This window comes from Pteropus medius, unplaced genomic scaffold (genome assembly GCF_902729225.1).
Source record: "Pteropus medius unplaced genomic scaffold, Ma_sr-lr_union100, whole genome shotgun sequence".
Taxonomy (NCBI): domain Eukaryota; kingdom Metazoa; phylum Chordata; class Mammalia; order Chiroptera; family Pteropodidae; genus Pteropus; species Pteropus medius.
In genome coordinates this window covers 23,158,525-23,230,613 of record NW_024344378.1, presented here as the reverse complement: position 1 = coordinate 23,230,613, position 72,089 = coordinate 23,158,525, and the positions used below count along the sequence as shown (strand labels likewise).

Here is a 72,089-nt window from a genome sequence, read left to right as displayed (position 1 = left end):
CTCTACTCTACCTACAGTTAATATTTTACTGCTTCCTATAAAATGTAAGAAGCTTGCCACCATTTAGTCTTCGCCCAAACTTGACTTTATATTACAATTGTATTATAACATCTATATGTTTATGATATAAACATCCACAAGACAATGTTATAATTTTTGCATCAGATATGTTATAAATGTTATTTTAAAGCAATTAAAAGGGAAAACAGTCATTTACGTTTACATATACTTTCCACTTCTGGTGTATTTTTTTCCTTCCTAAATACTGAGTTCTAATCTGATATAATTTCTTTTCAGCTCGATGAACTTCCTTTAACATTTCTTGTAGTACATGTTGGCTGGCAATAAATTCCCTAAGTTTTTGTTTAATTAAAAATATCTTTATTTAGCTTTCATTCTTAAAAGATGCTTTCACTGGATATAGAAATCTAAGTTGACTTTTTTTTCTTACAGAACTTTAATAATATTCTACTGCCTCTGGCCTTTATTGTTTTCTGATGGCCAATGGACATTCAAATCATTATACTCTTGTATGTAACATGTCACTTTTTCTCTAACTGCTTGCAGTATTTTCTCTTTATCTTTGGTTTTCAACAGCTTGGCTACAATAAGCTCTGGTGTGGTTGTCTTTATATGTATCCTGCTTGAGGTCAACTAAGATTCCTGACTCTGTAAATTTTATCTTTCCTCAAACTTGGGAACATTTTGGTCATTATTTCTTTAAATATTTTTTCTGCACCATTTTCTTTCTCCTCCTTCTGGGATTCCAGTAACACGTGTGTGAGATCTTTTGGTATTGTTCTTCAGATCCTTGAGTCTCTGTTCATTTTTTTTCCAGTCTTTTTTCTCGCTGTTCTTCAGATCAGATAATTTCTATTAATCTATAGTCAAGTTTACTGTCTCTTTCTGCTGTCATCTCCAAAATGCTTTTAAGCCCAACCAGTGAAATTTTCAATTCTAGAATTTCCATTTGGTTATTTGTTATTTATTAACATTTCTATTTCTCTGTTGATAGTTCTTATTTGTTCATTTACTTTGAGTATATCTTCCCTTGCATTCTTGAGTACAGCTATTTTAAAACTATTTTAAAACTTTTGTCTGCTAATTCCTACATATAGTATATCTTGAAGTTAGTCTTCATTGGTTGCCTTCTCTCTTGATATGGGTCCCATGTTCCTATTTCTTCATATGCCTCATAATATTGGATTGTACCCAGACATTGAAAATAATATTTGTGAAGACTCTGAATTCTACTATGCCTCTGACAAGTGTTTTTCTAAAGCAGACAGTTATTTTGGCTGCTCAAACTGCAAATACTGTTTTCTCCACTGTGGTGGGTAGCAGCAGAACCCTCTGTCCAGTTCTTTCAGCCTTAGCTGGGCTGCTCAGAGTCTGCCCTACCCAGATATAGTCAAGAGTCAGCAGACCATATCACCCTTCCTGAAGTACTCAAGATTGTTAGGCAACTGAGAGGAATCACATCATGAACAGAGAGTGACTGAGCAATGGCACCCAAATTTTGTGCTTTCTGGATCAGTACTATTTTTTAAAGTTTCTAATTTTTAATTTTGCCAAGTAAGGGCATTCAAAATGAAATCTATCATCTACTATCACCACTTTTTCACAAGAAAGGAAGGAGATTTTAACACTAATGAAATAGAAATGGCATGATTTCAGAAAAAAAATAAATATCTTTAAATGCATATGTGTTGTGTTATTAAAAATCTAACACCTTATAGAAATTTTTCTCCCTTTTGTATGACCTGGTAAAAACTCCACCCCAAGTGGGTCTGCAGCCCAAGGAGGGACTTAGGAACCTTTGTGATGGATGAAAGCTCAAGGAATCTCAGTGTTTGCCAAAAACATCACTTTAAAGTGAATTTCAAAATAGAAGAATCAGGACACCAGTTTTCAAACTTCAATCATGTGAAAACACTTTCACAATGTTGTCATAGCTGCATTTCACGAGTATTATTATTTACTTACTGCTTTATTTAAATTGAGTCATTAGATTACTTATATGTTTATTTTAAACAAAAGCCTTATATGATGATCATAAATGGAAAACCAGTATCCCTTACTATAAAATCAAGATACCACAAATGCCAGAAGGCCCTGAGTCTGCAGCTGACTCTGTTGAGAAAAGAAATTAGTAGGTGCTGGGGGTTCAAGTCACACTAGCACTGGAATGCAACTTTCTGTTTGATTTAATCGCAAGAACAGGAAGGGAATAAAGTGTCCCATTATATAATTAAGCGTAATTTAATGTCATGCCCATGTACTATCTAAAATCATCTCTTGAAACAATTAATATCATTTTGGTAGGTATTTCATGGAATCAGAGGTGTCTTCTCATAGTAATTAAGAGCATTAGCTAAATTTCAAAAAAAAAAAAAGAATCAGCAGAGGTTTGGCCGAGTTCAGATCTCCCCTCTCTTGTTCTCTCCTTTCTGAGATAACCCTTCTCACTTTCCAGCTGCTGTATGCTCTGATCCTTCAAGACAGTTGGACTGTGTATGATCTATCGGAATTTTAGCTGCCTCACAGGGCACGAACTAGGGCCTGCTGTCTGGCAAAAAACTATAAAACTGAGAAACCCAGTGCTATTCCCTTTATCTAAATGCTGACTCCCCTCCAGTGTCTGCCTGCTTTTTGTTGCTCTCCAGTGCTTTAGGTATTTCTTTTCGTTTCTGTTTGTTTTGTCCAGAGTTTATGGTGCTACCTGTGGGAGAGTTGATCCAACAGGAACTACTGCTCTATTATCGGAATCCAAAACCACTAGCATCTCGAGACCAAGTATGAGATAGATCACCTGGAAAGTTGCCTGAGGTGCCACTCTGTAACGAGTGCTAAAACGTAACAGGTATAAATCATAAATATGGTGCCAATTAACTCACATTTCTATGGGTTACTCTTTACTTAATAGTTGAAATGCACACTGTTTCCTCTGTTGCTTAAGTAAACACAGCTCTCAAGTGAACATTTAAGAACTAAAAAAGTCCATTGATCTAGACATGCCTCTAGGCCAATGCACATATATCTAAATCATTCTTTTTAAAAGCTCTGTAATACTCCATAGTACCTTACTATATCAACTCACCTCTACTGATGGAAGTTCATGGTAAGTTCTTAAATTTCTTCAGATTAAATGCATCTTTTGCCCCTAAAAGCCAGGCTGAAATAAATTTCCTTGAACATATTTCTTTATATACTGGTATTATTCTTTCTGTACGATAGATTACAAAAAAAAAAAAAAACAGTGTTTCTGGATTGAGGAATATGTGCATTTTTAAATACATAATATTAAGATACTTTCCAGGGAGGTTGTAGAAATTCACATTCCACACGTACATTGATGTCTCACCAGTCACTTTTTATTTTTGCCAATCTAGTGGATTAAAATGCGATACTCTTTATTGTTCTAATTTGTATTTTCTTGAATACCATTGAGGTTGAGAATCTTTTCATATCACTGATGATTTATTCTTTTTTTTGGAAGTGCCTGTTGACATGCTTCGTCAAATTAGAATAGGATTGTCTTTTATAAAATTGGTTTGTAGGATTTAAGATACGTTAGAAACATTTGTCCTTTGTCATCTATATTTTAAGCACTTAGTCTATCATTTCTCTTTTGACTTTGTTTATAGTTTCTTTTGCTATACAAAACTATATTCATTTTTAAGAGGTGATGTATGACTATTATGTTCAGGTGGTGACCCTTATGGTTTCTGGATTTCATCTTTTGCTTCAGAAGGTCTTCTTTATTTTATGATTTTATAAATAATTTCTTACTTTTGTATCGAATATTTTTATATTTTGTATTTAGACTTTTAATCGGTCTGGCATTTATTTTTGCCTTTTATATGAGGTAGAAGTGTAACCATGTTTTCTTCCAGATGGATAGTCAGTTCTGCCAACACATATATTGTCATCTTACCCTTCTAAATGCAATGCCATCTTTATTTATATTAAGTCCCCATGTGAATTTGTTTCTAGACTCTTTATTAGGTTCTACTTTAATTACAGTCAAGCACCATTTAACCATGAAATGCATTCTTAGATAGATAATTTCACTGTTGTGTGAACATCATAGAGTAGTACACTTACACAAACCTAGATGTATAGCCTACTACCCACCTAGCCTGTTGCTCCTAGGCTACAAGCCTGTACAGCATGTTACTGTACAAAACAACATGAGATTAAATCAAACACAAGAGAAAATGATGCAATTAAGAGACGTGGTAAACAGGAGATGTATGAATCTACTGCAGGTGTAACATGACATACTGTTTTACAGCAAACTTTTTTCGTGAGTAGAAATAATATACTCTAAAATTACAATAAAAGTATAGTATAGTAAATACATAAACCAATAACATAGTTGTGTATTATCATTATCAAGTATTATGTACTGTACATAATTGCGTGTGCTATACAGTTTAGTTTTTCTCTCATAAGTTCCAGCCACATATCTCCAACTACTGGCTAGATAATTAAAACTCAACATTTCCAAAACTAAAATCCATAAACTAGTTCTGATAGTCTCCATCTTGGTGTAGGGCGCCACCACCAACCCACCAGCCACCCAATGGCCTAAGCCAAAAGCCTGGGTCATCCTCTCTTCCTCTCCTTCACCACCCGGATCTAGTTCCCATGTCCAATACATTTGACTTTCTTGCTTCTTTGATTGCATTCTCTTCTCCCCATCCCCGCTGACCCATGTCCCAATTCAAGCTCCATCATCTCTGGATCCCTGAATCAGCTTTCAATATGGTCTTCTTGCCTGGAGTCTCTGTCCCTCTAATCTGTTCTCCACCAGGACAATCTTTCCATAGGACAAATCAGCATGTCCTTTGCTTATTTAAACTCCCTCAATGAATCTTCATAGGTTTTAATCCCTAACTGCCTGTGCTGTTTTCCTCCCCTTTCTCTCTCTGCTCCTCCCTCCCCACCAACAATCATCCTCTGCTCAAAACATATTTATAGTTCCCACGAATGAGGCTTACTGTTTCACTCTCACTCCTCTACACCTCTGCACGCTTTATTCCCTATGCTGGGACTCAGGTCAGAGCTTCTCTCTGGGTAGATTTCCCAGCTTATGTCACTCCCATTTTCCCTCCCCGACTCCTAGCTAGCTACTCCAGCTTGCGTCACTCTATGGTGGATTCTACTGTCTGCCTCCCCTATGAAACAGAGGGCTGCCCAGGGGCCCAGGCTGTGTCTTGTGCACCATTGGACCCCCACTACCTGGTACATCATAGATGCTCAGAAAATGTTGGCCAAATAAGTGAATAGGTGCCTGAAGGTCAAAAACAGAGGGACAAAAGAGGCAGCATTTGGACAGTGTTTGCTTGATTTTAGTCATGGGGTGAAGCTCCAAGGCAACACAGTTTCTTTTTTAACACTGAAATACTGATATATTAAATAAACATAGTTTATATACAGATATATTAAATAAACATATAGCTTTAAACCAAATCAGGTGTTATTTTTCTACTTAATTCTAAGTGGCAGCAGGGACCAAAAACTTTGAAAAGTTATGAGACAGAAACTTAACATTAATTATTTTTATGATGTAGGAAATACATGCAATATAATATTTAATGAAAACCCTTAACACAAAGTGATATATGTATGATACAATGTATAAATTGGCTAAAAATGTAGGCTCCATAGTCAGGTCTAGGTTTGAATTCCAGCTCCCTACTTATTACTGTGCGGCCTTGGATACATTTCTTTACCTCTCTGTTCTTCAGTTTCTTTTATTTTTGAATAGGGAAAATGTTTCTGCCTCGTAGGGTTATTATGAAAATGCATGCTTTAATATCTATAAAGAGTTTAGAACAATGCTTGGCCCTGGTAAGTATTCAAGAAATATTGATTAAATGATCATAGTGAACTATTATTATTAATATAATATTATTAAATTATTTCTAATTATTAAAATTATATCTAATTATTATTCACAAATGTGCCTAATTATATTTTTAAATTTATTATTGATCAATTTATCCACTGAAAAAGAGTCTGGAAAGAAATATACATAAACATGGGGAGGTGAGATTATGGATGACTTAATTTTGCTAATGAAAAAAATGAATTTTATAATGAGAAATAAATAACTTTTAAAAGAGAGCTCATTCTATCTATAAATGCAGAAAAGGCTTCTGTCTTAGCTGTAGACAGGGTTCCTTATGGCCTATTTTAAGAACCACTGCCCCGCTTTGCATCTCACAAACACTCTCAGCAACCTTTTATTGGAGCTGCTATGACCTTGTTTACTCAGTCTTACCCCTTAGGTAGCCCTAGGCCTCAAGAGGCTGGCCATCTGGACTGGTCCAGATTCTCCTTGGTAACTGGGTAAGAAATCTGAGCTTCCTCTCCTGGGCAGTCTGTGGACTTTGCTAAGAGGGTTGGAGTTAGGGGTCCTCTGTCAGCTATGAGAGGGGTGTTGCCTCCTGGAGCTTTCTCTTAAGGGAGAGTCTTCTCCCTCTGGGACTCACTCCTTTGTCTCCCTCCACTCGCTGTTGGACTTGGGTCCTGAGAGCAATGCTCAGGTCAATTAAGTTAGGGCTGTTAGTTTTGTGAGAACATGATTTCCTCCTCATCTGGCACATTCTTTCTTTTAGTGTCCTTGAAGTCCACATCATGACTTGCCTAAGCAAAAGCTCCACTTCTATTCAGGTTTCCTGCAAGTCCTTCCCAGCCCTCTTCTGTGATTTCCATTGGCTCAGGGGCACTTCCTTTTCCAAGTCTGGCCAACCGTTTGGCAGAAGTTCCTCAACAGCCAATCCGATATTATAATATAATATTATATAATATATAAATAATATATATTATTTAAAATCATATATACATATATCCTTTTTAATATGACCAGTTTTTCATTCTAAGAAATTCTCAGCCACTAGAAAACTATACATATATTGAAATTCTCTTGAATTTGTAATTTCCTTCCTCAAATTGTTCAAGTGCCCAAGGAGCTGAGCAGAAAAGGCCTCCTAGTTTCACTGCCTGTAGAACTCAGCAGAGCCTCTGCAGACCTTTCCACATGGACACTTCCCCTTTGGGGCACTGGGCCCTGCCTGAACTGTAAAGTCAGGCTCCAGCAGGTTCACTCGACCACAGCTTTGCTCAAGACATCTCCTTCCTGGCTCTTGAAACAGTCAACTCTTCTCTGCTTCTCACTCGCTGTCCCCCTACCTGCTTCTTTTCTGCCCTGATCCCCACCTCACTCCCTTCCTTGGGGGTCAGAAGCAAACTCTGCCTCACCTGTTCCCTTCTCCTTCGTTGCACTGACAATCCACACAGGCTTCTCTCACTATTTCTTTTCCAGTTTGTTGTTATTCTTGTTTTACTTTTTAAATATAAAACTAATACATACTTATCGAGAAAGAATAGGCAGGGTAAGCCTTAGTTAAGGTTCTAGAGGGCTTGATCTTCCTGGATATTGACTGTTGGCTTGGACTGGCTTAAAAACACAAGAAAAAGAGATCAAAAAATACCCGCTCCATCTCTTTAATTGTTCCCCTTCTCCCCGCAAAAAATATTTTCTTAAGGGCAAGAATGAGAAGTGTGACCCTGGCGCTGACGAAGATCCTTTTGAGGTCCATGGAGCAGTGCAATAATCCTCTCGTATGCGTCTGAATTAAATCTTAGAAAATTACAGACACAAAAAATATTAATGAATACTCATTGCAGACAAATTGAAATATAACAAAGTCAAAAGGCAAAAACAAAACTAATCTGCAATCTCATCGGTCTGTCCGTAATAGCACTGCAATGATGCGATGCTTCCAGGCTTTCATGATGCCCATTGTGGAACACAGGCCACAGGCCATAGGCCCTCATCTGCAATTCCAGAAAGTAAAAACCTCAGGAAACAACAAGGTTTTGTTTGTTTTGTTTTGTTTTGCTTTTGCTTTTGTTTTCTAAGTTTGCAGCAAATTTATTTGGCTGCACGACCTGATCCAAACTGATGTGACACTGTTTATATATAGTCTTTAGTATCCCACTTGGTGTGACTGTTCATGTTTCAATGCAGAAATTTTAATGGGTTTGGTTATGAATTACTGCCTCATACACACTGAGGGTTTTCCATAGTTTTACACCTTCGTAAAATTTGAAAAATTCCAAAGCACATCTGACCCCCAAGGGTCAGAACCGTGGACCTGAACACTTAAAAGAAATGATGATGATGATAATAATGATGCTGTGTAGCATCTACACACTCCAGGTACTGCTAAGCACTTCACATATATCAATTAATTAAATCCTTATATACCCCTATAAGGTAAGTACTATTATCGTCATCACCATTTTATACGTGAGGAAAGGGATTATATTGTACCTACTGTTTTATCACTTGCTTTCTGCACTTAATAATATGTCTTGAACATCTTTCTTTTCAGTGAGTACTAATCTACAGCCTTATCTTTAGTGACTGTATGACGTCTTATTGTGTGACTGTGTTATCACTTAGCTACTCTTCTGGTTTTGGACACTTCTGTTTTCGCACCCTTTCCTTTTGATGTATTTCTCCATGAAATTCTTAAGTAGAAACCTGTCATTTGTCCCTCTCAGACCTTTGAGAGGACAGCACATCCCAATGCTTATTGGCCCCTTGAAAGAAAGCCCTTTTTGCCTCTTGACCATCTCCTTTTATATTTTTTATTTTTGTTACTCTAACAGAAATGTGCTAATCCTCTATATGTCCCTGTCCAATTTCCCAGTGTTTGAAAAATCCATTTTGCCACTATTGGTGCAGGATCTGAAATGGCAGATATCTCTCACTTCATGCAACATGGCCTCTTTTATTTCCTGCCCATGACTCCCCTTGGTTCTACAGACCTACTTCCATCTTTGTGTGACTTTGTTTCAGAAGGTTAGCATGTCATTTGTGTAAGGTCTGTATTCCTATCGCCTGATGCTAAATATTTCATCAAATGGGTCCTTTTTAAATGTCTTTTAATCTTGATTCTTTTTCCCGAGTTGCCACTAAAACTGTCTCATGGCACTTGTATGAGTTTCCTGTGGCTGCTGTGACAAATTACCACAAACTTAGTGGCTTAAAACAACAGAAATTTATTCCTTCACAGTTCAGGAGGCGAAAAGTCTGAAATCGAGATGTGGGCAAGGTGTGAATCAAGGTGTAGGCAGAGCCATGCCCCCGCCGAAGGCCTGAGGAAGAATCTTTCCTTGCTTCTTCCAGTTTCTGGTGGTTCTGGGTGTTGCTCTTTGACTGCATAACCCAAATCTCTGCCCCTGTTTTCACATGGCCTTCTCTTCTCCCCATGTCTTTCCTCTGTGTCTCTTATGAAGACACTTGTCATTGGGTTTAGGGACCACCCAGATAATCCAAGATAACCTCATCTTGACATTACATCTGCAAAGACTCTTTCCTAATTAGGTCACATTCACAAGTTCCAGGTATCAAGACATGAACACATCTTTGGGGGCGGGGAGGGGCACCACTGAATTTACTATAGCACCACTCTTCCCAAATCTAGGGATTAACTTTTTTTTTTCCTTTCACATAGGTAGAATTGCTTGCTGTCTCACTTGCATCCAAGATAGCCACCCCATTCGGAAATCTTTCAGTTACGTGGAATACATGGAGGTTAAACAATGGGCATGAGAAAAAATGGTTTATTTCCTCTATCGATGCATAAAAGAATCCCAGACCAATCCTTTCACATACATTAAATATATTCTCTTTAACAAATTGAGCATTGTTACTTATGCTGAAACTATGGACAATTTTTCTTTATTCCAAGGACCAAAAGTTACATCCCAAGGAAGAAGAAATTTTCTCTTGAGTGCCTAGAATATATTAAGTGGTGTTATATTATCTCATTTAACTCTCATAACAACCCTGAGTCTTACAGTCCATTTTCTCTACTTCAGAGAATAGAAAACTGAGGCTTAGAGAGGTTAAGTAACTCATAAAAAGTCACACAGTAACTAGCAGATCCAGCTCTGTCAAACCCCACAGCATTTTGATCTTGCCTCTACACCAAACTACCTTTCAGATTTTTATAGAGGAGACAAGTGCAGCACAGAGATAATAAATGACTCAGAGATCACTAATGGTAGAAACAGGACTAGAAGCTTGGTCTCAACTGCCAGTTCATTGTTCTTCCCACCATACCACACTTTACACTCAGAACAGAGTGTGTCATTTGAGCTGACAGAAAGCCTGACTGAACTCAGAAAGAGCCTAAACTTTGGAGCCAGAGCCTGTGTCTAGTCCAGTTCCACTGCCTAGTGGCAGATGCTCCTGGACCAGTCATTTGGCACCTCTGAAGCTAAGCTTCCTCATCTGTAAGATGAGATGATTATGATACCAACCTCTCCGCACTGCTGTGAGAATTAGAGAATGCATGCTAAAGCACATGATATATAGAAAATGTTCCATAAATAGTAGCTGTGATGACCATTTATATTGCAATCCAATCTCTCTTTAAAATTAGAGATTTTTTTATTATAAAAGAAAAAGTAATTCATGCATATGATATATAGCATAAAGGAACACCTCCTGTCTCCCAAAAGATCCCAGTCTTAGTCCCTGGAAGTAGCTATTGTTAACAGTATTTTCTGTATGGTTCCACATATTTTCTATGCATTTGGAAGTATGTATTCACTTGTTACACAAATAGGCAAATAGCCTCATACACGTTCACAGATTGCTTTTTTCACTAAATCATTGCCCCAGTTATGTTCCCCAGATGCAGACTCTGAGACAAACTTTAGTGGACAGAAAGCTTACTAGAGAGTGCTCTTGGGAGTAACATCTGCGGAAGGGAGGGCAGGATCAGGAGCAAGCACAAGGAGAAGCCAAGATGCATGGACAGCTTCAGCCAGTCCTATCAGAGCTCTAGAGTTAAATGAACTGGGTCATGTTGGTCCCAAAGGCCTGGGCCTTAACAAGCCCATTGCTCTAGGTGGGCCAGCCTGGGAAGGGCATGGCCTTGGATAAGGCAGCCCTCTGCAGCTGAGGCCGTCTTTGAAGGAGATGATAACTAAAGGCTGTCTGCACTCCCAGATACCACTCCCTACAGCTGGACAAGTCCTTCTGCAGAGGCTTGGGTAGCACATGCCGACGTCTACCTCAATAATATCAGGGTGACAGTCAAACAGAGCCCAGAATTTTCCACAAATGCCACCTGAGAACTTTGATGAAATAATGGTATCCGACTGCCGTGGCCTCCTTGTCTAAGAGCTGGAAGACCCAAACTCTGTAGACCCAGTGAGTCTGGCTGTATGGGACTATGTTAACTTTAAATTAGTTTTTTTTGTGAATGTTTACCATCTGAGAACAGTCATCATAGCCTTGTCTTCCCCTTTCAACAACTGAACTTCTGGTTCCTCTTTGGCTGGGATGCATGGTGAAGGGCTGAGGGAGGGCATGCAATTAAGTCTTAAGGCACATTTCTCTGAACAAATAAAAAACAGAAAGTAGCTGAGGATTCCCATTCCATAAAAGACAAGCACAAAGAGTCATTCGCACTGTAACAATGTGCCCTTCCTATCACTTCCCCTTTCCGTGGTCTTCTGGTATTTTTCTTTGTTCAACACTTGTTGAATCAAATCCCAAGATAAGAATCTGAGGGTACTGCCACATTCTCTGAAAAGACAGATGCCACTGCTTTGCCCAGGATATACCCCCAAAGGGGGCTGCTGTGTAACTCGGCATACTCTAGTATTGGCCCCATACCTTTCCTACCCTTTCCTCCTCCCTCCTCCCTCAAACTTAGGTATCCACTCACCCATAGAAAGGCAAAACTTGGGAGGAGGTAGACCAGGCTCCACACTGTGGATGGAGACCTACTGGAAAGCAAGAAATTAATATGTAATCAGTGTTACCAGTGAGAATGTATCACTTCAAAGCATTTTGAATAACAGTTTGGCAGTTTCTTATAAAGTTAAACAAAAACCACATAAACCAGTCATTCTACTCCTAGATAAATGAAAACCCATATTCACACAATTACCTGTACATGAATGTTCATAGCAGCTTTGTTCATAATAGGTCGAGCTAGAGGCAACCCAAACATCCATCAGATAAAAAATTGTGATATTTTCTTACAATAGAATACTAATCAGCTAAAAAAGGAATAAACTATTGATATATACAAAACATGAATGAATCTCAAAAATATACTGAATCAAAGAAGTCAGACACAAGAGTATGATTCCATTTATATGAAAATCTAGTGAAAGAAAGCAGGTCCATAGTTGCCTGGGGCTAAAGGTGGAAGGGGATTGACTATAAAAGGGCATAAGGGGACTGATGGAAATATTCTATGTCTAAACTATAGCAGTGATTACATGGCTACGTAAAATTATCAAAATTCATTGAAATGTATACTTTAAATGAGTGGATTTCATTAAATGCATATTATTCCTCAAAAAAGTTGAAAAATAAAATATATATGCAATAATATTAAAGAAAATGTGAAAAGTAAATGAGACCAGGAGTTCTGACTTTTCAGCTATTTTAGCTTATTGTAATTTACATTAAACCATGTGATAAATATTAGAAAAGCTGCTAATATAAATCATGCTATTAATAAAGCAGTATAACTCCAAGATCAGCAGGGAAGACTTTGCCCCTGAGCCATCATTGTTCCACTGTTGAGATTTTTCCCATTTTGTTAAAGAGTGGTGGGGAGAAAAGGAGGAAGAAAATTTTTAAGAGAAAGAAAAGTAAAGAACAGTAAAATGAAGAAAATGGGGCACATATGGACACATTCACAAAAAAGGACATGCTACCAAATATTAAGGTACTTGGCTCACTTGGGGTGTGGAGGAAGTTAGGGGTATTACAAGTGATTCTTCCTTTACATGATTCTATATTTTAAAAATGTCACAATATAATCCAGCAATTCTACTCCTAGGTATATACCCAAGATAAATGAAAACACATGCCAACACAAAAGCTATACACAAATGTTTGTAGCATTATGGATAATAGCTAAAATGCAGAAATTACCAAAATGTCCATCAACTAATGAATGAATAAACAAAATGTGGTATATCCATTTGGTGGAATATTATTTGGCAATAAAAAAAAATGAAATACTGATATGTGCTACAACATAGATGGTCTTTAGAAATATTATGCTAAATGAAAGAAGCCAGTCACATATTATACAATTCCATTTATATGAAAAGTCCAAAACAGGCATATTTATGATAAAAATTAGATTAGTGGTTGCCCAGGTTTGGGGGTATAGCGAGAGTAGGGAGTGACAGCTAAGGAGGTTTCTGTTTGGAATAATAAAAATTTTTAGAATTGATTGTGGTGATAAAAGCACATATCTGTGAATACACTAAAAGACATTGAACTGTACATTTGAAATGGGTCAACTGTATGCTATGTGAATTATATCCCAATAAGCTATTAATAAAAACTTTCAAAAGAGCATGTATTACTTTTATACCAATTAAAAATTAGTCTGTTAAATGTACATATCACCACATATATATTTGTTATATATTAGAGATTTGCCCCCCAAATATCCAAACTATTATAATAGGACTCTGCCTTGAGTTCCCTGGATAATCACTCTTATAAATGGGTAGGTCATCTAATGAAAGAGGGAGGGAACACAATGTAGTACTGGCAAAAAGGAAAGAAAAAGAAAAGCAAAGTATAGCAGTGAACAAAATGGAGAATCCAGAAATAGACTCAGTTAAATATAAACTCATTATATCGTATTGTAAGGTTTTTAAAACTCTGGGCTGAGGACACTTTCTTTGATGAATAATGTTGGGATAATTAGACAGTAATTTGGGGAGGAAATTAAATCAGATCCATATCTTATGACATATTGCAAAAAGATACTTCAGATTGAAATATTAAATATAAAAATCATATTAATTATAATAAAAAAGAAATGAGAATGAAGTATTTACCAACTCTGCAGAGGATTGGTAACTTTCTCAATTCTAAATGCAATAGAAAAGTATCACTAAAGCCAGACACCCAAAAACATCAATTTTTTCATTCCTGTGCTTTGAGAACTAAACAAAATTAAAGTGCCATCAGATTAAAATATATTTATTTTAAAAATGACAGGAGATTAATAGAAAGGCCTCCTTCTAGCTATGAAAAAAAAGAAAATAGAACCCGGTTGGTATATAAAGAAAATGAACAGACAATTTGCACCGAGGGACTAATAGTAAATAGACATATGTAATTGACAGTAATCAAAGAAATGCAAATTAAAGCAGCTACATTCTGAATGTCTCCACTACTGTGTTAACCTACATGGTTGCCTTGGATTCTGGACACTTACTTGCTTCAGCAAATAGGCCTACTTTCCCCTCCTCTCACTTGTGCGGAGCTACATCAGTGCGCAAATACTACAATACCCTCATGAGCTACACAAGGTTAAAATTACCTCCCATTTATTCTCCTTTGTTTCCCACTTTCGTGTCCCATATCTTTTCTGGAAAAAAGAAGTTAGTAAACATATGTAAAAACATACTCCTTTTTTTAAATAAGCAAGTTATAAATCTATAAAGAATTCTCCTTTTTTTAAATAAGCAAGTTATAAATCTATAAAGAATACATAAATGAACTTTATAACCTATGAGCTGCCAGGTATCTCAATTCCTTCATACATCATTTAACAGGCCTATTAAGATGCTCTGATGGGAGAGACATATCCCAACACAGCTTTCCCTAACTCCCAGACTTTGCCTTGTGTTCCTCCCAAGAACCCTGCCATTGTCCCTGCTCAGCATTATTCCATGAATCCCTCTCCTTCCTTCTGTTTTGTGGTTCCCACAAATTTGCCTCTCACAACATGGGCAATGCCTCTCTGAGACCCTTCAAGCCCCTCGTTTGACTCTTGACACACAGCCCCCCTCCCTCTTATAAAAAAGATATTCATTGTTTTATTTTTAAAGCAAAGCTATTAAATTAGCCAAAAAACAAAAATAATTTAAATATTTGATGCTAGTGCACTGGTACAATCTCAAGCCACTAATAGAAGTGGGAAATGAAACAAGGCTATAAAATTGTACATTGTTTTTGAGTCTATAAATGTGTGTGATATTCATTATACTAATAATTATAATGGCAAAAAAATGGTGCTTTCTAAATGTATAGCAACAGGAAAAGAGTTAAATTGTGAATCTTTCACCTTGCAAAGACAGATTGGAATAAGAGTGGACTCCTATCCCAATTTGTCAGCTTGCCAGTGACCTATCATTTGAGTGGAAAAAAAAAAGATAAACTGAGCCTATTAGAGTCTCTCTCACACAGACTAAGCTATACCTATTGCAGATTGAGCGCAGGTATTAGAGCTAGAATACCATCTAGACTGGTGATTTTCTAATGTGTATGAGAATCACCTAAAGGACTTGTTAAAATACAGATTTCTGGGCCCCATCAGAGTTTCCGATTCAGTAGATCTCCAGTGGGGCCCCAAAATTTGCATTTCTAACAAATTCCCAAATCATTCTGATGCTACTGGCCCAGGGATCACACTTCAAAAACCACTGATCAAGACATTGCCAAGGTGCAACTATTTCTGAACCAAGGGCAAATGGCAGATGTGGAGAAGGGAGAAGGATGAGGAAGACCACAGAGGGAAGTTGAAACCAGACTTGGGTCCTGACTACTTTCCAGTTCCCCTGAGTCCCGCTGTATGTGGGTTCCTGATTTTAGATTCTATGTGACCTCCCCATATTCTCATACTAATGTTCCCTTCATTTAACTTAACTTGAGTGAGTCTCTTTGCAATGTAAAAAGCCTGCCTAGAAAACAGTTGAAAGAATATTATATCTTATATCCTCCAATGGAGATGCACTATTAGCCCCAACTCCATTCCAATCCACCTGCTGGGTAACAAAATACAGACTGGTCTGTATTTTCCATATCTTCCTCTAAGCTCCACATACACGTATATGCAAAGGTTTTTTCTGTTTCTTTTATAAAAATTAAATTATTCTGAGTTAGGATTCAAATTCTACTTCTGTAATAGGCTTAAATAAGCTGGAAGTTTACTTCTCTCTTGCATAACAGTCCCGAGGCAGGTGACCCAAAAGTGACAGGGTTGTTCTGTTCTCTGAGGTCATCTTGGAATCTAAGCTCCTTCTACCTAGTAGCTCTACCATCCCGGGGGTGCCTCAAACACATTTTCCAGAGTGGTTCACACCATGTCTACATTACAGTCAACAGGAAGGAGAAAGGGTCGGGGCAGGGAGGGCATTCCTTCCCTTTAATCATTTCCACTTGGCCATAATTTAGAACCATGCAAACAACTCACTGCAATGAAAGCTTGGAAATAGAGTCTTTAGCGAGTCAGTCATGTGCCTAGTTAAAATATGGAGATTCTTGGGGGCAAAAAGAAAATCAGGAGGGATATTTAGTAATCTCTGCCCCACAGACTATACACAATGCTCTGTAATTTACTTATTTCATAATATCCCTCCGAGTCAATAAATATAGAGCCAATATGGTTAATAACTGCCTAATATCTCATTGTATAGTTATAATGTATTCAACTCTTCCCGTATGGGTAGACATTTAGGTTAAGTTCGTCTTTGTATATCCATAAAATTTCTTCAGTAAACATGCTTGTTCATAGATCCTTGTTTCCTAGAACTTTTGTTTCTGTAGAATGAATTGCCCAAAATCAGTCAAAGAATATGTGCGTTTTAAATTTTTCTATATATTGCCAATTTACTTTTCCAAAAGGCTATAATAATGTTATGCATTTACCAGCAGTGAATGAAAGACCCCATTTCCTCGTATTATCATTAATGCTATTATTTTTTGCCCAGGCAAATGAGTGAGAAATTCTACTTCATTGTTACTTAAATTTGGATTTCTCTGGATATAAGTGAAGTTGAAGGTACGTCATCTTTATTGATAATTTTCATTTCCTCTTCTGCGTATTGCTGGTTTGTATATGTATCCATTCAGATCCCAGCAGGAGACAAAATTCATCCCAGATGGTTCAGATGAAGGGATTGTAATGAAGGCACTACTTATAGAGCCGGGGGGCAGGACTAAGGTAGTAAATAAAAGATGAGAAGCTGGTGAGGACATCCAGTAATGAAACAGGAGGAAGCTGTTGCTGCCTCCTAAGGCTGAAGGGACAAGATAGGGAACTAGTGTTATCCAGTGAGCCCAGTGAGTACTGAAAAAGCTGTCCAGTAGGAGCTGTTGAGAACCTCCACCCCCCCCAAAAACACCCCAACCTTTCTCTCTTTCAGCCTTTCAATCTCCTGCTGGTTCTCCCCATTGGCCAAACCCAATGGGTGAGCCTGCTTGCAAGAATCCCAGGTGATGCAATCTACAGGGCAACCAGGGAACAGATGCAGGCAGAGGGTGGAGAATAGATCTGGGGAATAAATAGAAAAACCAGCCGAGTATTCTCTACCCCTTTTTCTGTTGGGTTTGTGTCTTTTCCCTATCAATTGATGAGAACTTGTCAAACACTGAGGATATTAATCCTTTGTCTCTATTATGTGTGTAAGTGATTTTCTCAGATCATCACCACCTACTGACTATTATCTAAAGTTTATATTCTCATGTTTATGGAGTTGCTTAAGACAATCTCCACCTTCACCTCCAAGGTTTAATAAATAGTTTCCTATATTATCCTCTAAAGTTTTCTTTTTTAAACTTTTGCATCTTTAGGTCCCTTTCAAGTTTATTTTTGTACTGATCATGAAGTAAAGTCTTGCTTTATTTTCTTCCGGATGAAGAGCCAATTATGCCAGCCATGTAAATCATACTTTCTCCACTGAAATAAAACAACTTTGTCATATAAGCTTAGAATATATACTTAGATTGAATTCTGAGACTACTGTACCACCCCTTCACAGGCTTGAGTGGATGGTGTGTTGGGTAATATGATATAAAAGCATTAAAAAAATCTTTAAGGAAGAATCAAAGTCTGGAAAGTGAGAGCAAGAATGGCTAAGAGATTCCTGAAAAAAATTTCAAGTAGAGACAAGATGTACTAATGCTAAAAATTTCTATAACATTGTTCTAATCAAAAGAGTATGTTACTGTACCAAGAATAGATAATTAAATCAATACAAATTGAACTGGAAAACTTTCAGCTATATTCTCCTAGTCTAATATGGTAGCTATTTTTAGTTCTTTATTTTATCTTCCACCTTTATTTGTATAACTCAAAAGTCAGCCTCTTGATTATCCCAAATTCATCAGCATTCCTAGATTTTTTTTAGTAGACAAAGACTTTTAATATATATACATTTTTTAATTACAGTTGGCATAAGATATTATATTAGTTTCAGGTGTACAACATAATTATTAGACATTTATACAACCTACAAAGTGATCAAACCAATAAATCTAGTGCCCATCTGACACCATACATAGTTATTACAATACTATTGACTATATTTCCTATGCTGTACTTTACATCCCTATGACTATTTTGTAACTACCAAATCCTCTCCCCACTTTATCTTCTCTCAACTGCCCTCAGTCCTACAACCATGAAAATGTTCTCTGTATCTATGAGCTTGTTTCTATTTTGTTTATCCTGTTCTCTAGAATCCCCATATAAGTGAAATCATATGACATTTTTCTTTATCTGTCTGACTTACTTCATTCAGTACAACATCCATGTTGTTGCAGGTGGCAAGATTTCATTCTTTTTATGGCTAATATTCCATTGTATATATATACCACTTCTTTATCCATTCATCCATTAATAGACACCCAGGTTTCCTCCATATTTCGACTATTGTAAATAATGCTGCAACAAACATGGATTCACATGTCCCTTCAAAGTAGTGTTTTGGGTTTCTTCGGATAAATATCCAGAAGTGGGATTACTGGATCCTTCTTTGTCTATTATTATAGCCTTGGTTTTAAAGTCTATTTGTCTGGTATAAGTATTGCTACCCCAGCTTTTTTGTTTCCATTTTTATGAAATATATTTTTCCATCCCTTTACTTTCAGTCTGTGTGTGTCTTTTGGTCTAAAGTGAGTTTCTTGTAGGCAGCATATGTAAGGGTCTTGTTTTCTTATCCATTCAGCCACCTTATGTTTTTTGATTGAAGCATTTAATCCATTTACATTTAAAGTAATTGATAATAGATATGTAGTTATTGCCATTTTATTATTCATATTTTGATCTTTTTTTTCTTTTTTCTTCTTAAAGAAGTCCCTCCAACATTTCCTGTAATACTGGTGGTGGTGATGAACTCCTTTAGCTTTATCTTGTCTGGGAAGCTCTTCATCTGTCCTTCAATTCTAAATGATAGCTTTGCTAGGTAATCTTGGTTGTAGGTCCTTGCTTTTCACCACCTTGAGTATTTCCTGTGGATCCCTTCTGGCCTGCAACATTTCTGTTAAGAAATCAGCTGACAGTCTTATAAGAGCTCCCTTGTAGGTAACTAATTGCTTTTCTCTTGCTGTTTTCAAGATTCTCTCTTTGTCCTTAGCTTTTGGCATTTAAATTATGATCTGTCTTAGTGTGGGCCTCTTTGGGTTCATTTTGCTTGGGACTCTCTGTACTTCCTTGGCTTGTATGTCTATTTCCTTTGGCAGGTCAGTAAAGTTTTCCGTCATTATTTCTTCAAATAGGTCTTCAATTCTTTTCTCTCTCTCTCCTCCTTCTGGTACCCTTATGACGTGAATGTTGGTACACTTGATGTTGTCCCAGAAGCCCCTTACACTACCTCATATTCTTAGATTCTTTTTTGTTTTCCTTCTTTTTCTTTCCTTTTTTTTTTTTTGGCTTCAGCAAAAATTTGTGGAAATGGCGATGCTTCCCGTGGTAAGAATTTATACATTAAGCAGTAAGATTTGCCTTTCACTCTACATGATCCACTTCTGCAGGTGACGCATCTGAAGTAGCACATTAAACCTCTGAAGAATCTGTACGGCTAGATAAATAGAACTCGGGATAGATTCTAATAGGACTTTAATGACCAATACCAAAAAAAAAAACAAAAACTCGTAAGTTTATACACAGCACCGTACACACGAAATGAAAATGAGATAGAAGGAACAGAGATAACAGTAATGACTGAATCAGGAAAGAGTTTTACATATGCAGCCACCCAATTAAACTGCTAAGCACAAAAATCATCTTTATTGGTCCTCATCAAGGGCGGAACATGCACAAGTGATATTAAAAGAACACAAAATAAAAGTGGGATAAAAAAGATATTTATGATTTCTTGGTCTATGAACTAGTGGAAAAATGGTCTATAGTGTTTTTCTCCTTATGTCTCTGTGCCAAATGGATTCATGAAACACATAATTTGTAAATAAAACTGAAGTGAAGATATTTGTTCCCCTTTCCCAGTACCTTCAGAAATGCCCAAAATACACACATTATTTATATACAACCAGAAATTTAGCTTGGAAATTAGATCTCTTCTCAATTCCTCATAATGGAGAAATCTCCTCTTTTCAACCGCTCCTATAGTATGCTGATTGTTACTGGTCTTACTTGGAAATAAAATAGGAGCCCTTCTTTGGCTTTAACAGCAGAGAGCGAGGAAAACTGGCTGTACCTCAGAAACAGGCATAAGTGGGAGAAACAAAGGTGAATGTTTTCAGAGAAGGCTTTGCTTCTACACACAATACTTTTCTACTGATAACATCAGGGGACTAATTCAGAACAGGAGCTAATTTATTGGTGAGGAAGTCTTTCTACCACAATTCTATGACTCACATATTTGGGAGGGGACAATATGAAAGCAAAAATGTTCTCCTATTTAAATGGAGAACCTGAGACCTGGAGATGACCCCTGGATGATTCATAATATCTTCAGTAGGATGGTTTATCTGTGATGTAGCTCATGGTCATTATTCTAAGAAGCCACAGCCTCCTGAGAACTGTATGAACAGCAGTTCTCTGACTACTGGCTGGTCTCAGATGGTATTTAAAAAGCTCATGCCATGTCCACCAGGCTGAGAAGGTACCATCCATCACCATGACTCTTGTGGGATCACACAAGTCAACCAAAGTTACTCAGTGGGGCTTGATGACTTGGACAACTGCAGCCTGCACTTGGAATGTGTTATAAGCAGCATTACCAAAACAGTGGTTAAACTTAACTATCTGGGTCAAGAGGAGGTAAGCCAGCCAGCATAACATACTAATGGGGCAGGACAACCAGAATTTCCACATAATTGATGGGGAAGAAGCCTGACTGGACATGAAGCACTCCTCATACCACTTCTCACCAATCTGGTTAGTGAATGTAATGACATCACCCTCTTTAAAGCCCAATTCCCCTTCATTTTCAGGTTCAAAGTCATACAGAGCTTGGCAGCAGGGTTGATCCATTGGGGCACCTGAAAGTTTGGGAGTACCTGTGTGGGGAGGCCACCTTTGGGCTGAGTACTCTCTCCAGGTGGAAACTCCAGGCTTTAGGCTATTTAGGCTGATTTTCCCTTCTAGACTAAGATGAGGCTTATTCTTTCTTCCAATATGAAGGTTACTTGCTGCAGGATCTGGACTGCCTGCTTTTGGTACTCTAGCTGGGCTTGAACAAGATCAGAGAGCTGGCTCATGTGTTCAAAATCCATCTCCAAGAGATTGAACATGCTTTACTCAGTAATTTCTTTAGAGTCATCAAATTTCTCCAGAGCTTGACAGAGCTCTTCGTCTAGAATCTAGCCTTGTTGTTTCTTCTTATAATTCAAGTCCAAGTGTCGACTCTCCAACTTCTTTAGATGATGCTGAATTTCCCTTGGATCCTTGTCATGAAGATCCTGAAAACGTCAACAAAGTTCTACTTCACTTCCATATCCAAGAGTCTTTCACGTCTGAGAGCTCCTGCATGGCCTCTCTCACCTTGCCAAGTACTGGGCCAAAGCTGCAATCATTTCCAAACTCTGTGAGCATGGCTTCTGTGAGCTTCATCCTGAGAATTGCCTGGCCCTTTCTCCTGGCCATGGCTTTTTGACATGGTGCTGATCATGCTCAGTTTAGCTCTGGAAGCAGGATTTGGTTCAATTGTTTTAGTCATTATTTCCATCATAGCCTTGCTAGTGACATCCACTTTCCTCTTCATTTCCTTGAAGTCATCACCTAGCTTGGTCCTTTCAGCTCCTCTAACTTTCTCACTCATTTTCTGAGTGGCTTTATGTAATTGTTTCTTGAGCCTGGCCACTGACATGGTGCAGGAGGACATGTGAATGGGATGGCTGCAAGTGCAGGAAGGAGGCAACAGCAGAGAGGGGCAGGAGGGCCAAGCTGGATGGCACATTCGCAGGGTCGTTACTTGTCATGCTGCTGCTGGGGCTGTTGGATTCTTCTTCCTTGTGCTGTTCTGACTGGGTGTTTTCTGCTACCTTATCTTCTAAATTGCTGATTCAGTCCTCTGTTCCATCTAAGCTACTATTGATTCCCTCTAACGTATTCTTTGTTTCAGTTATTGTATTTCTCATTTCTGAATGGTTCTTTTTATTTTCTATCTCCATTTTTATGTTTTCTATCTCTTTGTTCAAGTTCTCACTGAGTTCATCTACACTTCCCCTAAGTTCATTGAGTATCCTTAAAACCAGTTTTTGAATGCTGCATCTAGTAGATTGCTTGTCTTCATTTTGTTTAGTTCTTTTTCTAGAGCTTTGTTCTATTCTTTCAGTTGGAACATGTTTCTTTGTCTCCCCATTTTGACATCCTTCCTGTATTTGTTTCTATGTATTATATAGGGCTGTTATGTCTCCTGGCCTTAGTAGAGTGGCCTTATGGAATAAGTGTCCTGTGGGGCCCTATGGTGCAGTTCTCCTGGTCACCTGAGCCAAGTGTACCCTCCTGTTGTAGTTAAGCCTTGGTTGCTGTCTGCACATCAGTGGCAGGACTGACCTTTGGGCTGATTGGTTATGAGGACTGGCCAGTGAGGGACTGACCTTATGGAGCAGGATTCACTTTAGCAGGGCTCTGGTGTCTGCCCAGTCTGCCCTTTGAGTGTGTCGTCCTTGGATGCAGCCCTATGTGGTGCTCCAGCTTGGTCTGAAGCTGGCCACTGGACATGCTGGCCCTGGGACTTCCTGGGAGGGGCTCCACCAAAAGTCAAATTCAGCCATAGCCTGTGCCCTGCCCAGGGCCACCTGGCAAGAGTCAGTAAGCAATCTGCAGATGTCTTCCATGTGTGCTGAGCTTAGAAGTATCTTGAGAGGCCAAACCACTGAGGCCAGCTGCTGCTAGTGCCAGGCTAGGGCTGCTCAGCAAGAGGTACAGGGCATGCCAAGGCCAGATGAGGTTTATTTGGGGTTTGTGAACCTTTGAGAGATTTTAGGGAAGTCCATAGCATGAGCCAAGACAGGCCATTTGTATGGAAAAGCCACTAGAAACAACTTGGGTGGACCCCAAAGTTGAGTGAGACAGGGCCTCAGGGAATTATTTGGGTGAGGCAAACTGTGTTAGCCAGGTTGATGGAGACTCAGATATGGCAGCCACCTGTGTTCGCATGCTGGTATGGGAGAGGGCGGAAAAAAGGAACAATGGCATCTGCTAGCACTTCTGTCTGGGAGAAAGCTGTGCCTCTAGCCGTGGCCCTGAAGCCAGACAGTTCAGTTCCTCTCCTAGGTTTCTGATATCTTTCAAGCCAATGCCCCAGCACTCAAGCTTAGTGCGTGTGTGTCTGTCAGCAAGTAAGTCCACGTGTAAGCCCTTAACAGAAATGGCTGCAACTCAAGCCACCTCCATTTCTCTCAGCTGCAGTCTCCACTGATATTCACAACCAAAAGTTGTGGGGATTTCTCTTCTTGGCACTGAAGCTCTGGGCTGGGGAGCCCAGTATAGGGCTGAGACCCCTCATTTTTCCGGGGGGACCTCTGCAGTGGAGATATCACATCCATTCTCATCAGCCACACATGGGTAGGGCAGGGACCCTCACTCCTCAGATAGGACCTCCACAACCATCACACATGGATGTGGGGCCAGGCTGTTCCAGTCTCTGACCCTCCTATCAGTCTCATGTGGCTTCTACATTTCCTTAGTTATAGGACTTTTGTTCAGCTAGACTTCAGGTGATTCTCAGTGATCGTTGTTTTGTAGTTTAGTTGTAATTCTGATGTGGTCATGAGAGGAGGCAAGCACAGCATTTACCTACTCTGCCATCTTGATAAGACCATCAGATTCAGTTATTTATTAATATGATTAATATGGTTAAATATACTCCATATGGTCAATATTCTTAATATGGTTAAAGATCTAAAAGAATACTCACAATTTTGGCTGAACACTGTAAACTGTAAAGAAAGAATCAATGGAAAATCTATATCACAAAAGTATAACAACTATCACAATGAGACTATTTTACTTACACACATTAGGATGGCTATCATCAAAAACACAGAAAATAACAAGTGTTGGCAAAGATGTGGAGAAATTGGACACTTTGTACATTGCTAGTGGGAATATAAAATGGTATGACCACTGTGGTGATTTCTTGGAAAATTTAACAGAATTTCCATACTTCTGAGTACATATACAAATGAATCAAAAGCATGGACCCAAGCAGATACTTGTACACCAGTGTTCATAACAGTGTTATTCACAATAGCCAAAGAGTAGAAACAACCCAAGTGTCCATTGACAGATGAGTAGATAAACAAAATGTTATATATACCTACAATGGTATTTTATTCATCTTTAAAAAGGAAGGACATTCTGACACATGCCTCAGTATGGAAGAAACAAAGACATTATGCTAAGTGAAATAAACCAGATACAAAAGGACAAATACTGCATGATTTTACTTATATGAGGGACCGAGAATCATCAAATCTGTAGAGACAGAAAGTACAACATGGTCATGTTTTGAGAGCAGGGGAGCAGAATGGGGAGTTAGGGTTTAATGGGTACAGCATTTCAGTTGGGGAAGATGAAATATTCTGGAGATGGATGATGGTGATGGTTGCACAACAGTATGAATGTAGTTAATATCATTGAACTGTATACTTAAAATAGTTAAAATGGTAAAACTTGTGTTATGTATATTTTATCACAATAAAAAAGTATAATACAAATTCTAAACTTGGTGGATAGGTTTTACAGTTTATTAGACACAGCTGAATCAACCAGTGAATGGAGGATGGGTCAGAAGAAAATTTCCAGAATGAATCACAGAGAAACAGAAGTCATCCCTGATACGCCATCCTAGAATAATATAGAATTTATGCTCTAGTCTCTAGCACTGGTTTTACTAGGGGTCTTCTGGGGCTTCCCCTTTTATTGAAGAATTTAGGCTTAATATGAGGTAGATTAAGTGTTTACCCATAGGAAAAGGGATGCCAGTTTTGAGATAGGCACCTGTGTGCATGGTTTCACTTAATTACCCCAACAATTCTAGGAGATGGGAGCTGTAAAATCTCCCATTTTACAAGATAGATAATCAAGATAAGTGGCTTTCCAAAGGCCACACATGCAAAAGCTAGGGTTAAACACAGGTAAATCCAGCTCTGAGCCTCTGTTCTCTCTACTACAGAAGACTGCTCCTCAAATGTTTATTCACTCATTCATTCAATAAATGATTCTTGTGTACTTTTTTTATAAGTCAAGACTGTTCTAGGAGTTATTGTTACAGTGGTGAACAAAGCAGATATGGTACCTACCCTCAAGCGGCTTGCATGCTAGGGGTGGAAGACATACAATGAACAAATAATCAAAATATAAGGTGGAAAAGATTGATAGGGGAATGTGTATACTATTTCATATGGAGTAATCAGGAAATACACCCTCGATAAGGTGACATTTGAGCAGAAACTTTGAAGAAAATGAGGGCATGAATCCTGTGGATTTTTTCAGGGAAAGCTTTTGGAAACAAAAGAGTAACAAAAGCAAGACTCTAAAGAGGTAGCTTGCTTGAAATGTTTGAGAAATTGGGGAGGAGAGTATGGTTAAGGGTGAGAGAGGGAGTAGAAAATGATGGCAATAAATTCAGAGATGTAGTAGGCAAGACAGAGAAACAGATTCCATAAGGTCTTCTAGACCATATGTATTGGTTTCCTCTTGCTGCTGTAACAAACAAAAAACCCCACAAACCTAGTGACTCAAGACAAGAACTTACTATCTCACAATTCTGGAGGTCAGAAGTCTGAAATGGGTTTTACTAGGCTAAAATCAAGGTGTTAGCAGGGCTGCATTCCTCCTGGAGGCTCTAGGGGAGAATTTATTTCATTTTCCAGCTACTAGAGGTTGTCTGTATCCCCTGACCCGTGGCCACTTCCTTTATCTTCAAAGCCAGTATCATGGAATCTTTAAATCTCTCAGTTTCTCTCTCTCGGTTTCTCTCTCTCTCACCCCTTTCTCTCTCTCCCTCCTTCCCTCTCTCATTACTGCTTCTATTGTGACATTTCTTTCTCTGACTCTCCCACCTCCTTCTATATCTTGGAAAGACACTTGTGATTACATCGGGCCCACCAGACAATCTGGGATCATCTCTCTATTTCAAGATCCCTAACTTAATCACATCTGCAAAGTCTCTTTTGCCATGTAAGTAATATATTCACAGGTTCTGGGGATTAGGATATGGACATCTTTGGGAAGCTATTATTCTGTCTACCACATCATGGAAAATAACTTTAGATTTTACTCTGAGTAGAAAGTTATTGGAGGGTTCTGAGAGGAAAAGTACTGCATATAATTTTATTTACTTTGAAAATTTTCAAAGGAAGTAGTCATTACAAGTACCAGATACATTGTTAGTATATTTGAGTGAATCTAGAAGACTGGTGAATTTATCACTAGTTCCCACTTAATGACCAGCCCTCTCTCCATGATTCAATGTTCAGACTTCAGAAGCACAGTGAATAGGGGATGGGGAAAGAAAACAACAAAGCAATTTCCTCTAGTGCCTCCTCTTCTCCCCTGACCCGGTTTGCTGTTAATGTATTTCAATTTCAGTATATGTCTCACTGTACACAGAAGAAAACAAAACCAAAACAAAACCTTCACATAGCAAAGAGAGATGAAGAAACTGAACTGTGACATTTCTGCCACAGAAGTGGAATCTAAATAGGTTTCTTTTGTTTGTGAGCTAGTACTGCTTAAAAACATACTTTCCAAAGTTTTCCAGCAAAAGGAAGAATGAAAGAGAATGTTTAGTGTAAACATTGTATATATAAACAGTTTTATATAAGAGTGTTTGGATTTGCTCTATGACATTGGGTATAAGAAATCTCACACTTATTTTTTAATCAAATTAAACCAGTTCAATCCTCAGTCTCTCCCATGGTTGATAGAAACTCGCCCTCCATTATTTTAGGAGGTCTCTATAGCCCCCCACACAAGAGCCCAGAGGGCTTATAGGCACCACCAAAGACACTCCCCCACCTGCATCATGGTTTCTAGTCCAGACAACTGTAATCTATTCAAGAACGGGCCACTTCATTGGTGATGTCTATTCACTCCCAGCTAAACTTACTATGGTTCCCTAAGCTGGGGTGCTCAGGCTGCCACGTGGCTACCATATCAGTTATCTATTGTTGCAGAACAAACTACCCCAACAAGTAATGGCTTAGAAGAAGGCCAGGAATTTGGGCAGAGTTAAGCAAGATCAAGTCACCTCCATTTCATGCGGGGAATGCTGGGCTCACTCCCGTGGCTACAGTCAGCTGTGGCTGAGCATGAAGATCCAAGAAAGCCTCTTGCCCATATCAGCTTAGAGACAAATTCACCTTGATTCTGTCCACATGGCCTCTCTCTCTAGCAGGATGGCCTAGACCTCTTTATAGGCTGGCTGGGATCTCCAAGCAGAAGCAGAAGCTACGAGGCCTCTTCAGGCCTATGCTCAGTTCTTTCCATGCACGCTATTGGTCAAGGCAAATCATAAGCCCAGCCTAGATTCACAGGTCAGGGAAAGAGACTCTACTTCTTGAAGGGAGGAGTGGCAAAGTCAACTGCCAAAGGTTATGGCCAGACTGAGAGTGATCCATTGGGGACTATTTTTAACATTATACTACAGCCCCCTCCCAAGATGCAGAGTTGCCCCTCTAACCCACCAGTGTCTGGGAATCCCCTTAAAGAGGGACTTTACCTCCTCCCACCTCTGCTATGATCCAGCTTAACTCTGTGGACCTGCCAAGCTCTGCCAAAAAAGCTGGAGGTGGGGTCCTTCCCCTAAAACACACACACACACACACACACACACACACACACACCTCTTAACTGCCTCTCCAACCTTGAAATGGGCCCTGAATAGAAGAATGAAAAGTCTCCTTTGCCCAAAGGAAAGGGAAAAAGAGGAAGGCTGAAAAGAGGAGGCTACAGGATGTCGATGCCACCATGAGGGGCCACATCTCTGCAAAGTTCGGCATGGTATTGGTCACCGGGACCACCTCACCTGTCTCTGGGTACCCAGTCAGTTGTAATGCTAATGCTGAAAGCAACGTGAAGTGCGATGACAGTCTCCACAGGTCCTAGACTTCAGTCTGATTCCCCTCAGAGGGTTTCTGTGAGAGACAAGCTGCTTTTAAAGAAGTAGCCGGACTTGAAGTTAATTTATCTTGTACATGTAAAGTGCCTTTTCCTTACCCAAAAGAGTTTCACTGCTCTTTTGAAGATGAAGTGTTCAATGAAATTTGTAGGTTGGTGATGAGAAACCTGCCACAAACTGTGATTGGACACAAATTCTCCTAGTTTCTTCCTCAAATGTTGGTCCTGCCACCAACATTTGCAATCCTTTGATGCTAGACCTGGATGATTAATTAAAAAAAAAAAAGCAAAGAGCCATTTCTCACAGGCTGACCAGAGGAACTGGCTGGAATCAGGATGGGGAGCTTAGTGTTTCTGTACTGGCCATGAGATTGTGAGTTAGCTAGCAGGCATTGCCTGACTCTTGCTTACTGGAAGGACAGGAGAAATACATTGGGAATCAGCTTAGACAACGTCTGATGCCACTTAAACTGTACCTCTGGCCTTCTGAGTTTGCTATTGTTCCACTATCTGGAGGGTAAGCATCCCAGACCTTGGAGGACCAGGAATCAGCAGTGGAATACAGCCACACTTGGTCGGGTTAACAGAATTCCGAGGAAGAACACTGAAAAGAGGCAAATGGATTTACCCCAGTGTTAAGACATTTGAATCAGTGAAATCGAATGCAAAAATAACTGTTAAAATTAGCAGGGGAAAAAAAGAGGTGACAGAACTTATGTTTTTACCGTTATTTATAACTAATATATTTTAAAACTATGTACCAGATATTTACTAAAAGCACATAAGGCTATCTTTGTGGATCATCAGTAATAGAATCCTTACACAACATTATGAACTTGAAAAAATGTAACTATGTGAGGTGATGGATGTGTTAACTAACCTTATTGTGTGGTAATCATTTTGCATATATATATATATATATATATATATATATATATAAATCACTAGGTAGTACACCTTAAACATACACAATGCTTTATGTCAATTATGTCTCAATAATGCTGGGAAAAAGAAGAAACTTCTGCTTCTAGGTATTACAGTTTATATCAGACTGCTAAAGAACAAAATTCAACTGAGTAAATTTGAAGATATAATTGGCTATATAAGTGATTCATGAATCAGACAGCAATCCATCTACCAACTAGAAGAGCACTCTGTGGGGACTGTGCAAAATAGGTTTCATAGAGGGTGTGGCAGGGGAGTTATTAGCAAAAGAAAAAAAAAAAGGTTTATTTTTAGGCCAGGTCCTCTACTTTCGGGAATGGGAAGGGAATGGCAGGAGTTTTTCATACAGATTACCTCACTAATATAGATCGAGAAATTCCAGACTGATTGGTTTAAAATTCCACTCCTGGGAGAGGCTGAAACTGCTACTAGGTTAATTTTTAAGTTTTGGTTTGTTGACATGACCTGTCGTTTCCTTTTTTTTTTTTTTTAACAAGACTAAATGTCACACTGAGAATAACAATAAACATCAGATTAACAACAACAGCAACAACAAAAATATGAACTGAGCACTATTGCAAAGTTCATTTTACAGTTGAAGAAAATAGCATTCAGAGAGATCAAGTGACTTGCCCAAGATCATGCAGCTGACAGGTAGTAGGACAAGAATTCCAACCCAGGTAGCATGGAACCCAGAACCTGCTTGCTTATTTTCTGCTGCGCCCAGCTGCTTCTTAAAAAGGTATTGTTGGTGTTAGGCTACCCATGGTCTTTCTTTAAAAGAACAGTCTTTTATTCTAATATTATGTCTTTATACTTTTTTATTTATTGTTGTTAAAGGTCCTTTTTAAAAGTAATGATCATGATATTAAAGGTTATTTTCTAATTAATCCTTACTTAATAAATTTGAAATGACTCAATTTTAAGAAATGTGTTTCCTTTAATTTATTGTTCTGTGAAACCCCAAAGTCTGAGAATCAGTGACCTAGAATTTAGGATGTAAAGAATGCAGAGAATATGAAAACAAAATTAGGACTTCACACATCCAAGTGTCAGAGTCGAAGAAGGGAGTGCCCAGTGGAAAGTACAGGTCTCGGTAATGGTCTCACTTCCATGCTTCTGAGCTCATCGTGAATGTGACAAGGAGGAAAAAGCAGACTCATAAACCCAGTGTTTACTCCATAGCCAGTTTTAAAGATCCTGGTGTACAATTGAGAGTTTAAGCTATGGTAGGCCACCCTTGTTTGTGGGTTCAGACCAGGCCTCAGTAGAGAGGAGCCACTGGGGCAGATGCTGAAAACCTGGTTCCTTCTATCTAAACCAAACAGAAGATTCCAGATGGAATTCTGTTATTCAGTCTGGTTTACTCAATTTGGTTGAGGAACAAATGATACCCCAGGTAACAGAAAACAGGTGAAAAGAGCACCATTGAACTTGAAAATTTGTGCTTAGCTTTAATTCACATAGGGACTCTTATTTGTCTTAACACTGTGGCCACTGAGCACAAGTTTATTGTGCAAATTTGCAAAAATAAAACCACAGCCTCCTTAGCATAAGGGCTGTGGAGGTTTTTCAAATTGTTCAAGTTCCTAAGAATAGGATATTATTTTGTAAATTACCACTTTGATTGCCCAAAATGCACTCTGCTGAACTAAAGTCAAAGTAATTCCCCAAGTGCCTGCACAATTCTATGCCAAGCGTTTCCAATAACTCATAACCCACTCTATAGGTAGAATTTAAAAGCAATTCTATCTTCTTGCAAACTAGAAAATATTTCTGAAAATGTTTCCAGAAAAGGCCATCAGTTAAAAACTTTTTATAAAAATAGTCACAGGGATGTAAAGTACAACATAGGAAATATAGGCAATAATACTGTAATAACTATGTATGGTGTCATGTGGGTATTAGACTTATCAGGTAATCACTTCTTAAGGTATATAAATGTCTCATCACTATGTTACATACCTGAAACTAATATAATGTTATATATCAACTATAATTGGGAAATAAATTAATTTTTTAAAATAACCAAAAAAAGAAAAAATAAAAGTGATTTAATTTACCACTAACTAGTAAATTGATAATTGATGCATACAATTTAACAGTATATATTATAGCAGTGGTTCTCCAACTTTAACCTTTATCAGAATCACTTGGGAAGACCACTTAACCAAAAACTGATGGGCCCTATTCTAAGACTTTTGGATTCTGTAGGTCTAGGAGAGTATATGAGAATTTCCATTTTTAACAAGTTCTTAGTTGATACTGAGACTGCTGGGGAAACACAAATTGACTGTGTTATAGGGATGTGGAAATATTAGCTATTAGGCTAACTATACAATGGATAAATTCTGCTTTATCAAAATTTATCTCTGGCCTGCAAAATAAACCAAGGTTATCAATAGGGTTTTTCTTTGAGGCTAGTAATTGTCAAGGGTGCTAAGGGTGGGGGAAGATTCCAACAGAAGTTAAGAGGATGTTGATGTCATATTTAAAAACATAGAACCACCAGTTTATGAATGTGGTGGGTATTACAGGCATTAAAATCTCACCTCATTCTAGCATCTGTGCCATGACTTCCCTGCAAACTTAAAAAATGAAAAAAAAATTATCTTCATTCTGATCGAATCTCTCAAGGCTCAAGGTATGAACTAGATCATCTGGTGATGAAACTTATTAAAAACTTTACATGTTATTTTGCCATCAACAGGATGTAAAGCACTTTCAAGTATATACTGCCTTTGATCCTCAAACCAGTTCTAGGAAGTAGACCCCATTATCCTCATTATACAGATGAGGAAATTGAGTCACAAAAAAGATAGATGATTGGCTGAATATTACAGCTAACAAGTAGTAATGCCAGTGCTCAAATCCAGGCTTTTGAAGACCAAGTACTAAAAGTTTAAGCTGTCCATAGATGTAAATTTCCAGAAATATTGAAGCCAAGAGGGAAGTTTGTTATCCTTGCTAATGCTGTTTCTTAAACATATTAGAAATAATTAGTAATGTTTAAATACATGTAATGCTTGCTTTTATAAGGAGATAGTATAAAAATAGAAAGATAGCTCTTAAAAATAACTTTACTTAAAGGACACAATTTGATAAGTTTTGACATACAGATACACCTGTGAAATACTCACCATATTTAGGATAATGAACAAATTCATCACCCCTAAGAGCTACTTTGAGCTCCTTTGTAATCCCTCCCTTGAATCCCTCCAAGTATGAACCCACTCCAGTCCCCAGGCAACCACTGATCTGCTTTCTCGCATTATACATTAGTTTGCATTTCCTACAATTTTATATAAATGAAATCATACAGTATGCACTCTTTTTGTCTAGATTCTTTCACTCAGCATAATTATTTTGAGATTCATTCATGTTGGAGTATATATTAATTGCTCATTCTTTTTTATTGCTGAGTAGTATTCCATTGCATGGATATGCAGCAGTTTCTTTATTTACCTATTTATAGACATTTGAGTTGTTTCCAAATCTTGGCTGTTTCAAACAAAGCTGTATCGACAATCATGTACAAGTCTTTGTAAGGACATAGGCTCTCATTCACTTGGGTAAATCTAGTGACTACTAACAGCATGAGGGAGTTCTAGTTGCTCTATATCCTCATCAACACTTGGTCTGGTCAGTCTTTTTAATTTTGGTAATTCTAATGGGAGTATAGTAGTATCTTATTGTGATTATAATTTGCATTTCCCTAATGACTAATGATGTTGCTCATTTTTTCATGTCTTATTTGTCATCTATACCTCTTCTTTGGTGAAGCGTCTTTTATTCTTTTTAAAAACTGATTTTTGGTTGTTGTTGTTAAGTCTTAAGAGTTCTTTATTCAGGCATGAGTCTTTTATCAGATATTTGATTTAAAAGAGTTTCCTCCTAATCCGTGGCTTATATTTTCATTCTCTTAACTAACTCTTACTAAGAGCAGAGGTTTTACATTTTGATAAAGTTCAGTTTGCCAATTTGTTCTTTTATGGCTTGTGCTTTTGGTGTCAAGTCTAATAAATCTTTGTCTAACTCCAAGGTCATGAATACTTCTTTTTATGTTTTCTTCTGTAAGTCCAATAGCTACAGGTTTTACAATTTGGTCTATGATACATTTTGAGTTCATCTTTTTATATGGTGTGAAATGTTTGAAGTTCATTTTTTTTCATGTAGACATCCAAGTTGTCCCAGCATTTTTGTTAAAAAGATTATGCTTTCACCAGTGAATTGATTTTGTACCTTTGTGAAAAATCAATTGTCTATATATGTGGAAGTCTATTTCTGGATTCTCTATCCTGTTAATTGATTTATTTGTCTATTTTTAAGCCAATGCCACAATGTTTTTATTACCATAACTTTACAATTAGTCTTCAAATCAAATATGTTACTAGAATCATATTGTGTAAAATTTAACAATACATGTCAAGGGCAATAAAATGTAAAGTCCTCTTCTTCCCCAGTTCTGGACATTTTGGGCATTATATTTTCAAAAAATAATGTTAAAAGAGAGCTTTATTTTTAAATTTGTAATTATTTTTCCCCAGTTAAAATAATAATAATGATAATAATAAAGATAATTCAAGGGTAATAAAAATTCAAACTCCTCTTCCCTCATGCCACATATTCCTAGAGATTTACTTTCAGAAAATATATGATAGAAAGAGAGCTTTGTTTAAAAATATGTTATAACAAATTTCACCCAACACAAAGTGAAAATGTCTTAAATGTTCAACACTAGAGAAATGATTATCAATTATATCATCTATACATGATGGAATTACAGTTTTTAAAGATAAGAGTCATGATGAGAAAACTACTTATGAAAAAACATCGAATGAAAAAGAGTGGAACACAAATTTATAAGTAGGTACATTTGATGAAATAACATCAAATGAAAGTAGAACACAAATTTGTATGTACATAAACTATGATTGCAACTCTGTGAGAACCATGCATATGGAGCAGGGAGAAAAAGTGATTCTTTTAAAGAGCTTGAGACAGCAATTCTCATAAAGTGCACTAACTTTGCTTTGCCAAATACAGTCGTCCACTGCTTATCCAAGGGAGATATGTTCCAAGACCTCCAGTGGATGCCTGAAACTGCAGATAGTACCGATCCCTCTATATACAATGTTTTTTCCTATACATTCATGCCTATGATAAAGTTTAATTTATAAATTAGGCACAGTAAGAGAATAACAATAATAAATAATAGTAAAATGGAACAATTATAACAATATTTATATTTTGTTATAACTGTAACAAAAATTATGTGAATGTGGTCTCTCTCTCTCTCCTTCTCTTTCCTAACTGATCTGGTAACCCAGACAGCTACTAAGTGACTAACAGGCAAGTATTGTATACAGTTGGATATGCTGGACAAAGGAATGATTCCCATCTTCAGCAGGTCGGAGTGAATTGGGGAGAGCTTTCATCACACTACTCAGGATGACATGCAATTTAAAATTTATGAATTACTTATTTCTGAAATTTTTCATTTAATATTTTTGGACCAAGTTTGACTATAGTAACTGAAACCTCAGAAAGAAAAACTGTGGATAAAGGAGACTGTACTTTAATAGACCCTCATGGTTGTAGCAATCTAGAGCTTATAGCTAGCCCGGGTTAGTGAGATAAGTAATACAGCATTGCTCTTCAAAATAAAGAAAAGTGAATTTTTGATTTTCTGGAGTTAGCAAAGGGGGGAGACAGAGAAATGGGGAGAAGCTGGTGAAGCTGAACAGTGAGAACAAAGAAAGAAAGGTAAGCAAAAACACAGGAGGCTGGAGACTTCAGGAAAAGAAATGACCCATGAAAACCATGAGGCAGAAGTTCCAGAGGGAGCTAGAGGATAGAAAAAAAAGTGTGCCCGGAAAACTGGTAAAATTGGGATTTCCAGGAGACTGACTTTTGTGTTATATAGGTAAAGACTGTAAGATGAAATAAAGAACTGGAAATAGCTGTTATATGAGTGAAACATGACTGAAGAAAGCTTTCAAATTCAATTTGTATTGATTTATTTATCCATTCCTGGGACAATACCACACCCTTTTGATTAGAACAACTTTACAGAAATGTTTAGCATCTAGTGTATCTCTACTCAAAATTTTTTTTTTCATGAATTTCTTGGCCATTTTCTAATTTCTCAGACTTGGTTTATTACATACAGACTTCTGAATGATTTAATCTAGTTCCCCTGAATATATTCCCCCAAATCAATGAATAAATGGTACAGCGCCATGAGAAACAAATCTAAGTAAATATTCTAAACTTAGTGACAAAGTTGATATACAATTTGGCATTCAGTAGAGAAAGTATGATTTATGTGGATAGCATAATTGGTTCTTTGTCTGAAAGAAAACAAAGCTAGACTCCTTACTTTACACTCTGTAAAAAAATGAATTCCAAATGTACCAATGATGCAAAGGTTGGGGGTGGGGGGAACCATTAGAAGAAAATTCAGGAGACTATTTGTATAACCTTGGAGTAAAAGGAGAACGTTTCCTAAATAAAGCAGGAAAACCAAAAAACATAAAAATATTTATGACCATTCAAATTAAAAACTTAAATGGAAAAATAAACTATAGAAAAAGAATAAACACTCAGGAATATAAAACATTGCTAAAAGAAATTAAATTTCTAAATAAATGAAAAAGCATCTCATATTCATGGATCAGAACATTTAGTATTATGAAGATGGCAACAATCTACAAATCGATCTGCAAATCCAACACAATCCCTATCCATGTCCCAATGGGCTTTGCAGAAATTGATAGCTGATTCCAGAATCCATATGAAATTTCAAGAGACTCCTTCCCTCCCCCCCAATTTTGAAATTAAAAACAACAAATCGGGACAATTTATACTACCTGATTTCAAACCTTACTTCAAAAGTTTCCAATGTTTCAAATTTTACACGGCACATTAATGCTGCTGTAATTGTTTTATTTATTTATTTTAGGAAAGGCAACCCTTGGTTGACCTCACAGATTCCAAGAACCTCATCAGTTTATAATCCCTTATTTTTTATGCCTACAGCACCTGGTGTTCCTAGGTGGTCTCCCATCCAAGTACTAACCAGGCCTAACCCTGCTTGACTTCTGAGATCAGACAGGATCCAGTTTGTTCAGGGTGGCATGGCCATAGACAATGCTGCTGTAATTGGAAGGAGCTTTTTATATATGACCTTTATTATGTTGAAGTACTTAATTTCCATTCTCAGTTTGTTGAGAGTTTTCATGAAAGTATGCCAAATTTTGTCAAATGCTTTTTCTGCATCTGAGATGAAGATGTGGTTTTTATCTTTTGTACTATTAATGTGTATCTCACTCATTGATTTTCATATGTTGAACCATCCTTGCATCTCAGGGATAAATCCCACTTGATCATGGTGTGTGATACTTTTAATGCGTTGTTGACCACCCTGACCATGCCCAATCTCGTCAGATCTCAGAAGCTATGCAGGGTTGGGCCTGGTTAGTATTTAGATGGGAGACTACCTAGGAATACCAGGTGTTGTAGGTGTAAAATAAATAAATAAATAGATAGATAGATAAATAGATAAATAGATAAACAAATAAAAAATAAAGTAAGTGTTGTTGGATTCAGTTTACTAGTATTTTGTCGAAGATTTTTATATATGTATTCCTCAGGGATATTGGCCTATAGTTTTCTTGCTGTGCCTTTGTCCGGCTTTGGTATCAGGGTAATTCTGGCTTCATAAAATGAGTTTAGAAGAATCCTCTCCTGTTCTATTTTTTAGAAGAGTTTAAGAAAGATTGGAATTAATTTTTCTTTAAATATTTGGCAGAATTCGCCAATGAAGGCATCTGGTACTGGGCTTTTCTTTGTTAGGAGGATTTTGATTACTGATGCAATCTTTATACTAGTTATAGACCTCTTGCTTCACACTATAAACAATAAATTTCACAGAGATTAAAAACATAAATACATGAAAAAGAACTCTTAAAATAGGAAGAAATAAAACATAATGTGTTTAATCTCAGGATGAGATTAGCCCTTTTAAGAAGGTCTGAAAACTTAGAAGCCATAAAGGGAAAATTGATGAAGTCAACTACAGAAACATTTAAAATACCATAAAGCCAAAAGATGAATGAAGATACTTGGAGAGCAATTTGCAAGATGTGACAAAGTGTAATACTACTAATATATAAATAATTCCTTTGAATTAAAAAAATATACATATATACATATAAACACGCTAATAGAAAAATAGGCAAAGGATAGAAACAAAAATTCATAGAAAGAGAACTATGAACAGCCAATTAGCTTATGAAATGGTCTTCCTCAGAGGAAATACAAGAAATGTACACTCAAACAATGGGCAAATGGGCAAAAATGGAAAATATCACTAATATCTAATGCGGTTGAGTAATGGGCATTCCTGTTCAATCTAACAAAAGAAACATTTTAGGTAATCAATTAGTCAATTTTACTTTCATGCCTTACTTCTTTTGCTTGATTTACTGTATTTCCAAGTGAATGGTATTTTATCACCAGCTGCAGAAAGTAACACCTGAATGAGGTATGAAACAACACAAATCAGAAGCTGTAGCATGTGGAAGTCTGCTCACAGTGCCAGCTGACAGGAGTGATGCTCTTCCTCCCGCTTTCCCAATATTCTGTAACGTGGTTTTCACAATTCAGGGGGAAGCAAAAGCAAGAAAAAATTAACATTCTCATATTGTTTCCGAAGTGCACTTCTTGTTTTAGAATCTCATCATATAGTCCTTATGCAACTTTCTCTTCTGCCTAAGGAATCTTATACCTAAGCACTTTCCAACAGTGTGAATTAACTAAGAACAAAATTCTCATTTTAATATAAAGCCTTTGTTTTATTTTCTTATTTATTTGCAGGTAGAGAAAGAGGAAGTATCAGGGGAAGCTTTAGGAGGGGATTTTGATCCATATAAAGAAACACTGTCCAGAAAGGGAAACTCATGGTTCGCCTGGTTACCCTACTGTTCAGAAGAGGAAACTGGAAGCTAAGAGGCAATATCTCAAAAAATAAAGAGGATGTAAACGTGTAGCAGTTGCCGCTGGCCTTTATTATAGGTCGCTCTGTAGGGGAGTTTTAGTCCAGGGTTTTAGTCCAGCCCCCTCTCTGCTGTCACACCTTTTCAGAAGGAAGATGTTTCTGATACAAGGCTAACCACAAGGTGGCACTGTGCACTGCTGGGCTAGATCCCATATAACAACCTGGACTCAGCTAAAGGGCTTCGGTTTCTAAGCACAGATCCTTTTCAGTACCGCTGAATCATAATTCTCCTCCAAAATCCAGAAACTCAGACAATTTTAAGAGCCATCTCATTTTTATCAGAAAAGAAATAATTTTGGGTTTTGGATTGAGAGGGCCTTCTACTCTAAATATTTTTTTATATTAGTCCCTTCCTAATTTGTTACTGTAAAACCCCTCCAGCCTCGAGGGCTTCTCAAGGAGCCCAATGGCAGGTGAGCTATGAACTCTGCAGCCAGGGGACAAGCATGTAGAGTATAAAGTGCATGGAATTCTTTGTGTGACCCAAGAAAAAAATGAAAATCTCCAAAAGACCATGTCAATCATCTCAGCCCTTGCTGAACCTGTTGCTAATGAACAACTTAGCAAAAGAGCAGGGAACTCAGTTGGAAGAAGAATCTCCAAACATAAGCCACTAGAGGGACATCTTGAAGACTGTAAGAAACATTAATCAAGTAGTCTGGTGGTGGGCCCTGACCCCTTCACCCTGAACCTCCTAGGCTCCAAGTACTGGGAATCTTATCATGTCCAGGGGATCAGCACCATCACCTCCCAGCCAACTTCCACAGGCGTGGCATCGACAGTGTCGTCATTGACAATGGTCACATACTGAAAACAAGTCTACCTATCCGGGAAATGAAAACCAGAATAAGGAGCAGAGGACCCCAAGCACACCTGGGTTGGCAGACATGGAAACCACCCTGAGGAGGCCATCTTTTCACCAGGAGAATGAGCTCTAGAAGAGGAGGTTCTTTGGGCAGGAGCAGGAAAGGTCTATCGGGGACCTGGTAAAGTAGGATGAGCTGGACCGTGATGCCACAGAGAGTATCACATCCCACAAGCTGGCATACTCTCCCACGTCTCTGAAGTCACTGAATTCTCTGGCATATTCTTCTGCAGCCTGTTGTCCAACTTGTCTGAGAAAGTCCAGAATGTGAAGACACTGGAAGGTTCTGCTACCCCTCTACCCACTACAGCAGAAGCTCAGTCTCACCTCAGGGCGACCTGGACCTCCAGCTAGGCGTGGTCACCAACGGTTTCTAGAAGGTAAGCTATTGACCTGGACCAAATGTCCATCCTTAACAATTTTGAAGATGATTACATGGTTGACAACACAAAAAATCAGGACAGGTGACTACCATTGCTCTTCTGAGTCTAGCTTCCTCCATGCCAATTTATCACTCAGAGACATCTGATAAGAGATCTTGAGCACAGGTGCCTGGCTCCAGCACAAGTTACCTGAGCTTGCCTCAGGTTTTCATAGAGGGGATGTGGGAGCTATGGGCTGCCACTGATGAAGACGATGGTAAGGGGTGTGTGAGAGAACCGCATCAAGGTCTGTAAACCTGGCACTTTGGTTTTCTAGTTGTGGCCCCTAGACATTGGCATCCCCTGGAAACTTGTTAGAAAGGCAAATTGTCAGGCCCTACCTAAGACCTCCTGAATGAGAAACTCTTGGGATTGGGGCTCCCTACAAACTGCATTTTAATAAACCTTTCAGGTGATTCTAATGAAAAAATTTTGAAATACTGCTCTACATGATACCATAATTAAAGGCAGCCTCACTTCTATCCCAGTCACCATCCTAGTGGCTATTTGTCTAACTTCAGCAAGCCACTGGGGGTGATGATTAAAAGAATTCTCATTATCTGCTATTATATTTTCTTGTTTATAGAATACCATGCTGGGCATCAGAAAGAACATACAATTAGCCACAGCCCTGTTGTTCAAAATTGTTGTTGTTGGAAAACCCAACATACAATAAGTACTCAGGGAATACTTATTGTTAGCAATAAAATAAAACATTTATGTATACAGTGCTATATACATTGATTCTCATACACATAAAATTGAACAAAAGAAGCTAGATACAAAAGATTATATACTCTATGACTTCATATCTGTAAATACCAAGAAAAGGCAAAACCTATGAGGATAGAAGCCAGAAAAGTAGTTACCTTCGATAGGGTAATATTGACAGATGGGAGGAAATATTGACTGATAGAGGGGTGAAGGAGTGTCTGGGATGCTGGAACATGACCCAGGTGATGGTTACATGGGTGTATAGGTATTTTAAAAAGTCATCAGGTGCTACACTTAAGAAAAAGAAAAAAGAAGTCTTCCTACTTAGATGGTAGAAAAGCATATTCCAAGGAGAGGGAGGAATGCCAGGTGTAAAACTATGGGCCTCTACAGAGAGTAGTAGCAAACCAGTTTGTTGAGAGATGAGTATGAGTGAAGATAAACAAGCAGCAGACAAAAATAGAAAGATCCTTAAGTCTACTAGAAGAGACTGAGACAAGAAAACCCAACCATAATAATTATACAAATAAAAGAATGCACAAGGAAGGGGACCTAACTCCTAACTCAGCTTGGCTGGATGTGGAGTGGGGAGAGTTAAAGAAGCTTCTAAAAAAAGTATCAGGATGTGAGTCAGGAATCTAATTCTCCAATCGTTTCATCTGCACAAATCCCCAGGAAATAACTGTGAAGTTTCCAATTAAAGGAAACCTTGAAATCTGGAAACTGGATTCTAAGATCCATCAAGGAGCAAAGAAGGGGTTAATGAAGCAGAATAAAGCTGTCTGACCCAGGAGAAAAGGAACTATCTGGCATAGTGGAGTTTTGTGTACTAAAATTGCTATCAACCAGTCTTTTTTTTTTTTAGGCCAGACAACACTTGGTTGATTGCAAGGACCTTGTCAGCTTATGGTCCCTTATTTTTTATTTTTTTTACACCTACAGCACCTGGTCTTCCTAGGTGGTCTCCCATCCAAGTACTAACCAGGCCCAATCCTGCTTAGCTTCTGAGATCAGACACACCAGTCATTTTAAATTGAAGCAGTAGGAATCTAAAAGCTTAGAATCGGGCTTGAATTGCTCAGAATTTAAAATCTTACCAAAACCTGTATATTTTACTTAAAATGGGATTCTTACTTTACGTAGTAGGTCAAAATCTTTAAAAACATTATTTATAAAAACCTATTTTAAAGAAAGAAAAGAAAAAGAAATAAATGTAAACAGTAGAAATGAGAGCCTAGCTAGAAAGATGTCAGGAAGACAACTCTGAAAATGAAAATAAGATAAAGAAGAAAAAAAGAGGATGCATAGAAATAGAAGAAATGCAAAGGACAGTCATTTATATAATTGGAATCGCTGACGAGGAAAACAAAGCAATGTAACAGAACTATTATAATCCAAGAAATAGTCTGGGAAACAATGGAGACCTGAATCTACATATTGAAAAGATCTACCAAGTACCTGAGAAAATTAATCTAAAATGATTAACTCTGAGACAAACCTAGCAAAAGAATCAGATTTTAAAGATAAAGAAAAAAAAAAAAATCCTGAAACCCTCCAGGCAAAAAGGACATATAATTTGCAAGTGCAGAAGAATGAGAATAGCAACAGGCCTTCTCAAAAGCAATATATAAAGCAAGGCAAAAATGGAACAGCATTTTCTAAAAGTGTGATCCAAGGCAGCCTAACTATTTTTCAAGTATCGAAAAAAACATTTTTCATCATATAGGAACTTAGAGCCTTTCTTGAGAAATCTCTTAGAGGTTAAGCTTCATCCAACCAGGAGATGACTTGGAAATTTTTAACAAAAGGACTGATGGTGAGTATTTTAATATAGATAATTATAGATCCAAGACTAAAACAAAGGTGAGAATGAGGATAGAAGACCAATACACGATGTAACATATTGTGCCAAAGCAGAAATAATGCAACTGAAACATGGGAAGAGAAAAGGGAAAGAGGAAAGTAGAAAAAGTTGATTGATTGTTGCATTGACAACAGGTAGAAGTTAAAGGATGCTATTAAAACTAATGATCTTATGGATATATGTCAAACTGCCCTGAATACACCTGCTTATGCATTCAGAAAACGTTCTTAAAAATTGATCATGCATTAGGTCATGAGGGAAATTATATAAGTTCCATCAGGCAGACATTTTACAAACAACACTCTGATCAAAATGAAATAAAACTAGAAACTATTAATAAAAAAAATTTTAGGCTGCAACTTCTAGAGGGGCTTGTATGCCTGCTGCGGGAGCTGCAGGGCCCAGAGAAGGTGCTTGAAGCAGTGAGTGCACCAACGAGTCTTGTGGTTCCATTGCTGTTTTGACCACCGCATTATTATTTTTTCATGCAAAGGCTGGCTTTACCAAACAGAATATGCTTTAAAGGCTATTAACCAAGGTGGCCTTATATCTATAGCTGTCAGAGCGAAAGACTGTGCATAATTGTCAAACAGAAGATAGTACCTGACAAATTATTGGAATCCAGCACAGTGATTCGCTTACCCAAGATAACAGAAAACATTGGCTGTATGATGACATGAATGACCTTTGACAGCAGATCTCGGGTACAGAGAGCACACTATGAGGCAGCTAATTGGAAATATGAGTACGGCTATGAGATTCCTGTGGACATGCTATGTAAGAGAATTGATGATATTTCTTAGGTATACACAGAATGCTGCAATGAGGCCTCTTGGTTGCTGTATGATTTTAACTGGTGCAGATGTAGAACAAAGCCCTCAGGTGTACAAGTGTGATCCTGCAGGTTACTACTGGGATTTAAAGCCACTGTAGCAGGAGTTAAACTGAGTAAACCAGCTTTCTTGAAAGAAAAAAGCAAAGAAAAAATTTGATTGGACATTTGAATAGATAGTGGAAACTGATTACACGCCTGTCTACTGTTTGATCAATTGATTTCAAACCTTCAGAAATAGAAGGTGGAGTAGTTACAGTTGAAAATCCTAAATTCAGGAGTCTTATCGAAGCAGAGATTGAGGCTCACTTGTTGCTTTAGCAGAGAGAGACTAAACATTGTAGTTAATCAAATCCATGACGCCACTGTCTGTGTGTTCCGTAACAACAGACCGACAATACGGAGGCCCCTGGATCGAAAAAGAGCCTCTCTCACTCCTGCCACTGAAGTAGTTAGGCTCTCTATCAATAAAGACAGTAGTTTTGGAAAAAAAAATTTTTAAGGATCTTAAACCCAGAAATTTAAAAATTTCATATTAAATAACTTGTTAGTTTAAGAGGAAATGCGACGAGAAAAAAAATTTTTTTTGCAACTGTGCAGTGATGGATGTTAATTGCTTTATATAGAGAGTGTAGTGGTGTTACGCTGATATATACATTTGTCAAAACTCATCAAACTGTACATTTAACATAGGTGCATTTTTCCAGAAATACTGATATAATTGACAAATAACATTGTGTAGGTTTAAGGTGTACAATATGATGATTTGATACACATGCATAGTGAAATGATAACCACAACGAGGTTAGTTAACACATCCATAACCTCACATAGTCACCTTTTTTATCCTAGTAAGAATTTTTAAGATTTACAGTCTTAACAAATTTCAAGTATACAATACAGCATTATTTAGGTGCATTTTATTTTATTCAGATTATACATCAAAGTTGATTAAAACAAAAGAAGGCAAAAAATGTTCCTCAAATGTCTGGTGTCTTCACTGTCTGCTCATATCTAAGAGTGGAGCAATAAGAAATTAATTGGAAGCTCTGTCTGTGAGGGAGTGGTTTTGACTGGGTGTCGTTGTAGAGTGATCTGGATGGGCTGTTTCGTGAGAAACTCTTGATGTTAGTATCTTTAGGTCTTTCCTAGAAAGGAGACAATAAGGCAATTATTAAGAGTTAATCTTAATCTGAGGCTAGACTGCTTAGATTCAAATGCAGGGTCTAATACTCATTTGCTAAATTCCTAACCTCTCTGGTCCTTAGTTTCTTTAGCTATAAAATAGAGATGATAATAATGCCCACCTCATAGAGTTACAGTGAGAATTAAATGAGTTAATGTGTATAGTATCTTGCGCATAGTAAGCACTAAATAAACATTAGTTATTGTTGCTGTCATTATTATTCAGGCAAGACACTGCCTGGAAAACAATCCAGGCTGTCATTATTTTAGGAGGAAGCAAGGAAAGGGAATTTTCTGCATGGGAAAAGGGGTTTCGCCTGCTCTCTTTGCCCTTTTCTTGGGGGTGAATGCCCTTTTTTCCCCCTTATTGTCTCTTAGTGGGATTGAGGGAGGAGCAGAAGCTAGTGTACGAATTCACCCCACCATCTTTTGGGAAAGATTTGTTAAACAAAAGAGCAATGGAAAATCTCAAAAACCAAAGAGTTGAATAGATTTGATTACATAAATATTTAAATCATATATGTCAAAAGCATCATAAACAAAATCATGTCATAAAAAAATCAAAGATAAATAATCAAGTGTGAAAAGAATTTGCAACCAATGTAGTGTAGAAAAAAAACGCCTACCCAAATGAGAACTCAGAGCTTGCTGAGCAAGGGAGGCACCACCATCACTTGCTTTGGGCAGCAATTCAAAGCCTGTCAGGTGGAAAAGCCTTACGGTGAAAAAAAAAAAAAAATAGATCTCAGGTGTCCTCTTATAGAAGATTTTTGGCCTAACTAGAAGATGGGTATCTTATGTAATTAGCTTGGGGTGCATATCTGGCTTTCTCTGGTTGGTCTTGAGTTGGAAATTGGGGAGTGGGAGCAAAGAAATAGAGACACTGACAGTCATTGATCAAGTCCTGGCCATTCTGGGCCAGTTGCTACAGAGATTGTGCTTTGATGGCCTGGACTGGCTGCTGCAGAGATTGTGGGACAGAATTCTATTGTCATACATGGTCTGGCTATTGTCTGTTTTTATATATTCAACTTTTCAGTAGTGAAGGTGCATAATGTATGAAGCTTCTATGGAAGGGATAAGAAAAACTTAGATGTCCTTAACAGATTAAACAGTCAAAGGATATAAACATACAACTTCTAGGTTTGAAATTAGAAGTAGCTGGTTTAATAGATTCAAATCATAGTTAAGTTTGGTTTACCCAAATCTGATTGCAAATGCTCAAGAAAAAAAAGAAGGTGATACAACTCTATTATTCTCCACAATAAGTGTATATCACAGGCAATGCAGTCCATTGTCAGATAGTCTTACAAAGTGGATTGGAATGGCTTTGTCTTCAAGATAAAAACTGCAGAATTAATCATGATCCACAGAGAAACCCTGATAGAGAGTTAGAGGAACTAATACTATCAGCTACAGAAGATACTATTAATATTTTATGAATTATTTAAGACAATGTTTTCAGACTATGGGTTATGATCTGTTAGTGGGTTGTGAGATCAATTTACAGGGTAATCTGCATTTAAAAAAATAGAATGGTATAGAACAGAACAGCATATTGTCTTTTGCCTTAGTAGTTAACTTTTAGAACTCAACATCTAGGTAAAATGTGACTCCACTGTAAACACTAAAATAATTCAACCTCACAGAAGAAGTAAATAGGGATAAAATAGGATACCATTTGTCTAAATGGGACATCAAACTTAAAACTTCTGTGTATCAAAATATACAGTCAACAGAGTGAAAATGCAACCTACAGATTGGAAGAAAATATTTGCAAATCATATATCTAATAAGGTGTTAACATCCTGAATATAAATAAATACAACTACTACTTAATAACAATAACAAAACAATCCAATTTAAAAAGGAGCAGAGGACATGAACAGACATTTTTTTTCCAAAGAAGACATACAGATAGCCAAAAAGCAAATGAAAAGATGATCAACATCACTAATCCTTACGGAAATGCAAATCAAAACCACAATGGAATACCATCTCACACCCATTAGGAATGCTATCAAAAACAAAACAAAACAAAATAAGTGTTGGCAGGGTTGTGGAGAAATTGGATCCCTTATGCACTATCAGTGGGATTGTAAAATGGTGCATTCACTATGGAAAACAGTATAGCAGTTCCTCAAAAAATTTAAAAATAGAAATACCATACCATAGCAATCCCACTTGGGGTATATATCCAAAAGAATTGAAAGTAGGGTCTCAAAGACGCCCATGTTTACAGCAGCATTATGCATAATGGCCAAGAGGTAGAAGCAACCCAAATAGCCATTGATGGATGAATGGATAAACAAACTGAGGTATATACCTACAATAAAATATTGTTTAACTTTAAAAAGAAAAAAAATCCTGTTACATGTTATGACATGGATAAACCTTGAGGACATTATGCTAAGTAAAATAAGCCAGTCACAAAAAGACAAATACTGTATGATTCCACTTATACGTGATATCTAAGGTAGTCAAATTTATAGAAACAGAGAGCAGAATGGAGGTTGTCAGGGCCTGGGAGTGGGGAAGATGAATTGTTCAATGGGTATAGAGTTTTAATTTGGCAAGAGGAGAAATTTCTGCAGATCTGTTGCACAACAATGTGAATATACTTAACACCATTGAATTGTACACTTAAAAATGGTTAAGATGGTAAATTTTATGTTATGTGTTTTTTACCACAATTAAAAATAAATATTTTCAACTAAAACAAGATCATTTGTTACTAACTTCCCAAAACTTTTAAATGATAATGTTAAATGTTGGTGAAAGTTTAATGAGAAGAATAGTCTCACTATTGCTGGTAGAAGCATCTCTTAGCAGAAGGCAGTTTGGCAGTTTCTACTTGGGGATTTAGAAATCATTTGTCCTTCCACCCAACAGAAATCATTTGCACATCTATGGACCAGAGTCATCTGCACTGCTACCTGTCAGCAGAGATTGCAATAAACAGCCCACTAAATGATTATTTTTTTCTTTTCCTTCCCCGCCCCCCCGCTCATTTCAAAGTATTTTATAACTCTTCCTGACAGTTGAAATAATCAGAATATAAAACTGAATATATAGCATTATCTCAATTAAGGGGAAATAAAGAGAAAATACACACCAAATAAGAAATGTGAGTTTTTTTCTTAGTGGTGTAGTTTCTTCCTTAATCACTTTTATCTTCTCCAAATTTTCTGCAATAAGAACTTATGTGTGTATGGCGGAGGGGGGAGGGGTAGTCAAACTAGTCACCCCAAGCTGTGCTTCTGCGGCATATGAATTGTTTCAAACTAAAGGCAGTTTTAGCTTCAGGCTCAGAAAAAACTACCTCTCCCTTAACTACCTAAGAGAACTCGAATTCAGGGCCTTGCCCATGATAAGAGATTATTGCTGATAATCTCTTTTTGATCCACCTAAATGCCAGAGCAAACTTCTATTTACTAAATATCTGCTCTTTTTGTCTTACTGCAGTGAAACTTTGAAGCCCCCAGGGCACCTTAGCTCAGCCCTAGTTCAGAATGTCTTATTACCCACTTTCCTTTCCATTCTCTAAACCTTCTCTCGCATGTGGAGATTTCTGACTCTCATGCGTGCAGGGTTCCTATCTATATGTAGGTATTAAATTTGGTTATTTTCTCTTGCTAATCTGTCTCGTTTCTATTTGATTATTAGACCAGCTGAAAGAACCTTGAGGCTAGAGGGAAGTTGCTTCCTCCTCCACAAGGCATAGCCTTTTAGAATAAAAATATAACTTTTAAAACTATAATTGTAGGTAAAAACAGTTTATGGGAGGAAAAAAGACCCAAATAATGGTACCCCTAAAATTCAGTAACAAGCAGGAAATTTTCTATTTATAAATCTAAAGTTAAGAGAGTCAATATAAAATGTCTGGAATTAGCTACTTGTGGAAATACTCCCCAAAAGCAATCTTCCTCTGAACAAATTTGATTGTAAATGTTTTTTAAGGAGACGATCTGCGTTTTCAAATTCCTTAGGGAAATCACAACCTAGAGCTAAAATGACAATAATTAAAGATGAGTATTTTTTGATTAATTATAATGTGAATTACACTAGAGATGAGATTTGGTGAAGGTAGATTTTGATCTGCATGGAGTAGTGGGAGAAAGATCTAGATGTCAATGATTTGTCAGTGTTTCTTTGGTAGTTCTCAGAGGAAAGAATATAATGACTTGAGATAGCTTGTTCTAATATTTCAGTAAAAATATAATTTTTTAGAGTAAAGGACAATTCATCTGTTTACCATATTACAGTTTAAGAGTAATACTTCTGAAAGAACATCCAACTCCTTTTGTTCTGTTTAACTAAATTACAAAATGGAGACCAAAGTCAAAAATTCCCTGAGCCATGTAAACAAAAGTAAATCTAGTTTATGTCATGAATATCAGTGAAACAAGTTATTTCTTAAAAATGCCTCTGATATTCATAATAGACACTTAAGACATCTCCCTAAAAGTGGTATAAAATAATAACTTTTAACCAATCGCCTGCCATCTGGAAACCCTCGATTATAATAACCAATCATTGTAAATATTAAACAACTTCCTCATTTTCACTTTACAAGCCATCCTGTAACATCATGCCTCCGAGCTTCATATCAGCCTTGTATTTGAAAATTCCCAGTTTGCAGACTATTCTTATATGCACAATATACTTTTACTAAATACTATTTTACTGATCTGGTGGTTTTAATTTTACTTTTTCCAGATTTTTGACAGTTCTCATTCTATCTTTACCTCTGTGGTTGGTCTCAGTAATTGTAATCACTATAATGATACATTTTATACACATATAATCTTGTCTTATAAATACTAAAAATGGACCCCAGGTATGTTGATCAGTAGAATCCACCTTAGAAACTTACCCTAGACTTACAGTGTCTTTACAAAGTGGTTCAGTCAATCTTGGCAGCACCTACAATAGTGAGATTCTGGGAGGCCAGTGCCCAGAGGTTACCTGGAGGGTATAGGTGGTTCTGTATGGGAAAATTGCTTTCTCATTTATTAGGCTCAGAGTTCATATCAGGTAGTCAGTCCTCCCTGAAGGGAGAGCGATCCCTATCAGACCCCGAGAACATGTCTTGAGCAATTTAACCAGGAAAGGAAAACAAAGTATAAGTAGATGCCCTTATTGGCAATGGATCCATCCCAAGACCCCCAGTGGATGCCTAGAACTGTAGATAGTACCAAACCCTACATACTTGTAAAATGTTTTTTTCCTATACATACCTATGATAAAATTTAATTTATAAATTAGGCATAGTAAGAGATTAACAACGACAATAATCAAACAGAACGATTATAACAATATACTGTAATAAATATTATGCGAATGGCTTTGGGACCACTATTAAATAAAATAAGGGTTATTTGAACACAAGCACTGCGATACTGAGACAGCCAATCTGATAACCGAGCCAGTTACTTAAGTGACTAATGGGTAGGTAGTGTATATGGTGTGGATATGGTGGACAAAGGGATGACTCACGTCCCTGCTGGGACAGAGCAGGATGGCGGGAAATTTCGTCATGCCACTCAGAACAGCAGGGAATTTAAAACTTATGAATTGTTTATTTCTGGAATTCTACATTTAGTATTTTCGGACCACAATTGACCACAGCTAACTGAAATCTTGGAAAATGAAACCACAGATAAGGGGAGACCACTGTAGAGATAAAGAATAAGAACTGGGTAATTAATTATAGGCAGACATATATTTCTTAAGACATGGTGATCATTTTTATCTATGACTAGAATTTAGTCTATCATCAGATGTGTATAGTCACTGTGAAATAATTTCTTTGTATTTGTGATATTATGCTATTGTATGCATTATTTACATAGTGAAGATTCTTTTCAAAACACTCTCACCTTGCCTCAGGAACAATAAATAGATTTTTCTGACCTCTCTCAACTTTTTTCAATGTAGAGAAGGACCTCTGGCACAAAAATTCTCAGATTTCAATAAGTTTAAGGATCATTTAGTATATTCGAAAGGAATATTGCCTTTTCTTGACCCTTATGATTCTGATCTTTTAAAAGCTCTCCAGGCTATCCTACTAAGCAGCCAAAATCGGTTTTAGTCTTTTAAATGTGCTTTTACATGCCTTTCCCAAAAATGTGTTAAATGGTCCCTCTCCCTAACCTCAAACAGTTAAGAATGTGCAGGATGATTTAGTACAGCCAATTATATGTTCCTCTTGGAATAGACTCTTGAACAAATGACTGCAAAGTCTCAGGGCCAATTAGAAATTATTTATGAAATTGCGGTGGAGTTGAGAGACAAGAACTGCAGCACCTGGTGGTGTCCTAAACAGAACGTGAGCGCGCGTGCGTGCGTGCGTGCGTGCGTGTGTGCGTGTGTGTTGGGGGAGATAGAAGTGTCTTTTCTCTCTTAGATCCTGCCCAACCAAAGCCAGCTTCTCCAGCCTCCTTGCTGAGTCTCTGAAATGTCAACGTAAGAATGACCAAACCTAGGAGGATTTTTATAAGTTTATTTTAGCCAAATGACACATACCAAGAAGCAAGTTCTCAAATACTCCAGAGAAAAACCATTTTGCAGCTTCTTTTATGCATTTGAAATTAAGGAGGGAATGAAGGAAGATTACCTAAGGAAGATTACCTGAGGTGGGAGAAAGCAAGGCAGAGAGTGGATTAGAAGACTAAGGAAGGCTATGCCTTCGGGGGTATTACTTCTGGCATCTCAAAGGTATGCTAATCTAGGTGCTCAACAAGGATGGACAGGGTTTGCTTAAAAACCTTTCAATAAAGTACTTACGCCTTAGGCATGACTACTCACCACTACCTGTCCAGTTAGGAATTTATGATCATACCAATCTGTAAGGTTACTTTCCATAGAATCTCTTTTTTTCTGTCCACAGAACTATCCAATCCCTTTTAATACATTCTTTTTCTGGTTATGTTAACTACAAATAGCGTCTATTTGTTTACAATCCAGACCTTCAACTAGTTCAGGTGAGCTAGGTCTTAGCCCTACCATTTTGCAGATGAAGAAATCAAGTTTCAGAGAGATTGAGTTACTTGTGGGAGGTTACTGAAAAAGAGACAGAGTCAGGACTCGAATTTTCTTTGTTTATCAGTCTTACTATCACAATATGGGGTGAGGAAAACCATAGAGCTACCATAATACACCTTCTTGACCAACACAAACAGAATCGGTGGTTCTCAGTCCTCACTGCTACTAGAATCATCTGCTAGAGTTACCAACTTGAATTGCCTATGGCCATCCTGATTTTAGCACTTGATGTCTCTTTGCCAGGGAAACTCTTTAGCACTGGGAAAACTGGAACAGTTGGTCACCCTACCTGGAGGCTTAAAAAAAAACACCATCAGTGCCTAGGCCCACCTCAGAGAGTCTGATTTAGATGTTTTGTGTGGAACCTAAGTAATGGCATTGTTTAAAGTATCCCAGTTTATTCTTATGAGCACATGGGGTTGAGACTCATTAGTCAGTCTGTCATAGTTGCCCATCCAAACCTGTCTCTATTACTCTGGTCAATATCTACACAAGCAAGCATTTGATAAAGACTCTGAAATAATAAGAACAGAAGGCATGGCAAGCAGTGTCTAGAGTCAAAGTGCTAAATTCAATGGCTGTCCCTCTGACTCCCTCAGGAAAGAGCAAATAGAGAAAACAGAGACATTTGAATGGCCCTGCAGGTGATAATTATAGCTTCCAGGGTTAATAACCTAGTGACCTAGGGGAGGGTAACAAGCTCTGTGACAGTTATGAGTATTGATATATGTAGAAAGAGGAGTGTAGAAAAGGCTGTGTAGGTAAATGAGGCTGGACCGGTGGTGACCCAAACTTCTCAGGTCACTTGATGGCTGAGGTCTGATTGTATACATCTGTTGGAGGATTCTACAGCTTTGATGCTGATCTTGCTACTTGACCTTGTTACTAGGGGCCAAGGAGGAATTCAGGTCATTCCTTTGGTCATCTGCTGTCCTGCTGGAAAAGTTAGAGTGTTGGCATTCCAGAATCCTTTTTCTTCCAGAAGTTCATTTGTTTGTTCATTCATTTATTCATTCAACAAATATGTGCTGAATGCCTATTATGTGCCAACACACCAAGCTGGAGATTCAACGCCAGAGAAGACAAACATGGTTTTGCCCTTATGTGGTGTTGTGGTGGAGACTGATGCATAATCAAGCCATTTAATACAGTCTGATCGCTGCTAAGATGAGTGCTAAAAAAAATATGTAGATAAGATCCAGGAAGACTTCCCAGAGGAAATGTCACCTAGGCTGGGGCTGTAGGATAACCTGGGTTTAGCCAAGTCAAAGAGAAAGCTCTCTCAGGAAGAGAGAGCAGTAACAGTAAAGACCCCAACTGGACAGAGTGAAGCACTGGGTTGGGCAGAATAATGCACCCTCCCTCCAAGATCTTCACGTCCTAATGCCCAGAATCTGTGAATATGTTACCTTACATTGCAAAAGGGGCTTTGCAGATGTGATTAAATTAAGGATCTTGAGATAAAAAGGTTACCCTGGGTTATCCGAGTGGCCCAATGGAATCGCAAGGGCATTTTACATGAAAGAGGGAGGTGGTGGTAAATTAGAGCCAGAGAAAGATTTGAAAATGCTTCAATGCTGGTTTTGCAAAAAGAGGAAGAGACCATGGACCAAGGAATGCAGGCAGCTTCTAGAGGATGGAAAAGGAAAGGGAACATTTCTAGGGATTCTCCCCTAGAGCCTCCAGAAGGAATGTAGCCCTGCTAACATCTTGATTTTAGTCAAAAAAAAAACAAAACAAAAGAAACAAAAAAAACATTTGAACATCTGACCTCCTGAACTATAAGATAATATGTTTGTGTTTTTTTAAGCTACTAAGTTTGTGGCAATTTGTTACAGGAACAATAGGAAACTAATACAGGAGCCGACAAGAAAGTAGTGTAGTATGGCTGACCCATAGAGTATAAAATAGAAATGAGATTGGAAAGGTCAGCAACCCTAGGCGGAACTTCCTAGGGTTTGTTCGGGGGTAAGGCTAAAGTCCACTTTATCCTTGGGATGCCCTGAGGATGGATTTTAAACTGAGGAATGATAAGATGAGGTCTGCATTTTAGGAAATTATATTTGACTTAATCCAGGGGTCGGTAAAGTTTTCCTGTAAAGAATCAGATAATAAAAACTTTGTGCTTTGTGGGCCATATAGTCTCTATTGAGTTTCATCTTTGTTATTTAACAACCCTTTCAAATGTGAAATCTTAGAGAGATCTTGGCCAAGTGAGGAACGAAATGGACTGGCACATGAAGGAAAAGCAGTTTAAAATGTAAAACCCACTCTTAGCTCAAGGGCCATAGCTTGCCCCTGCTCTGAGCTAATTGTAGCTATCTTGTGTCTCATTTTCTCAACTATCCTTACAGCTGGGTGTGACAATGGGAGCTGGGGACCCAATTCTCCAATTCTGGCTTAAAAAAAAAACATAAGGGAAAGTCTCCCAAAGAACTTCTGGGAAAACTTTTGCTTTCCTAATGAAAAAATCAGGCACGGCCTTTCTGCTTTTTTCCTGCCTTGAACACAGATGTGATGCCTCATCCCATAAGATAAGCCTGAGAAAAAAGCCAAGATTAATGCAGAGATGATAGCCCTCACAGAGACTGCTGTAGTAAAATTGTAACTACCTCTAGATTTCTTGTAATGTGAGGGAAAATCAATCTGATTTTAAGTTGGGTATACCGTTACTTGCAGCTGGAAGAATCCCTAATCAAATAGACTGATGTTAGGAGACCGGTTAGGAGGCTACCTGCACCCTGAAGTGACGGGTGATGGTGGCACAAACTAGGGCAGTGGTAGTGAGGATAGAGAGAAGTGCACAGACATGAGGCATATTTAGGTGGTAGTATCAACAAGATATGGAGATTGCATGTGGAAGGAGAGGAGGAAAGAGGAAATAGGTGATGCTAATAATTACACCCAGATTTCCAGCGTGGCTCACTGATAATAGTGGTGCTATTTACTGAAAGGAGGAAGAAGAGCAGGTGTTAGAAGGGATCGTGAAGAACTGAATTCTGGAGTTTGGGGTGCCTGCGGGCCATCCAAGCAGAGCTGTCCTCAAGTAGTTCCATGTGAGAGACTGACACTCAGAAGAGATTTAGATAGGCGTCATCAGCACCAACCCATACCTCTTCTTGTAAATAACTTATTAAAGCATGATTCACATAACATAAAATTAACCATCTTAAATTGATATTTAGTACATTCGCAATGTTATGCAACCACCACTTCTATCTAGTTCCAAAACATTTTCATCACTCCAAAGTGTGTGTGTGTGTGTGTGTGTAATGGATTTTATATATCTACTTACCTAACTATCTGTATATGGATTATGAATCTCCAAGAAAATATTTAATTAAAGTCATAGACTTTGCTCCCCTGCCAAATGCACACACGCTCAAAATAATACATATGATCTGGAAAGCATACCCCCAAAGTCCTTCTATGGACCTCCTAGGGGCTCACAGACCCCAATGCAAGAAGCCCTGATCTAATGAAGCTTTGGAAGTGGATCAAGGGGGCTTTCCTGGTTAAAAGCTGAAGAGGACACAGCTTCCTCTGGATTGTTCCCTTACTTGCCATCACCCACTCACTGCCCACTCCTGTCCACAATCCTGGTCCACTCTATCCTAGTTGGGAAAGCATCAGCACTCATTTACCTCTCTATTCTCCTTCTCCCAAAACTCTGAAGCTTTCTCTCTTCCTCCTTGGGACCTTCATTCTAGTTTGCATTTCTGATGAAAATTGGGAGGTACGGAATAAAAAGAGTTTATTTATTTGAAAAATATACAATACAGATGAACCTTGAAGACATCATGTTAAATGAAATAAGCCAGACACAAAATTGCTTCCCTTATATGGAGTACCTAGAACAGTCAAATTCATAGAGATAGAAAGTAGAATGGGAGTTGTTAGGGGATGGCGGGAGAGGGAGTAGGGAGTTACTGTTTAATGTGTGCAGAGTTTCAGTTTGGGATGATGAAAAATTTGTAGAGATGAACAGCGGTGATAGATACACAACAATGTGAATGTACTTAATGTCACTAAACTGTACACTTAAAAATGGTTCAAATGGTAAATTTTATGTTATGTATATTTCACCACAATAAAAGAAAATAGTATATAAACCTTTACTAAAACGGTGTTCTCAACAGTGGGATAGGTGCTTAGCTAAGCAGGTATATCTCTTGCTTCTCTGAGCAAGAGATATACAACTTCAAAGAGCTCATAATCTAAATGGAAGATGATCCATACATTAGAACGTTAAAATAATCCTTTTCAACCCACTATAGTTTGGAAGGACTGTTCTTGATACTTTCTTATCTCAGGCTCAACTATAGTCCTGCGGGCTTGGCAAGGGTGGGAATATTACCACTCTCTATCACCCCACCATCCACCCATCTGATAGATGAGTCTAGCCCAAGAACAATAACTGATGGGGCAGCCACTAATGTTTAACCTTGTAAATAATTGGTGAGGTCTTTTCAGATCTTTACATTTCTGAGCAAGAATGAATTGATGGCACTGTGAGCAACAATAATCTAGAAGAATTGTATTTTCTACTGCTAATTTTACCCCAAATTTCCTGATTTGGTGAGTCTGCAGAATTTGGGGCTAAGGCTATTAACTTTTACTGAGTCTGAAATGCTTTTCAATTCCTTATTTTACAACTTGGATATGATATTTTGGACTGTCTTAACTCTTGCAGTTCCTTAGGATATAAAAATATTTTCCCTAAAATGCAAAACTGTAGTCAATTTAACTGTATGTCCTAGGGCCAGTTACTCAGCTACACAAAGACTGAATTTTTTTGTATCTAAAATGAAAGTCCTAACAATATCTACTCCAGAGTGCATCAAGAACATCAAATGAGAATCTATATATAAAAGTCCATTGTGAACTGTAAAAAACTACATTAAAGTTAGCTGAGTGTTTATTTACATGTGCTTTTGTGAGATTAACGGGATTTCAGATAATATTTGCAGTATGAGTAGGAGTTAAATTGACAGAGGAGAAGATGTGAGTCAGTATGTGGGAAAATGGTATATGGTAAAGAGCAATTAAGTGAAACTAAATACAGTTAAAGGAGAAACATAAGAGGCATTTCTTTCAAAATAATAATACCCACTATTAATATTATGTACTGTTTTAAAAATTCTTCCTAATGCAATAAGCTATGAAATAGAAATGAAAGGAATGAACATCAAAAGGAAGAAACAAAAATCATTATCTGTAGATAATATAGTTTTAGTAGTAGAAAACAAAAAAGAACTGGTTAAAAGTATTAAAATTAATAAGTGAATTTGGTAAAGTAGCTAGGAACATATTAATATATAAAGAAGCAATGGCATTTCTCTAACTAGCGGGAAAAGAGTGAAATTTTGCCTATATGTGGTTCTAAATACACTTAGCCTTTACCTCGCAGACAAGTTCATTGTCCAAACCAGGTCTCTCCAATGTCCTTCTCCTTCTTTCCTGCTACTATCTCCTTCAGCCCACATTGATACTACCCTGGGGACAATCTCATGCATTACATATTTTCATGTTAATTAGTATTAAGGAGAATAAATTTTATCTTGAAAAGTCTGTGTTAACATTTTGGGTGGGCCAGAATTCTTTGAGAAGAGAGCTTAAGAGAGGCCTTCCATAAAATATTTTTGTTGCTTTTGTTGATGCTTATCTCCCTTTCAGTTTCTCTTAGGTCTTGCTTTCCTTCTATCCCTCCAATAACTTTTTGTTGTGAAATATAATAACTTGTAGACTTTTGTGATAAGCCTGCAATAAATGCCAGTCTGTCTGCACATGGAAGTAAGATAATTTCTCTATCCTCTCCACCCATTTATCACCCAGACACAGGCTCTGGGGAAGGTTAGCAGAATTACAGAACCACAGGCTCTCTCAGCCAGAACATTCCTCCCCCCAATCTGTCTGCCCTATCTACCAATACCTGCTGAGGATTTTATGGCCACAATCTGACAACCTACAGTTCTCTGCATTCAGATGGGTAAGCACTCTTAGGTTCTTGGTCTGGAGACTTTTATCCACTCTGGCCCCATGGGGACTTTGGCCCTAAATTTAATTTGAAGTTGAGGAATGTTGTAGAGGCTAAGCTATGACTGGGAGATCTGAGTAACCAGAACAAAATGTGGAAGAAGGTGAAAAATGCCCCTCCTTTTACTGTTTACAGGGCCTCTTTCCTAGGCCAAATTCGGTACGAAAGAAGGCATGTGGAAGGGTCTAAGCAAGGATTTGATGAGGGAATGTGATTCCTCTTGCTCTTGAGTTCAGCTTAGCCCCAGTCCTTTCATGTCGAGCACTGCTAGACCATGTGAAAGAGTGGGTAGGGAATGTTACCAGGCTTGGCGGATTTGCCTTCTGGACCTCATAGCTCCAACCACTGCCTGCTGACTCAGCTCCTGACCCCATAGTTTCCCCTATTGTTAGCATCTTATATTACCATGGTACATTGTCAAAACTAAGAAAGCAACCTTGGTACATATTATTAACTAAAGTCCAGACATATGTTATTAGCTTTAACTATTATTAACTAAACTCCAGATTAGATTTCATTAGTTTTTTCCAACTAATGTCCTTTTTCTATTCCAAGATCCTATCCAGTATATGACATTGCATTTAGGGGCTAATGTACTTTAAACTGTTATAGAAACTTCCTTAAATAGAATTTCTAGTTCCATCCCTGTACTTTCTTCTAAGACTTTCCAGTGAACATAGGGGAGAAGAAGGAACCACGAACCTAAGGTCAGCTCTAAAAGCTCCGCCTCCACTTATCATTAGTATTTCCTGAAGTAAAATCTCCAGAGTAAAAGTCTAACAAGATACTCTGTTATTTTAAAGAAAAAAAAAAGGGGAGGGGGTCTATAGTCAAATGACTTAAAGAAAAGCTAGATACCAAATCTCTTCTTGAAGAGGCAAAATGTCCATCAACATGACAAAATCTGTGAGAAGTCCTACAATAAGCCAATTTAATTTGGTTTAACAGAACTTTTCTCAAATTTCAGTCAATGGTATACCATTTTCATGCCTTTTGCCATATCTGCAGATAATCTGTACTATTATTGACTTAATTCTTTAAATCCACTCACCTTTTAAAAGGCTCATTCTAAATGGCACTTGAGATTACTATTGTAAAGGAAAAGTTAGGATCCTTTGCCAAGCTAACTAGAAAAAAAAAAAATCTCAATTTCAACCTAGATATTCCTGTAGTTATCTCATCTAACACCAGTGGTTCACATATGACAGTTTGGGAAATATTGGTTAACCAAACTCTTTTTTCCATAATACCTGTTAACATCCTGGGGAAGCACTGGGAAATGCTGACCAAGTTGGTCTACCTCTGAGGCCCAAAAGATCAGGAAATATACACAGGGAGCCCAGACTAACACTAAAGGCCCCTACCACCCTCTAGTGCTCTTCCCACAACCTTACTAAGCCTCTGAGTTTCAGGCATTTTCTAGGCATGGCTAAAAGAAGTTCCTTGAGGGTCATAGTTTGTAACACAAAAAGTTCAGATTCCATGTGATCCCACATTTAGGATTTTAAACAGATTTCTACACTCAGCTCTGAAGCCTCCCTGTCTTCTTATACTCCATAGAGAAAACTTAGATCTGATTCTTTGTCAAAATAAACAAGTACGAAGTGTTTTCTGATTCCCAACTTTCATTGCTGCCTATACCCCACCAACTCTCATCCACAGACCAGATACTTGCACTTTGTACTGTCCTTCCTGAAGTCATGTTATTTTTATATTTAATTTTGTTTGAGCAAAAGGGTGTGGCAAAAGGGGTGCCTACTGTTAATCAGTAATAGAGAGCAACAGATCAAGAAGGTGCTTCCAGCTGGGCTGAGCACTGTTTGGCCCTCAGTCCTCCGCTAAAATGGCCCCTGAAATGTGACTACTCAATTCAACTTGTGCTCTTGGCTGTCTTCTCATCCCAAGAGGCTAGACCACAGGTGTCACTCTCCCCTTCTCCTTTTGGCCAGTTGCTTGATGCCTTGAATGGATTTGTTAACTTAATGCTCACTAATCCCACCCCAGTTGTTTTCCAACATTCAGACCAGACATGAGTGCCTGCTGGGCTTGATAATGGCCCCTGCAGTCATTCATTTATTTACTTATTCAAAATATTGGACACCTAGAATAAGCCAGTCTATGCTGTGTTATAAGTAATAATACAGAGCTCTTATGTGGTAGGCACTCCTTATATATTATCTCACTTAGTCCCAGGACAATTTTTCAAGAAGGATATTCTTCTTTTCATTTTGAGTTTAAGTAAACGAAGGCTCAAACAAATTAAATACCTTTTCAAATGGAATATAATTAACAAATGGCAGATCTGAGTTTTGAACCCAGGCATATAACACCAGAGCCTTTACTCATAGCCATTACCCTATACTGTTTTCTTGGGAGAAGGTATGGTTTTTACCCTCAAAGAATTCACATATTTATAATAGCTACTGTGAGGTCCTTAAAAAAAACTCTGCCATCTCTGGATATGTTTCTATTTTTTTGTCTTTCTCTCCTGGTGATTTATCACATTTTCCTCTTTTTCATACCTAGTAATTTTTATTGAATGTTGCATATTGTGGATGCTACATTGTAGAGCATCTGGATGTTGTTGTCTTCCTTTAAAAAATGTTAAGACTTATTATTTTCTTTCTCTAAAAGTCAGTTAATTTGGATTAGCTTGATCCTGTCAGAGCTTTACTTTTTTAGGGTTGGTCTAGATTTCCCTTATTTGATAAATGAAATAGCCCTGTTCCTAACACATGGACCTTTTGAAATCTAAACTCAAGTCCCAGAGTAAACATTAAGGTCTCTTACTTTTTCTGGTCAGAATTCTAATATCTCCCAGTACTTTGTGACTTTAGGGATCTCTGTTCTAACAACCTACAAGTAGCTTTTTTCTCCCAGGCCTTGTGGATGTCTTCCTGTGCACATGCAGCTTACCATTCAGCCAAAGGTTGAGTTTCCATTAAGAGAATAACTTTGTATATTTTTTGAGCTATTTTTTTTTAATGCATATCTCTCCTCTCTTTAACCCAGCCTCACATATTACAGCCACTACAGTAATCTAGAACTCTGATCTCTGCCTCTTCAGCTCAGCAAGATCATATGCTCTGCTTAGGCTCCAACCTCCCTGCCTAATGGTTTGAAAGGGAGCCTAAGCAGAAAGTTGTGTTGAATACGGAGCTCGCCTCATGTCTATTTTGTTAAAGATCATAGAAAAGCACTCTGTTGTTCAATGCCTAAAAACAGTTGCTTCACATACTTTGTCAATTTTATAGTAATATATGGCACAAGAGTAAGTCTAACACAAAGTACTCCATTACGGACAGACTAGAAAAGCCTGGACATTCTTTTTTTTATAATGATCTGACAATCTCTGAATTTAACTGGAATTTTAGTCTAATTACATTTATTGTCATTATTGGCATATCTGAAATTGTTTTTATTATTCAATGTTTTTGCTGTGTGTATGTTTTGTTTTTACATGATTTTTTCTTATTTTTTCCTTAAAAAAAAATTTAAGTTGTTTTCATTTGTTCTTTTGTTTTATTTCATTTTACTCCCCTACAATTTTTTAAGGTCTACATTCTATTTTCATTCTTTTACTAGTTATTCTTGAAAAGTTTACCATGCCTACTTATATTAATAATTCTATAGTTTATATCTGCTCCTCTGCTGAATAATAGTCTTTAGACTACCTCTAAATCCTCTACTCCTAACTTATAAATTATTGTTATCCACTGTTTTCATTTAGTCCTTTAAAAAACATACAAATTGGACATTATAACAATTTCATTTCATATAAATAATACTTATTTAATGTTATCTACAAGTTTACCAATTTCTTTGCTCACTATTACTCAGGTTTTCATTCAGAGATAATTTTCCTTCTAAAATAAGTCATATTTTAGAAGTTATTTTGTTGAAGGCCTGCCGTGGTGGGTTCTCTCAGATATTAATCTCAAAATAGCTTTATTCTGCCCTCATACTTGAAAGACAATTGGGCTAGGTACATAATTTTAAGTGGACAATTAATTTCTAATTCCTGGTTGACAGTTACGTTCTCTCAGCATTTTGAATATATTGTCAATAAATATATTTTTTTAACCTGAGTTGTGAGGTCTGCAGTCAAATTGTCATTCCTTTATTGATAATTTTTTCTCTTAAGCTGCTTTTAAAATATCTTTATCTTTGTGTTTTGGAGTTTTACTATAATATATCTAGGTTTAGAGTTATTTTTATTTATCAAGTTTGCTATAAATTATGTTTTGGGTATTTATGGATTAATATCTTTCATCAGAATTGAAAAATTATCATCCATTAACTCATCAAATATTTCTTCTTTAGTTTCATAATACGTCCCCCTAGAAATCCATAAATTAGATTTATTATTTTATTTTTCATGTTTTTCAATCCCACTTTCATCATTTCCATCTCCTTGTTTTCTTATATTATATTCTGGGTAACTTATTTAGATCCAACTTCCATTATATTCTTATGTTCCATTACATTGTATTCTTACCATGTTTAATCTGCTGTTTAACCCATGGTTTTATGAAGTTTTAAAATGTCAACAATTATATTCTTAATTTTAAGGTACATTATTTTTATTTCAAAAATTCCCAGTCACTTGTGATAGTCTCTTATTGCTTCATCAGTTTTGTAATTCCATCTTAAAATTTCTTTTGGTATTTCATACAAAGTTATTTTATTTTATAATTCCAATATCTGAACACCATAGAGCTCTAAACTTATTGTTTATGGTTCTGACTCTTAGTCATAGTGGCTTATTTTCTCTTATGTGTGCTGATCTCTGATTATAAGATCATATATATTTATCTTTGGGGTCTCACGGGCTTAAATTGGGAATTTTTTAATTCTCCTACAAGGAGCTAACAGGAACTATCATCTTGAGATTACTTTAGCTTTTTTTCCGAATAACTTTCCTTATTCAGGAATCTTAAGTTCAAAAAGTCTATTTAGAACTCTGATTAACTGAGTCACTGATATACCTGTATTTACCCTTAGGGCGATACCAACCTCCAGGCTACTCATTTGAAGATTTTTATTTATTGCAAGTCTCATGATATATTTAAAAATTAACTTCTTCCAGAATCTCCTTGTTTTAGCATAAGGGGTGCTTTATAGTATCTAGCCTCCCATAGTGACAAAAATGAAAAGCCTGAAAACTGCTTTTTTTTTCTTTTCTTTGAAAATTGATTCATGTGTATTTCAGGATAGTAACAGTAAATAAGGTAAAATATGCCTTATTTACTTTGAAAATTAGTTTGAAAATTGATTCAGATATATATTTCAAAAACAGTGAAATCATAGTGAACGGGGCAAAGTATACATCTGAGTAAGGATTCAGATATAAATTTGAAAAGAAAGAGTAACAGTTATCTACGAGTGGCAGGGACTGAAACTAAAATAGATAAGAGTTGATTGCCTTTGAGGAAGTGCTAAATGACACTGAAGATCTATAGATGTTTTTGCCCTGGAGACACTTACTGATTATAGCTAGAGGCTAAGCATACAGGATTGGTCCTGGGGTAGAAGGTCCCAGGGTTGGGAACAGGGAAATCAGGAGAGATTTTGGTATGTAAGTGGGGCTGTAGGGAGACAAACTGGATATTTCAGGAGTCAAATGGAGGCATCTGGTCTGAATATCCCCTTAAGATATATGACAAATTTTGAAGCTGCTTGGGGTAGGAGACTGAACACTCAGACTGACAACCTCGTAAAGGCAGAACTTAATCTCCAGAAATCCTTCCAGAAAACAAATAACTCCTATTTCTCAATTAAAAACCCTGAAAGATCTTTCCCTAGGAAAGAGAACAAATTAGAGATAGGCTGAATCTAACCAAAACTAACCCACTTCACTGTGTCCACTCTACCCTCAACACTCAGTCCTATATTGAAATTAGATAATTGGCCCCCTTTGTTAGCCCTCAGAATGAAAGGTTGAATTCTCTACTATGTAAGATAACATCATCCGGAGCATATGTGGTCCTTTATACACAATATCTGGCAGCAATTTCTGGACATGTGAAAACCAAGACCATAAGACAAATGGATAAATCCACAATTATAATCAGGGATTTCCATATTCTTCTAGGGTACCTCACTCTTAATTCAGTAATGAAGTAGATTCAATAATTAAGTAGACAGAAAATAAGCAAAAAATATAGCAGACTTGAGCAGTACTATCAACCTACTTGACTCCACCCAACAATAGCAGAATATACATTCTTCTCAGGAGCACATTTAATATTTACCAAGACTGACCATATTTTGGGCCATAAAACAAGTCTCAATAAATTCAAAGAATTAAAATCATACCATATATTCTGCAACTACTATGCAATAAAACTGGAAATCAATAACAGCAAGAGCTATAGAAAAACTTTTTTTTTTTTGGAAACAATAACATGCTTCTAAATAACCACAGGTCAAAGAAGAAATCAAAAGAGAAATCAGAAAACATTTTGCACTTAAACTAAAACCACAACATATCAAAATTCATGAGAAACTTCCAGATCTGTGAGAAAATAAATATCTGTAGTTTAAGCCACCTAGTCTGTGGTATTTTGTTATGACAACCATCACGACCTAATACAGGTACCACGCTGGAACTAATCTAAATGTCCATTGACAGAAAAATGACTAAACTAATTTATCAGATGTCCTCTTAATGAAGTGAAGAAAGTTAGCATTACCTCATATTGATATCATGTACCCCCTGATATGAAGCAGTGAGAAAAGGACCTCATCTGTGATCTTTCTTCCCAAGTCCCATAACCCCAGTCTAGTCATGAGAACATATCAGACAAACTCAAACTCAAACTGAGGAACATTCTAAAAAGTACCTGACCAGTACACTTCAAAAGTTTCAAGATCATAAAGAGCAAGGAAAGACTGTCACAGACTGGAGGAGACAATGACTAAATGCAATGTAGCATTCCTGAGTGGACCCTGGAACAGAAAAAAAATTAGTGGCCATAGGGAATATAATCAATAATATCATAATAACTATGCATAGTGCCAGGTAAATACTAGACTAATTGGGGGATTGCATAAATGTCTAACCATTGTGCTATATACCTGAAACTAATATAAAATAAAATAAAATTTAAAAATGGACATTAGTGGAAATACTGCCGAAATCTAAATGAAGTCTGTAGTTAATAGCATTGTTTTAAAGTGAATATCTTAGTTTTGACAAATGTACCATGGTCACGTTAACATTAAGGTAAGCTGAATGAAGGGTATTATCTTTGCAACTTTTCTGTACATCTAAAATTATTGTTATTCCAAAACAAAAAGTTTATTTAAAAAAAAATTTATTTATGTGTCAGCATTAAACAAATACATGAATTTGTTTAAAATATCCCACTTATCCTCAAAAATCAAATACTTAGGAATAAATCTAATGAAAGATATGTGAAACTCCACATTGAAAACTACAGAATATTATGGAGATCAATTTTTAAAGACCCAAATAAACAGAAGGATACATCATATTTATGTAAAATTACTTGTTTGAAACATTCAGGTACTTGACATTGATAAATCTTAATAACTTAGACAACAAGCTCTTAGGAAACTTCAGAATTCCTAGTCTAACCTTCTCCTTTTATAGAAATAGAAAATGAGGGCCAGAGAATTAAGTGATTTGTTGAAGGTCATAAAGCAAATTGATTACCAAAGAAGATATCCAATACTTTTCAAAGGTTTAATGATGACTGTATCCTCAACTTTCTGAAAGAGTGATAGATCAAAAATCTGACCAATAGAATTTTCCAGAATTAATAGTGTTACACAATATGAAAGAGCTTCTGTGCAGCAACATCATTATCTGTTTGGAACATCTAGAGTTTATTGGCATCATTAACACAGCATCTAGGAGAGTGTCTGTCAGGAAGAATCTGACTGAGAGAATAAAAGCTTTCAGAGAGATGTATAGAGTAATTTTTGAGAAGAGATCTAAGGGGGAATTTTTTTTATGCTAAGGTGACATCAACTGCAAGCAACTTGTAGAGATTGTTTTCTTTTTTTTTTTTTAAGTAAATGTGAGGAAAAGATGTCTTTAGTGTACTTATTCTCCCTCTTCTGAATATGAAATGTCACCCATTCCATGAATAGATGACCTGTTCTTTGTTTTATGTTATGATAGCTACAACATTTCAGGTCCTCCACAGTGTGTACCTTGGAATTTGTTACTTATGCATTTCAATTAATTTGGGAAGAACTGTTATTGGATCAATAAGAAAACGCTTGAGAAGAAATTATAGACCTGTGCTACTAGCGAAATAATGAGTCATATGCATGTGTAATTGTTTAAGACATGCAGCATAACACAGCTTTAGTGACAAATTATAGTGCTTGAACTTTTGAAAAGGCATTTACCTTGATCTGTGAGGCACTACAGTGGAAAAGAGAAAAACCAAATTACTAAAATCTCTTAAGTTCAAATTCTTCCATCTACCTATTGTGTGAATTTGAGTAAGGTATTTAAACTCTATGTGCTTTATTTTCCCCATCTCTAAAATGAAATTAAAAAAAAATAGTACTTATCTTGTAAAATCGTTGTAAGTATTAAATAAAATAAGGAAAGTAAAGTGTTTATGAGTTAGCTTGGAGTCCTCAATAAATAGTAGCTCCTATCATTATTCCACAAATTCATGTTACTCTGATATTTTTCCTAAATTGTACTTAAGGTCTGTATTATTTTTTATAATAATTACTGTATTAACTGCAAGGAACAAATTAAGATTCACCCACAATGATGAAACTACTCTTTATGATAACCTAGTATCATATCATATCTAGTATTCCTAGAGGCCAGAGTCGGAAGACTATTGTGTATGGAATGAGCAGATGTGAATTCTATGCCCAGCTCTATCTGTTCTGCTTCCATTCTTGAAGTTGACCTAAAGCTTTAATGAGTCTGCACCTACATCTTCAGACCCATGGAAATGACCAAGCCTGGAAATCTTATGTATCACTTCTGCTCACAATTAGTTCATTGACCAAAACAAGTCACCCATTTGTTTGGGTAGCTGGCACATAGTAGGCTCTGAATAACCACTTATAAAAGATTCAATGAAAACAAGTTAGAGTGGTTGCTCAGTAAGCTGTTTTTGTTAGATGGGAAAACTACCAGATAAAAATTTGACCTGCACATTTTGCTAAAGCTCAGCAAGGATACTTAAGGACTTTCTGTGATTTTACCAAACTTTTTCTTACTTTAAACTTTTTCCTTGAGGACATCCTTTGGTTTTAAACACTTTCATTTTGCCTAATTCAGATGCATTTTATACCTTTTTGGACTTCAAAATGAAAACACATTTTCCATGGAAACAACCTTCATTTGCTATCTAGTTATAAATAACTCCTTTCTGGTGATTCTTGTCCCCATCATCCCCTTACAATCACCTAACAAAGACAATAGTGAACCGTTTGTTTGTTCCTGAAAACCAGATGAACAAAACACCATGTGTTCAGGTAACTATAGATCAGCATAGAATATGATGCCAAGGTTTACGGAGAAAAGGTTCACTCAATCCATTTTAAAATTCAAAAATAACACTGAAAGATCTTGATATTTTATCCCTACATCCTTTTGAAACTGCTAATATTTTAAGTAGTCAATTAATTCTATTGTCATTTGGGAAAATATCTCATAAACTTCAAATTCTATTTAACATCAGTGGCATACATCACTCATGCCCACATTCTGATGGCCAGAATGGAGCAGGATTATTATCAGGTATAGCAGATTGTTTTAATATCTCACTCACATGATCTCAGACCTTACTATTTTGGTATAGAGCTGCCCAAGACTTTCATCTGTGGCACCTGCATCTCTGTACCTGAGGGCTTCCTGTGGCTCCTGGAACCTGCTCTGCCTATGAACAGAGCAGGCATAAATGTGGGAAATTAATCCTTTCTTTGGACCCAGAGTATCTCTCAATCAATGACTGAGAGGGTTTATGTGTGAATATCCCAGTTCCCTCCTTCAGGTGGGTTAATCTGAGGCACTACGTTTTAGACTTCCTCAGAGAGATTAATTCCAGTTGCCCACAGTAGTAATTTGCCTAATAATGCACTCTGAATTGTTTTCCTGCTCTTCTCACTTCCCCACTCCCTACTGATGTTTCTTGGAATCTTCAAAGCTAAGAGCCTACTCAAACTTAAATACTTGTTTCAGATTTCAAGCCCCTGGATCATGGGATGCATACAGACCTGTACATGATTGTTTCATTACATCTTCACACAAACCCCATCTTTTAGACTATGATCCTCTTTATCACATGAGAAAACTGATGACAACTTAATTTGTCAAGACCCCGCAGCTACTAATGGATGGAACCAAGATTCTAATCAAGCTGTCTCCAGATTCTATTTTCTTAACCACTGTATTGTATTTGTTATATGTCCCCCAGAAGGGAAAAGAGTTTGCAGCTAAGTCCCGAGTCCAGGGTAGCCAAAAGCATTAGAGATCAGAAATTATGTCTTAGTTATCTATGTGTCCTCAGTACCTAGGATACTGCCTACTGTATGATAGCAACTCAAAATGTTTGTGACACTGCTCAATTGTGTGATGGAACATCACCTCTCACATGGAATAAAATGAATCCCCTGCATGCAGAGTCCTGCTTCTGCTTGCAGGACAACTCAGAGGGTATGGGAGTCAGAGATCTTAGAAAGAATTCTGGTTCTGCCATTTGGGAGATTTGTGACCTTGGACAAAGGCACTTAACCCCTCTGAGTCTTGACTCTCTAATCTGGAAAATGTAAAAAGTAGTTAAAACAACACCTACTCTATGGCATTGTTATTCAGATGGGATGATATAAAACTGCAACGCTGAACATATAGTACTCAATAGATGATAATTATTTTTGTCCCCTTATCCTTTCTTATAAATAGTCGTTTGTAAGAGGTCCACTACATTTTGGTTCTCAACTAAAATAAATGAGCAGTAATTGCAATTCAAATCAGAGTGGGGGGAATGGCATTGAATTGGGAGTTGAGAAACCGGTCTTCTGGCTTTTGTTGTCCTCTCTCTACTAGCAGCTAAAGTAGTCAAGTCATTTTAGCTGTCTGGGCTTTCCAATGCCATACCTCAAATTAGAGAATCCAAACCTCATATTAGATAGAGTTGATCTCTGAAGTCTCTAGGATCCTCTTAATCTCTCTCTCTGAGTTTCTTTAAGAGATTATGTTGAGGAAGTTAGTACCTTTGGTTTGATTATTTTTAAACAAAATATATGAGGTCAGTGAAAAAATGCATTCATTATCAACTTATTTCAGAGTTTATGAAACAGACTTTCTCCAAAATCCATAGAAATTTGGCCGAGAGCTATAATGACTCAAACCTACCACCTAGCGGTGAAGAAAGGAAGTTTCAGATTGATGACACACGATGTCCTGCCATCCCATGTGCAGGATGGTGGTCCTTAGAAATCTTTTATTTCATATTTGTCCTCTCCTCTCACCACTCAGGATAGTTTTATGTACACACAAATTCAATACTTCCTGATTTATCAGCTTGTTCATTTAACAGTACTCTTAAACCAATGAAATATTGTGGACTTTTGACAATTGTGGAAAAATAATTGGTTTTTAAGATTTGGGGAGCAGAAGGTACCTTTCTATTCACACATCTCAAGCCACTCCTACCCAAAAGGCCTACTTAGTCCATCTCTTTAAAGACAGACACGCCATTCCACAAGTGCCTGGTTCAGAGAGTGAAGACAGCTACCTTTGAAAATACAACAATGGGATCCTCGACACCAAGTATTTAACGACTTCGTTTTGCCTACTACAGTGATTAAAATTAAGTTTTCAAATTTAAATTTAAATATCTAAAAGCGGGAATGCACTGTCCTTAATCTTAAACCCCAAAGGTGGGAAAGAAGCCCGAGTCCTAGGGTTCTGGGCCTATTGGTAAAAAGAGATCTATTTTCTTTTGGTTTTGTATTCCACCTCCCTCCCTTGCCCCTTCTCCTTTTCCTTTTCGTTCTTCTCTTTTCTCTTTCAAGTAACAGTCAAGGAATTAAGATCAGCATTATATGTTTAAATGGAACAGGGAGTGCTCTACACATGGTGATTTAATTATCTCAGGTTTCCACCTGAAAATCCCCTTCGAAAATACGGAATTAAGCCAATGTCAACACTATGCTTTGAATATTGTTAATAAAGTCTTTCTTTTTTTTTAAATTCCATTCTCACTTGAGCTGTTTTCTTAAATCCCACTTCCACACAACACAGATACAGAAGGGGTTCCGAATCGGCTAACTTGAGAATTTTACCTATGATCAGTCTTGCTAGAAACCTCCTAGTTTTTTATTTACATTAAAACGCTTGATTTCAATTTTTACTGGATTTATGAATGTTGTTTAAACCTTCCAATGACTTTATAGAACATGTCCCTTTTACCTTTTAAAACTTTAGGGCTCAGTGCTTCCACGGCATCCGGGCATTTATTCTTAATTCTGCTTCTTAAACGGGCTCCTGGGAGGAGCAGTTTCGACCGAGAAGTTCAGAGAAGCAGTTATCACGGAACTTGCAACAGTTAGTGCCGGGCGATAGGCAGGTTAAAAGTGATAACTAGGGCTGGTCTAAAAAACAAAAGCCCCAGGAAGGGAAAGGAAGGGGCAGCCGTGGCCTTGGAGGGCAGTGCGGCCACGGCGCACGGTCGAAGGTGAGCTCCGGCCGTGGGAAGTCGCCTTCCCGGGCGGCAGAGGAGGCGGTACCCGCTGCCAAAGACCGCGGGGACCGCAGCGCCGCCGGGCGCGCGCCGCTGTGTGCGCCGTAGATGCGCGCCCAGTTCGCCCCCGGGGCCACCGCGAGGTGATGCCGGCCCTGCCCCCGCGCCACCCCCGACGGGAGGCGCGACGCCCAGACCGCGGGTGCGTGCGCGGCCCCGGGCGACGCGGCTGGGCGTGCGCGGGGCCGCGGTGGAGGCAGGGCCGGGCGGGCGGCAGAAGATGGCGAGGGTGTGTAGGCGGCAGCAATGCTCCGTTGAGAGACGCGGTTTTCGGCAAGAACTAGACTCGTGGCGCCACAAGCTCATTCACTGTGTAGGTGAGACCCTTTCCCTGCCGCCTCCAGCCCTTGGGCCGCCCCGCCCCCAGCCACCCCGGACGTGGGAGGGAGCCGGGAGAGAGGCAATCGCTGCTCCGGCCCGCCCGCCCTCTTTGGCTCGGGCGTCCCCCTCCCCCACCCCCCGGAGTGCGGGCGCGCGCGACCTCCGGGCGGGCTCTCCCGGGCTCGGGCCTGAGCGCGCGCGCCGGCCCCTCCCCTCTGCGCACCCTCCCGGGGCGGGCTCGGGCGGGAGCGCGGGTCCCTCCCCTCCCCCTTTCCCTCCCCTCCTGGCGCCGGGCGCCGCCGCCGGCTTATTGTGGAGACTCGCCCCGCGGCGCTGCCACTCGACTCGGGACGCCGCCGCGGGTCCTGCAGAGCCTAGCGCGGGTCCGGGGGTCGTGCTGGGTCTCGGCTCAGCGCCGTTCTCCGCTCTCGCCGGCGCCTACCCCTCCCGCGTCACCCTTCCCCCACGCGCAGCGGCGCGCGCCCCCGGTCCCGCGTGCACGCGCGGCAGGCAGGCGGGCGCTCGGGCGTGTGCGAGGCGTGAGGTGGAGATGGGGGCGGAGGGAGCCGGAGCTGTCACAGGCCCCGGGTCCGCCTGACCGAGCCAAGTGGGGTGTCATGGCCGCGGGGGGCAGCGGCTGCACTTCCTCTGCGGGCGGCGGTGGCGGCGGCGGCCGGGGAGTTAATCCTCGACGCTCGGGTCGGTGTGTGTGTATTTGTGTTCGGTGTGTGCGCGGCGGGGAGGAAGGGAGGTGGGACCGGGTCCGATGAGAAGCCAAGTCGCTCTTGTCCCCTCCCGGGGGATTTGCCGGAGCCGCCGCCTAGCCGAGAGCCTCGACCTCCCCCTTCACCCCCGCCTCGGGGACCTTGGGCCGCCCCGGGTGGCTTTTTCCCTGCGGGCAGAAGGGAATGTGAACGGGGGCTCCCCGGGAGGGGCCGGGCGGCGGAGCTGCGCCTCTCACACTATGTGTTTTGTCTGTTTTTCTCTCCCAAGGTCCCGTTTCCCTCTGTGCGGCGGCCGGCGGGACCATAAGGGCTTAGCTCATATATTTAACCCCCCTCCAAAAAGTAAGTGGCCCGTGTGGTGTCTCCGCTCCGCCCGCCGCCCCCTAGCTTCAGTTCATCCTTGTGTCTGACTCTCCTGTCCTCAGTATTGTCATTTCCCCATCTTTGCTTCGGTGCTGCTAATGTGTGGGGAAATGCTCTCTCGTCGTCCTCCGTCCCCCACGCCCAGTCCTCCGGGAGGCCCAGAATTCCACCCCCCTCCCCACTCGTGGGGAATGTTCTTAGGAACCAGATCTTCCCCAGCAGAATCTAGGAGATTGTATCCGTTCTCTTGGGCCCCTCTTCCCCTCCTTCCCGACAGGGTTTCGTTGGAGGAATTATGCAAATCCTGCTTTCTGGTGTCCATTCAGCGGCAATTTCATGCGGTGAGAAGTTCTCTTTGTTGTGCGAGGGGGAGAACAGACACTGATTTAATAGACATATCTGTTGGGGGGGAAGGGTGGAGGGGGTGTTGGAGAGGCTCAGTTTGGAAGAATTACAGCACTTGGTTCGTTCAGTGTCTTTGTGTTTGAGCTTTCTGGCTTGACAGGAGGGTATGCCCTTTACAATGTCCCACAAGGGGATGTTTTCTATAATA

At 38.2% G+C, this 72,089-nt stretch overlaps 1 protein-coding gene and 3 pseudogenes across 9 annotated transcripts in view; 2 read left to right on the top strand and 2 right to left on the bottom strand.

The window, feature by feature from the left end:
* Positions 1-21,114: 21,114 nt before the first annotated feature.
* Positions 21,115-22,140, bottom strand: LOC120609695 (endophilin-A1-like; annotated as a pseudogene).
* A 14,240-nt stretch (positions 22,141-36,380) lies between these two features.
* On the bottom strand, positions 36,381-36,499 carry LOC120609847 (uncharacterized; annotated as a pseudogene).
* Positions 36,500-39,131: 2,632 nt separating this feature from the next.
* On the top strand, positions 39,132-43,454 carry LOC120608940 (proteasome subunit alpha type-6-like; annotated as a pseudogene).
* A 26,846-nt stretch (positions 43,455-70,300) lies between these two features.
* Positions 70,301-72,089, top strand: part of LCOR (ligand dependent nuclear receptor corepressor) — a 118,607-nt gene continuing 116,818 nt past the window's right edge. For 3 of the 9 annotated variants that reach the window (XM_039871640.1, XM_039871639.1, XM_039871642.1), the window contains exons 1-2: positions 70,316-70,444; positions 71,442-71,515. Coding sequence is in view for 6 of the 9 variants with exons in the window: in XM_039871634.1 (XP_039727568.1) it covers positions 71,066-71,151; positions 71,442-71,515 (160 nt within the window). In the remaining 3 variants the exon portion in view is untranslated. Of the gene's footprint in view, positions 70,445-70,733; positions 71,152-71,441; positions 71,516-71,813; positions 71,878-72,089 lie in introns of those variants that run through there. The other 6 variants (XM_039871637.1, XM_039871636.1, XM_039871638.1 and 3 more) reach the window with 6 other exon arrangements.